The sequence below is a fragment of the Populus trichocarpa genome, chromosome 4 (genome assembly GCF_000002775.5).
Source record: "Populus trichocarpa isolate Nisqually-1 chromosome 4, P.trichocarpa_v4.1, whole genome shotgun sequence".
NCBI classification, from domain to species: domain Eukaryota; kingdom Viridiplantae; phylum Streptophyta; class Magnoliopsida; order Malpighiales; family Salicaceae; genus Populus; species Populus trichocarpa.
Window position 1 is genome coordinate 8,492,066 of NC_037288.2, and position 60,948 is coordinate 8,553,013.

The 60,948-nt window shown below is 31.6% G+C and overlaps 3 protein-coding genes across 7 annotated transcripts; 1 reads left to right on the plus strand and 2 right to left on the minus strand.

Moving 5' to 3' along the window:
- Nucleotides 1-11,081: 11,081 nt before the first annotated feature.
- Nucleotides 11,082-12,376, minus strand: LOC7477430 (uncharacterized). The gene has a single exon (XM_024599144.2). The coding sequence runs from the start codon at nt 11,879-11,881 to the stop codon at nt 11,150-11,152; it is 732 nt and encodes a 243-aa protein (XP_024454912.1). The 5' UTR covers nt 11,882-12,376; the 3' UTR covers nt 11,082-11,149.
- Nucleotides 12,377-39,257: 26,881 nt separating this feature from the next.
- On the plus strand, nt 39,258-44,004 carry LOC112325986 (uncharacterized). 4 transcript variants are annotated; one of them, XM_024593192.2, is made up of 10 exons: nt 39,264-39,607; nt 39,878-39,973; nt 41,097-41,181; nt 41,569-41,690; nt 41,838-41,862; nt 41,969-42,052; nt 42,171-42,200; nt 42,304-42,409; nt 42,529-42,593; nt 43,738-44,004. In XM_024593192.2, exons 1-9 carry the CDS (start codon nt 39,518-39,520, stop codon nt 42,590-42,592), a joined length of 702 nt encoding a protein of 233 aa, XP_024448960.1. In that variant the 5' UTR covers nt 39,264-39,517; the 3' UTR covers nt 42,593; nt 43,738-44,004. The 4 variants fall into 4 exon arrangements, with proteins under 4 accessions (XP_052307795.1, XP_024448961.1, XP_024448960.1 ...); XM_024593190.2 differs by lacking the exon at nt 43,738-44,004 and adding an exon at nt 43,267-43,505 and having other exon boundaries at nt 39,265-39,607; XM_024593193.2 differs by lacking the exons at nt 42,171-42,200; nt 43,738-44,004 and adding an exon at nt 43,267-43,505 and having other exon boundaries at nt 39,261-39,607.
- An 11,998-nt stretch (nt 44,005-56,002) lies between these two features.
- On the minus strand, nt 56,003-60,018 carry LOC18110001 (elongator complex protein 5). 2 transcript variants are annotated; one of them, XM_024593188.2, is made up of 9 exons: nt 59,748-60,017; nt 59,571-59,663; nt 59,208-59,377; nt 58,994-59,040; nt 57,893-57,962; nt 57,463-57,689; nt 57,229-57,327; nt 57,026-57,101; nt 56,003-56,904 (listed from the first exon to the last, which is right to left on the minus strand). In XM_024593188.2, the coding sequence occupies exons 1-9, from the start codon at nt 59,912-59,914 to the stop codon at nt 56,714-56,716; spliced, it is 1,140 nt and encodes a 379-aa protein (XP_024448956.2). In that variant the 5' UTR covers nt 59,915-60,017; the 3' UTR covers nt 56,003-56,713. The 2 variants fall into 2 exon arrangements, with proteins under 2 accessions (XP_024448956.2, XP_024448957.2); XM_024593189.2 differs by lacking the exon at nt 57,893-57,962 and having other exon boundaries at nt 57,463-57,684; nt 59,748-60,018.
- Nucleotides 60,019-60,948: the final 930 nt, after the last annotated feature.

A 60,948-nucleotide genomic window follows, 5' to 3' on the forward strand; every position in this document is an offset into this window, starting at 1 on the left:
CACAAAGTAATGCATTGAACTTATCATCGATGGTGGCTTGCCATTGTGGATATTTGAGGGCAATGGTGGAATATTTTGGTTTTATAAGTGATGTGATGTAGCAGGGTGTTTGGTAGCATTATAGATACATTTTTTTAAAGATGTTATTTAATGAATTTTCTTTTTTTTTTGGTAGCTAGCTATGAGTGTTTGGATTAGTTTATGTGTATTTTAATTAATTTTTCGAGAATCTAAAATTAATGATTAGCCTCTAAAGTTAATGATTAGATCACTTGGGATCTTAAAATGAGTGGGAGATGATGATTTTTGAAAAAGTTTTGTTTTAATCGGAGATACATGATTATTTGAGGAAATTAAATGAGATCTAGAAAATGATGAGGAAGTGGGCCGATTGTGTTTGGGATGACACAAAGTTACGAGAGAAAGAGATATGAGTGAAAGTGTCTTTTATTGGAGTAGATGCTAGTGGAGCAAACATGACTAACGGAGGTTACAGGAGTCATAGAAATATGATAGGTAGCTGATTCATACTCAATACCTGCAAACTCAGTGTTGTACTGGAAAATATTTTAAAAAAAATTTAATTTTTTTTAAATTAATATGTTTTTTATATTTTCAGATTATTTTAATATGCTAATATTAAAAATAATTTTAAAAAATATTATTTTAATGTATTTTAGAAAGAAAAACACTTTAAAAAGCAATCGTTACAACACTTTCAAACACCATTATATATAAGATGAGATAAAAAATTTATCTGTTACTTTATCAAAATAAATTTAAGCACTTTAAGAATTAGAGTGCCTAATAAGAACAAAAGGACAAGATAAAGCTTAAAGTTTATTTTGAGTGTAGGGTTGAAGATAGGGTAACACATGCATGCAACCTGAAGTGCAAATCTTTTTTATAGTGAGACAATTGATTATGGAGCTTTTCAAAAGGAGATTTCATTTCTAAGAGTGATGAAGGCAACCGTTTGACTAGATATGCTGTTGTTTGAAAAGCAAAAGACAGGCATGAAGACTTGGTGAAGTAAGGTGATGAGTCCAATTTCGACAATGCGATGATGTTGACTTTTGCCAGCTCCATTGTGTTGAGGTGCATGAGGTTGGGTAAGAAGATGAGTAATACCAAACGTGGCAATTATAAAGTTTTTTGTTTTTGATCCTCACAACCATTAGAGTAAACTGTAGAAATTTCTTGTGAGAAGTAATTTTCAACAGTTGCCTTGAGTTTTAAAAAAATAGTGTAGAAATTGATCTGACTTGTTTTTCATCAGATAAAGCCTTATGTATTTAGTAAAATGATTGATAAAAATAATATAGTAGAAAAAACCATGGCTGATCTCTGTCAAAGAACCATCTCAACCCCTTTAAGTAAAAGTCTTTTGCGTTTGAAACTTGCACAGACTCACATTACCTTGTACTTAATTTTTATCAAATAAATAGGGATGGTGAGAATTGAATTCGTGACCGCTTGGTCGTCAAAGGCTCTGATACCACATCAAAAACCCATCCCAATTCAATAGTTTAAGCTGTTAAGTAAGATCACAAGATATGATTTATATTATTTTACAACACAAACATCATCACTATATAATAGATCAAGTGGACGATGACTTGTAAGTGTTGAAGTACAAGAAAACGGAAGGGAAAAGATTCAATGGATGTATGATTAGTCTTGCAAAATTTTGCCACAAATATGGGGTTTTGTTGCACAAAAGGCACACGAAGAACATTGGGAAGAGAGAAAGATAGAGATGAAGAACTGAGTTTTGTTGAACATGTATGAGCGATATGTATACAAATTTGCACCATCACCAACAATTATTTCATTGGGGCCAGTATAATCTGAGTGAAGAGAGAGATTGCCAATATTACATGTAATGTGATGATATGCAACAAAGCTAACGAGCTATCCATGAGAAGAAAAGGAAGGACTAGAACAAGTGTGGTTGCAACAACATTTTGAAGTATAGAGACTTGCATCTGGGGATTCTTTTTAGCAAATGACCCAGCTGATCACAATATTGACACTTGGGAAACCTGCGTCTGTTGTTGGAGAATGATTGTGAAGAATTCGGTCCTCTAGTGTTAGATTGATTGCCTACTATAGGAAGGATTGTTGCAAGCGAAGTTATTAAGGTTAAAAGTGCTGCGAAAATTGCTTTGTTGGTTATTGGATCGCTTACTGTAGTATTTAATAGTGACGGCAGATAAATTATTCTGATTTTCCTCTTTTTTCTTATAAAAAAATTCATTATAATCGATAAATTTGTCAGAAAAATCCTAGAAAATGATAGGAGTGTCCTGAGCTCTAATAGCAGCAGCTAACTCCTTGAATTCACTTCTAATGCCGTTAATGATGTGAATAATTCATCCATGATGGACTTCATAGATTGAAGATAGTATGCAACAAAACAAGTACCACGAGAGAGTCAATTTATCCTTCAAGAACATAATACAAGATTGTGATCGGTTAGCAAAAAGATTATTTAGTTTTTGCCAACCTTCTTGAGATGTTTTGGATAAGGCTATGAGGGTGACAATGCATTAAGAATCAGATGTGAGAAGTAAGAAAGAGGTGATCAAGATTATTATCTTTCGGTTTTCTGAAGCAGTAGGAAAGTAAGAAAGTGGTGATCGAGATTACTCCGAGAAAGCCACAAATAATTCCAGCTATCAAGAACGTGGTGGAAGATTTCGACTTTGTTGTCATATTCCACTACAAAGCTTCTTGTTTCCGAGAACAGAAACTGCACTTGTATTCTGAAACACTCCTTGAATAGGCCTTCAAAGTCTTTAAAAGACAGATCGAAACTCTCCAACAACTTAAAGTCTCCCAAGAACTCAGGAATCTAGCCAGTCGAGTTGTTGTGGGAGAGATTAAGATCTTGCAAAAAGTTTGCTCCAAATGCAAACTTTCCAAACTCACGCGACTACCAAGACTTCTAGGAATTTCTCTAGAAAACCTGGGTTTAGAGACGTATAGATATCCTAGATTCATCAGTTTCTCCACTTCAGTCAGAAGGGACCTGTCAGCACATTCTCTGATAGCACTAAATACGTTGATAAGGTATCAATACTAGCTAATTCTTTCGTTATGGGACCGCCCAAATTATTTTGCGAGATAGCCAAGGACAATAACTTCTGCCAATTTCCCAAACTTGGTGGAAAGCTTCCCGCTAATTATCGAGCCCCATGTTAATTAATTCTACCTAAAGAAGTCGTATATCCCCAGTGAAGATTCCATCCTGCCTGAGATTTTGCTTCCATTAAGAAATAGATCACTCAACTTTTGTAGTTTCACCATAGATCTTGGTATAGTTCCAGTCAAGTTGACGAGGTTTCCGATTTCGGTTGGAATGCTACCACGCAAGTGATTTCTCGCAAATGTCATCTTCATGAGCTCTGTGGAAAAGTTGCTTACAATTTCAGGAAGCACCCCTAAGAAATTGTTGTCATCCAAAGCCTCCAAACTGGTGTTATTTGCTACAGAAAAGACAAAATTCAAGTCATCATCTTCACATTGTCCCATATATTAATTCTCACCGATAACCAAACCTTGCAAAGCATGGGAGCTTGACAGTGGTGGAACTTTCTCAGTGAAGTTGATCTTTCCAATTGAAAAGAAAGGAGATTTGAGGCATTGGAGGAATTTTTCGGAATTAGTCCACTGAATTGATTGGTGAGAATATTAAACACTTGAAGGTTTGGAAGAGTTTGGCCTAAGTCAGGAGGAAGACTGGGTTAACTGGCACAGAGAATAGAGTAAGAGAAGAGAGATTGAATATGGATGGAGGGATCATGCCATTTAGATTTTTTGCACCTAGTGAAAATACTTCAACCTTTTCATTTGTCTAACAACATTTGTTAAGCTCAAAAATAAATACCTGCAACTTCCATATATAATAACCCAAGTTCTCCAGGAAGCTTCCCTGTCAAATTGCCTCTATTTAATCAAGGACTCGGAGATTAGCGCAACGTGAGATGTTGACAGGGATTCCACCATCGAATGTGTTGTTCCTGAGGACCAACCTCTCCAGCTTAAGCAAACGACCTAACTCTTGGGGAACGTTATGGCTTAAGCTATTATTTGCCAAGTCTAATACCATGAGGAAACTCAAGCTGCCAATGTGGGGAGATAGGCTGCCCACTAGTTGGCAGTAGTGCAGGTCAAGCTCTACAACTCTTTGATGCCAACGTCCACGAGTAAAACCTGACCACTCGCAGAAATGCAAAGATTCATTCCATGAGCTGAGCTTACCAAGGTGATCACCGGTTATTTAAGCTTTAAAAGCAAGCATGGAGTCTGCCAGTCTCGTTTCCTCCATATATTGAGAAGGAAAAAGAGAGGACTAGACTTTTTTGCAAGAAGATTGGTCACAATATGCATGAACTCAAGCCAGGCAGCACCATCTTCATGCGAATCTCAAGAGCTTTATTAATAATGACTTTTGAAGATACGGTGATGAAATCTGAAAAATCCAAGTAGCTTAGGAATAGGGTTTTCAAGTTGGATAATTAATTAATTAATTGGTTTTAGCAATCTCATTTATTTTTTATAGTCAAGGTGGTTGATAGCTTATACTTGGTATTTGGTAGGTCAAGGTGGCTTGTGGCTAATACTTATAAAAAATCCATCTTGGTGGAGGTGGGGAATCTTCAATGCTTAAATAAATATTTTTTTAGAGAGAGAAAATGTAATAATATTCTAGAAAAAAGATACTCTGAAAATATATATATATATAACATAAAATAAAGATTATGAATATTTGTTCTAAAGGTCTCATGGTGTATTTATAGCCCATGAGTTTTGTCATTTTATAGAGAAAAATGGCTAGAGTGTAACTTCATCTTTGTGATATTTTGAGTTGTATTCCACTCATTTTATCCAGGTAAAAGATGGATAAATGACTGGTCATGAAAGACTTTAATTCATCTAATGGTCTTGGTAGAGTATAAACTTGTTTAATTAAGCATATTTATTGAGAAATAATTCTTCTATGAATTTTATATAAAAATCTATAAAATTGATGATGTTAGACTCAATCATCTCTTGAGTCTGGGCAGCACCAAATCTAACGTGCATGGGCTAGGTACACTACCAAGGCCATCTATGGTTGGTCTCGCCACGCCAGACCCAACGCTTGGGGCTTAGCATGCTGCCAAGCCCAATCGTAGTTGGGTCTGGCTAGCGACAGACCCAACACGCTTTTATTAGGGCATGTTTGTGTTCTGGAAAATCTATAGAATTAATGGTGTTAGACTTAATCATCTAGTGAGTCTGTGCAGCACCAGATCCAACATGCATAGGTTAGGTACACTGTCAAGCTCATCTATGGCTGGGTTTAGCCAACGCTAGACCCAACGCTTGGGGCTTATCATACTGCTAAGCCCAATCGCGGCTGGGTCTGACTAGCGACAGACGTAACACGCTTTTATTAGAGTGTGTTTGTGTTCCGAAAAATTTATACCCATAAGTTTTTCTTGAGACAATGTTTTTTTGGTGTGTGTGTGTGTGTGTGTGTGTGTGTGTGTGTGTGTGTGTGTGTATGAAATCTTGGTTCATCATATGGTAAACAATGTTCAATGATGAACTCGAAGCAGTAAATCGCTCACTTCTGACTATTGATAATGTAAAGTCACGAGGAAATGTAATTGATGGAAAAGCTAGAGCCAACAAAGATGTTTTCTTGTCAGGTCACATTGAATTTGAATTGATGCTAGCAAATGCTGGTTTTCCATGAGCTGAAGACATTTTCGAGGTCCAATTTTGCAAGGAACCCCACTATATAAAATTTCCCCCTTTTCTGGTACAAACCAAGTGGATAAGCTCTTGTTTTCGAATCGAAAAACATGTAGATTTTTCAACTCTGGCTTTGATCACACAAAAATGGATAGGAGTAGGAGATGAGATTAGATGAGATGACATTAACTAGGAGCTTGACTGATAACTTCAAAGGATTAGTTTTGTGATTAAAGAGTTTTTTTGGAATATCATCTACGAAATTTATTAAGTTTTTCTTGATGCATCATATATGTTTTTAAAATTATTTAGAAAGGGGTTTAATCTTAAATTTTGCTCAAACAAATCCAAGGAACAACTTCATTAAAAATTAAACTAAAATGATTTAATTAAGTATGACTTGATTAAAATATATTTTAAAAATTAAAGACTAGAATATAATTAATACAGAGATTATATTTCTAAATCTAGAAAAATCAAGTAAGGACTTGATTGAGTTAATTTCTAAAATTTTCTTGAATTAATATATGGATATTATTAAAGGGGCAAATTGATATTTTATCAATTTATAGGATTTGTCAGATTTCCCTATAAATAGTAAACTATACCTTTTATTTTTTAGTGGTTGTCTGTTAGATAGAAAAATTACGTAAGTCATAGAATAGAGAGCTGACACTTCAAGCATAGCAAATCCTCTCTCCTAAATTGGAATTTAGAGGATTTCTCACTTGTGGTTCGTGTGGATTATCATTGGAGGCCAGAAAATTAGACGACTTGTGGTTTTTGACAATCCAACCTTTAAAGAATTATTCAAATCCGAAGAAGATCAGATCTTCAGGTAATAAATCCCTAAACAACTCTAGATCTGTGTAACGAGATACTAGAGGATCCTGAAAATTTTGTCTTACTGTTTCTGTTGCATGTATGATATTCAGGAACTTAACAGTCTTGGGCCATATCTAGGACGACTCCTTACATAGCACAAGTTTTTATTTAATTTTATCTTTCAATGTTAAATTGATGATAAATTGATTTTTATATTTTTTATCATATGATAAAATAAAAAATTAATTCAAACCAGTAAAGTCCATAACTTGGGTTACTGATTTGACAGGGTGACTAGAGTTAACATTGTTTTTTTTGTTGAATCTATCTAGTCGACAAAGTCATATAAAAATAATTTTCACATGATTTAATTTTAAACATAAATTAAATAAGAAGTCGGTAGAAAAATTTTAAGGTTAACTTATTAGGCTAGGTTTAATAACAATGGTAAATAATTCACCATTGATTTAAATCTTTTTTTGATTCTAACCTAGTTTCTAGCTAAATTACATGACAGCATTCCAGGGGTAATAAAAAGGAGGGGAAAAACTGTAGGCTCCCTATGACTGTGGACATTAAAGTCAACGCAAAATTAATCATGTCTACTAGATCACATTTTCTATACACAAAATCTAATTCGAACCATCCTTAACCAAAATTAAGCATTTCTACTGGTTCCAGTTTTAAATTCCTTTTCTGGACCTTTCTCTTATCTATTTGGGCTTGAAAGTCCAATTTCATAACATTTCAATCCAGGTGAGGCCCAAATTCATATCCAATTCACACCATTTTCTTTGTTGCGTTGCTACCAGCAGCTTTAGGGTGTATTCAGTAACGCAGTATAAATTATATTTTCAAATTTTTTTTTTAGAATAATTTTTTTTATATTTTCATATGTTTTAATATATTAATATTAAAATTTTTAAATAAAAAATACTTTAAATTACTACCATCGAAGCCGGACCACAGGGAATAAAATCAGTGTAAGGAACAGAAAGGCCATATGAAGTACTAATTAATTAAATGGCCTCCTCCCATTAATAATGAAAAAGAAACATTAGCTACAGTTATGAGAAGGAGAAAAATTCTCGTAATCTTGGTGGGAATAATTTGTTTTTTTTTATTGCATGGAATAAGTAGAATTAGTTTTGAAGAAATACATACTTTTGTTTAGAAAAATTATATTCGCTTCCTGCTCTTATTTTCTTACAATTTAAACAAATTTAAAACTTTTTTTCATGGTAAAAATATTTTCAAGAATATTGTTATCTCTAGCATGATAATTTATCAGAATATCAAGACTAATGTAATAGTTAGAGTTAATTTAGTATTGTGGTAATGATTATTTTTTAAAATATTTTTTATTTTAAAATTATTTTTAATATCAATGTATTAAAATAATTTTTTTAAAAATAAAAAAAAAATTAAAAAATTTAAATTATGTTTTTTTATAAAAATACTTTCCAACAAAAAAAAAAACAAATTGAAAATAATAATGGATTGGAAAACAGCAAAGAGCATCCAATTATACAAATTCAACTTATGATTGTGACAACCTTTTCGACAATGGCATTCGCTTGACATTTGGTACAGACACCTCAGAATTGCTTCGACAAAAGAATAATGGAAAAGGGCATGGGCTCCCTCCATATATGCTAGCGCACAACTCAAGCTACTGCTCATCTTGGAACGTGAAGATGATTTCAAGTTTTTTTTCTCGTGGCCATCCGGTGGTTTATTTCTTGCACTCTCGATCATCCCTTGATTTGAACCTTTGCTGATATCTTCATCAATGTCACCATCAGCATCAAGAAATGCGCCTAAAGGTGAAAATGGTGGCGGGATATTTTTCTTTTTCTTGATTTTGACAGGAATAATGATTTCTCCATCAAGGAAATGCTCGTTCAAGGATGAAAACTCTTGATAATTGCTGTTTTCTTTGCTTGTAGTAATCTCGATTACCTTTGAGCCCTGATCATACCTTGAATCATTACTAGTTATGGTAGCATCAAGAAATGGTTGTGGAGGTGGACTTAGAGGTTGTTCTTGTACATGCTTTGAGAGAGAAATAATATTCTTGATTTCAATAGGGATGATCTTTCCATTGAGGAGAAGCTCGTCTGCTGCTGGAGATTCTGGATTGATGGTGTCATTGCGAAAGCAAAAATAGGAATTCGATGAACTTGATTGGGGAGGACGTTGTTCTATCGGCACAACGTCTGTTTGGGAAAATTCATGAGAAAATGAGATTCTGGGACACGTGCAGGAATCATCGGAGCATAACTCATTAGCCATTGCTCGCAGTTTTTCAAGAAAGCACAGCAATATTTTTCACCAAAAAGCTGGCTGTTTTGTAGTTAAACATAAGGGCTTTAATGGCAAGCTAGCTGGGAGAATGGAAGTCTATCATATTTCAACCAAATACAACGGTGCAGAAAGGAGATCGGAAATGGAATCTATTTACAAAACAGTGTAAAAACTTGAAATCACTACTTTCGAAGTTGAAGAAGGTAGAAAATGGAGCTACTTAAAAAGACTGAAAACAAATGTTGTTCCTCCTTCCGTTTGCCATGAAGAGGAAATATCAAGAGATGTGAAAAGACCCAGTCCTGTTTGCGACAAGGGGTGTCAGGAGTCCGGCATCCTGAGTTGCTGGAGCGGTAATGGGTGATCAACACGTAAAAAGATGGGTGAAGCTTCATGTATGATCCAAGCCCATCTACCTTGTCAGTTTATATACCTAGTACTTGAGATCAAGATTCAATCCATACCTTGTCAGCTTTATGTGTGTCCATTGTGATTTTTATTTACTCCCGAAACCATTTTCAAACTAGAGAAAAAGTTACAACTTTAACAGTAACAAGCACTGTAATGGAACTCTGATAAGTTAGTGCGAGTTAAAAGATTGATGAACACAGGAAGATAAATGGAAGCGCGCAGTTCATTTTTGACTAACATCATAAAGGCCATATTTATTGGTTTGTCTACCTTTTGCTACCTGCGTTAAAAAGTCACCAACAGACAGGGCATCTTGTCTCTTAATTCACATATTGTACTGCAGGACATCGTGCTTCATGAGACCATGCCACACCTGCTGTGTGCTGGTAGCTACACATGGGCAGAACTGATGCCCCGGGACCAGACATCAGAATCACCATTACCCTGAATAGCATTCAAAGCTCCAACCCCCAGAGGAAAAACAGCTGTTGATGCCAGGTTTCTCTTCTCATAATATAGCTTTTCAAATTGTTGAAAGATTTGGTTAGAGGGAAAAGCGGTGCTTGATGTGGATGGGACTCTCACACATTAGCACTACTAAGAGAATGTTATGGCAGCACGTATATATGAATTAAAATCCCATGTTAGGTAGAACTAGAAGTCAATGCAGACGTAGATTGCTTGTTGAGGTCTATTTTTATAAAACTCAGGCATAAGGTAGGAATCTTCACTGCACGAATCATAATGCCTCTAATGTAGTTGGAAGGATGGTTGTGAAAATTGGGATCCACACGGTTGTTGCAGGATCACTAGTTTTTTTAAGATGGAAACACAAAAGTTGAAGATACCATGTTAAAGCTTTGCAAAACATGACAGAGACTGATGAGCACTCGGAGGAGAGGAAGCGATATTGAAGCGTAGACGCCATGAACATGAGATAAGAATACAAGATGCTTGGGACAAGCATGAAATAAGGGTACATGTCTTTATTTGTGCCCCACAACATGTGCCATTATTAAGCTCTTCCCTTGGGGCTTCCTTTCATGCATACTACCAGCTCTTTCAGGTCTGAGATGCTGTCTATGTAGTTCATACAGTAGACTTTCTTAAAAACATTGAAGATTACTAGCTAGTTGCCAAGCAGGCAAGAGGAAAAAGAAAACAACAAACAAACACATACATACGACACTTACTGTTCTTATCTTTGCTATTGAAAAAGATGAAGCCAAGTGATTGAAGCGCAACACTGGAAACATTTCCTCTGAGAAAGGAACATTTAAGGAGGCTCAAGTAAAATCAAATATCATTTTCTTTATATCATAGCTTAAAAAGGGCAAGCTGGGCAGGCATATTTATTTCATGTTGTTGAAAATTCATCTTGAAACTAGTCATAGATCTTCAACTTCCAAACAAGAACAACCAGCTCATCATCTCCCCAACCAGAAACAATGAGACACCAATTCGTGTAATAGAATCATTCCCACAAACTTGAAAATCTCTTCTTGTATAAAATGGAAGAATAAACCAAAATCAAATTATTTACACCATGTATGAGCAAATACCAAAAGCAGACACAGACAACCATGAAAGCAATGGTTACCTGTCATTTTCTGCTCCAAAACCATGTGCCTTGAATTATATGGTCATCTTTCCTGGTCCCTCAAACCCTTCCCACTTTTCAATCTCTTTGTCTTCATGGCACTGATCTTTTCAAATTTTCTATCTTTAGTACCACTCAAAGGGCAAATCAAGTAAACAAAAATTAAGTAAAAAAAAAAAAACAACACCAATCCACCAAAAAAAAGAACATTCAATTTAGGCTGAAAGTAGTTTGTAATTAGATCACATATTGTGTAAGTCACTTCTTCTTGTTCTTATCTTTGCCATTGAAGAAGATTGAACCTAAACCAAATAGATTCCCTGATGAAACATTCAAAACCGGACTAACGCGAACACCGTTGCCATAAGGTCCATAATTCTTCTTCAATGGAGGCTTTTGATAATTCGTGGAAGACGACGATTGTGATGGCTTGAGAAATGATTGTCTATGCTGCTTATGATTGGTGTCCTTGGTTAGTGGTGCTCGCTTACTACTTGGTGTAGAACCAGTAGAATAGCTTCGTGATAAGAGTGGCAACGGACACAAACTCTTTCCATAACCACTAGCACAATTCAAGCTACTACTCCTCTTAAACCTCCAAAATGACTTTGAACTTTGCTTCTGATATTCTTCTTCATAACTTGAACTCTTCATTTCATTCAAGCAATCTTTCTTGAAGCCATCATTACTCGAAACGTCATCTTGTAGGGCTTGTCCTGGGGGCATAGATGGATCAACTTGTTTTGCAGAAGCAGTCTTTTTCTTGATTTCAGTAGGAAGAATTTTTCCATCAGAGAAAAGCTCATCTGCAGACGATGAATCTCGATCGAAACTCTTTCGGACGCAGAAATCGAAATCAATGTTGCCTAATGAACTTGGTCGCAGAGGGCGTTTTTCAACAGGAACAATATCTGATATGCAAAGATCATGAGAAAACGAAATTCTTGGACTAACACCAGCAGAACTATCCGAGCAAAGTTCAATTGCCATTTCTTGATTTACCCTTCAAAGAAACCAAGAAAATCATTCAAACCCAGTAGCAACAACAGTGATCATATAAAGAAACAAGAGAACCAATGTCCTGATAGAATTGAAGACAGACAAGCCAGCCAGCCAACTTTGAGGTTTTCTTATCAAGAAAGGAGCATTCAAAACTGGACCCTAACAAAAGCTACATTTAAAAGTCATAATAACAAGCAGATAATAGAAGACTTCGGTGTCTAAAATTTAGAGAGGGAGCGCTGAAGAGTATCAGTAAAAGGCAATTCAATATTGGGGTATCAATGAAAAACGAAGACAAGGACATGGAAACAGAAGGCAATAGCTAATCCAGGATCCAATGGAGAGATTAAGGAACCTACGAACTATATATGTGATAAATGATCTTAGGTAGGGACGGAGACCAAGTCTACTCACTTCTGTTTGAAGGGAGAAGAGATAACAAGAGGCCGTGTCGAGAGACTTCAGGACTAATAATCAGACTTGAATGCTGTTAGTTATGAGAAATAAATAATAATTAGTTCATGTAGTTTTAGCAATATAATAACTTAGTCCCTGTAGTTTCAGAAACGACAACTTAATTTCTTAACCTTCTATGACTTATGACTGTCATTCTTTTAATAGTTTGTTTATTTTTTTGTGTTTTTGAATCATTTTGATATTATAATGTTAAAAATAAATTTTAAAAAATAAAAAAATATTATTTTGATGTATTTTCAAGCAAAAAATACTTTGGAAATCAGTTACTATCACATTACCGAACGGGCACTATAACTGTTATAATTTTGTAAAAAATAATTAACTATCCCTGGGTTCTTTCTAGATTAACATATAATCAAAATGGTATTCTAGAAAGAAAATAAATTGAATTAGAGTCATGAGCTTGCAGTCAATGATGACCAGTTTCACACACCACATAAAGATCTTAGACAGATTTTATCTCATTCTAGGACAATAATTTAGTTAGAGAAATAATAATCTGCTGCCAATTATGGTCACTTCTAACTTTTGTTGATGGAAGAGGGAGATTTGAAGTGAGAATTAAGCTAAGAAATAAATAAAGAGGAAAAGTGGGGGTGGTGATTTTTGTCTACAAACACAACATAAATTAGTGCTATCAAACCATCAGCTTGCAGGTGAACCACCACCACCACCTCCACCTCCACCTCCATGATAGCTGTGAACAGAATGACCATTGTTTTCTGACAGATTTGTCTGGTGGATCATACAGGCAATCAAACCCATGTCTGTGAGATCCCCCACAGTCTAAATCATCCAGTCACTGCCTGCAGACAATGGCAAAATAAGTGGACAGTATAGTCTCTGCCCCTGGAGGGATTGCAAAGGCTTGAAAAACATACAAGAACCTCAGTGACTTGTAACGTTTCTTTTAAGATTTTTTCATGCAAGACCGCCGAGCTGGCAGCCAGGATTTCTACCTGAATTTATCTTGCACAAATTATCAGAATCTCGTTGGAGAATACAGTGGTTGTTTTTTTTTTGTTTTTTTTAAATATATTAAAATTTTATTTTTAATATTAATACATTAAAACTATTTAAAAATATTAATTTTAAATAAAAAATTATATTTTATCCATCCTCTACTCCCAAACAGTTACCTAGGTTGTTCAGAAATGGTCCCCTTTCTATCAAATTATAATCATGGAATTCCTCTCTCTCTCTCTCTCTCTCTCTCTCTCTCTCTCTCTCTCTCTCTCGCTCGCTCTCAAAGATATGGATGTGCCTTTTTGATGTGTGTCTCTCTCTTTTTTTTCGTCAAGAAAGTGAGTTGCATTTTTTTTAATCCTTTTTTAAATAAAGGAAAATTAACAGAATCTCCTTTTTATATTAATTTAATATTAACAAAAATGAGTTATTTTATTTTACTTTTTAAGAATACTGACCAACTATAAGTTATTAAAAAATAATAATAATAAAAAGAGTTATAAGTTCATTATTGAAAATGAGTTGCATCTTTAAAAAATAATAACTATTTAAAAAAATGAAAATTTAATTTTTAAAAAATAAGAGACAATATTAATTTAAATTGAAATAAAAATTAATATAAAGCAAAAAAAATATATACAAAAAAGGAAGGATATTAATTAATTTGTTTTTGCAAAAATACATATTGTTTGTACATCTAATTACACAAATTGCATAGTATTATAAATAACTATTTTGGATATTACTCATCCACTAGGATAGTTGATAAATAAATACAAATATGCTATCTCTATTTTCATATTAAAATATATCATAAATTCAATAAATTGATTCAAGATCTCATAATCAATAACTTCATAATCAAGATATAAAAAAATAATCCTTCTTGGTAAATCTAATTGATGAGGATCAAATTCTATCCCTAAGGAATTATTCATGCAACTTTTGATGCATACTGCTTATCAAAAATCACAAAACAAATCAATACGTATATCTCATTTAATGAATAACAAAGGTGTTTTACCTTCATTTTTCAAGAAAGATGGTTTTCTTAGTTATTTACCTATAAATAAAAAAATTAATTAAATTTATCAAACTAACTTTTCATTGATGTATTTTTTCATCGAGATCCAATTGATGAGTTATTAAAAAAAATTACAATATTATAAAAGATCGATATACTCTTGTTTTAAACTAAAGTAAAAATATGAATGGTATTTTATAAAATAAAATATAAATATATTATTAATTAATTTAAGAAATTAATAAATTAATATACTAATAATATATTAAATTAACTAATTTTAAAACAATATATAAACTTAAATTAATAAAACAAACAAACAAAACAAAGACATGCTAGGCTATTTTTCCACTCCTATTTTTTTAAAATTAATTTGTGACTTGTCGCTTGTATTTTCTCATAATTTAGCCATAACTGTGGTGACTGAAAAATTATGTATAATTGTTTTTTCTCATAACATTCTAAAAAACCTCAAAACATCATAAAAATCAATATAAACCACTTAACAACCCCAAAATAACCCAAAGTGATTCAAAAAATAAAAATAAACCGAATCTTAAAAATAAAAATCAAACTGGATCTACCTATCTTGTCATGTTTAGAGGGAAAATCATCATTGTTGAACTTCTTTTGTTGAATGAAAACCTTTGACACAAAGAACAAATATTTTTGTTATTAGAATCTTGATAGTCAACCGTTTTTTTTTTTTTCCTGCAAGTTTCTCTCTCCTTCCTCTAATATAGGGCTGAGCTGAAAATAAACTTTTGGATTTAATGAAAATTGTTGTGAATCTAGGTTTAACTATATAATTTCTTCATATTGTACATTTCAATGATCTTTATTTTAATTTTGTATTTTCACCTCAATTTTATTTAATTCGGTTATAAAAAAAATTCAATAAAAAAAAAGTTAGAAAAAAAACTAGCTACTTTATTTTTCATAAAAAAAAAAATGAAAGAACTGTGTGTGCGCGTGTATATACACACCCCCAGTTCATTTAGTATAGTAGTTAATTGTAGGTTTTTCCATTACATGATTATAATTACAATTATTTAAACCTAATATTATTTCACTAAAAAAAACTATAAAATATACTATTATTACACTAAAACTGCTTATGCATGTACAATTATTAGGTATGCTATAGTAATTCACACCGAACATTTTGCGAATAGGTGTGAAGTGTTCAGTCATACCCACCCCCCCCCCCCCCCCCCCCCCCCTCCTCTCTCTCTGTTTTTTTTCCCCCCTTCCTTATTGGAACAGTCACGTTCTCCTTACATTTCCACCGGGTGCAATGCCGACAACACATAAATGATTAGGTATGAGTAATTTATCCATATAATAATAATAATAATAATAATAATAATAATAATAATAATTGTGTGGTCTGTGATATGTTTCACTGAAAGTGGCATAATTAACACGTGATATAAATTGATGACATAGTAATTTCTTGCATTTTACTTGTTGTACATTGAAGTATGATCATGATAGTCATTCCATTTTATATTAAGTTAATCTAGTAAAGATATTATAACAACATGATTGTTAAATGTGAGCTATAATTAAACCAGAGATAAAAATTGTTTAGTTTATATAATATATAATTTATATAATTAAAGAAATTTGCAATATAGATCCAAATAAAAACATAGCATGCATTCCAAGCATATCAAAAAGTGTATATAATTTAACTTGAATAGTAACATATTATAGTATGCATACTATCACGTATAAAGATTATTTTAGATTAATGTAAAACAATGGTGGAGGTAAGGTACTTACTTGTTGAAGAACTTAAAATCAAAAGTAAAAAATAATTTATTCTTGTTAAATTTCAATCTTATATTCTTAAGACTTTATTTTTTCTCACTCGATGCAAACATGACACTTATAGTAATATATCATAGTATGCATGCTATCACATATAAAGACTATTTTAGATTAATCTAAAATAAGAGTGGATGTAAAGTACTTATTTGTTGAAAAACTTAAAATCAAAAGTAAAAATAATTTATTATTTTCAATCATCAATCTTATGTCCTTTTGCCTTTATTACTTACCATAAAAAAGTAAAAATAATTCTAGCAATTACCAAAATTAATTCATGTTCTTTTGCCTTTATTACTTACCATAAAAAAGAATAAAAACATGAAAGTTTTTTTTAGCTTTAAAACTAGATGTTTTTCCTCTAAAAAACTGTTCAAAAAGATGAAGAATAATAATTATTCAAACTCTTTATTTATAGAATGGATATCCATAAATGGGCTAAAAAATAATTTTTTATGGGCAAAAGAATTATTCTCTAATAAACTCAAATTGAAGTACAAAATAGTTTAGCAAAAAACAAACTCAAACCCAAGTTCAAGACTTATCTTAAACTTTGGACCCGAGGCCTGAGCCCGAGTTGGAGTTGAGCCAAGTGCGTGCTTATGAGTTAAAAAAATGCTACTTTGCTAAGACTCAATTATGACTCTTCAACTTCCCATTATATATACAACAAGAAAATCACTTTTTTTTTTCTATGCGGGGTAGAGGGTTTTGGCTTTCATAAAAACATGCCAACCAAGTGTTCTTTGACATTAATTTTTTATTTACCCATAATTTGTTGTTGGAAAAACATTGAAAGAATAATGATCAAAATTATATATATAAAAAATAGGCATTTGAGTTTTTATTGTTCAATGGCGCGAAAAAGCTTTAGTTTGGTCCTTAAATTGTTTTATATATTTGGTCCCTATTAATTTAAGATCTTATGTTTAGATAGTAAGCTTTATTTTGATTGCATTTTGGTCCCTGTGTGTTGAGGGGGAGATAGAAACTTGGAAGAAAAAAAGAAATGTTTAGTCGGTCTCATTCGAGTTATGAAAAAGATCGATTTTAATATCAATGAGTTTATCTTAAAAAGTAAAGATTCATTAAGATGGTTTGGAACTTTTATCTTATAGGAAAAAAAAGATTAAAGCTCATGAATGTTTCTTTATTCAGTCTAACTTTTGGATTCTTTAATCGAATTTATGGTGTTTTAGGGTTAAAATGGATCCATTAAGTTGCTAGGATGTTTTGTAGGTATTTTAAGGTGAAAACAAGTTAAAAATATGTTTTTTAGGTATAAGAATCCAATACTTGACTTTCCAGCCATATGAGATGCCTAGAATTTGAACTAGATGACAACATGTCATCTTCTTAGGTGAAAAATGTGTCATCCATATTATTAGAAAGATAATTTAAGCCCATGATATTTCATCCGCTCATTTAAAAAAAGAAAGGGCTAAGCTTACAACATTGACATTCCAAGCCTAGGCACATTTGAGTTTTTTTTTTGGCCAAGCGCGATAGTTAATCCTCTCAAGCCTAACACCTAGCCTCTTTTTATATTTTCCTTCAATTTTTTCATTTTTTCAATTTTGAATAAAATTCACTATAAATAAAATAATTAAAATGATATTTAAAATATTATCCAATCTTGTAATAGTTTTCAAATAAGATTATATGTTTTATGATAATATTAACAATTAATTTTTGAATTATTATATATGAACCTAATATATAGAATTTATATAAAAAAATAAGAATAAAACATCTAATGTGTATTGTAAGTTTTTTAAATATTGTTTTACATTAATATTTTTTTTCTAACACGTACATATTATCATGTCATGATTTTTTATATTTCTTATTGAACTTTTTTTTTCTTAGATTCTAATAAATGTTTGTTTAAAAATAAATATTTTTCATAAACTTCTTTTTAGCAAAACAAAAAAAATTAAATGAATAAGGAAAGGGAGTTTTGATTGAAAAGATATTTTTTTTCCTTCATATTCAAATGGTTGGCATTTTTATGAATATTTATTTTAATGATCTTTAGTTTTTTATTTAAGAATCATGCTACAAATAAAAAAACATGTTTTTGTAAAAAAAACATATGAACAAGCAAATGAAAATTCACTTAATAATTTTTTTTCAAAATTTAAATCATTTATAAATTTCTATTTTAATTATAGTAAAATTAAATAAAATTTAGTTTTGAAAATTATTGTGTGACATTACATAGATAAAAAAAAAAGGATGAAATCTAAAAAGCACAAGAATGATGGGACAGGAAGGCTAGTGTTAGAATTTTTAGTAAAATTATTTTAGCATTTTCCTAAACCATCAAAGAGAAAGAGTGAATGCCTTCCATTATTTAGTGCAGAAAAGAAAAGGAAAAAACAAAGTGATGAGGGTCGAGATTTAAGTTTTCATGATGATGAAGTTAGGAAAAAACTTCACACATAGTATAAGAATTTCCATGGTTGCGAAACTAGGCCAAGATATGTGGATTTAATTATGGGCTTATATCTAGGTTTTGGTGGGCTTGACCGGTGGTTGTAAGTTTGCTTGAAAAATATATCCCTCGTAGAATAAGGAAATAATTTAAATTAGTAATTTATACAAGATAAATAATGCATGAGAGAATTGAAAAAAAATGTATTTGTAGTGAAATTTTGAGTATGAGAAGCATGTTGTTTATATAGTGAACTAAGGTATTTATAAACCTTGATTACATTGGCTCACTTGAACATGGAGATTTGTGTTACATTTGAATTGTAGAAATGTTGTTGCCCACCATTAATTATAGTATCTAGCAGCATCATTGGTTGAGCAATTGATGAATGGTAGTGATACTTTGAAGAAAATAGTTATTAGTTGAGAAAATGGTGCTCGCCTTGCATAAGGAGTGGTGTGCTGTCACAAATAGCTATAAAATGTGATGCCCTGTATAAAAATATGTACTTAAAGAGAGAATCTATTGGTTAATCATAAATAATATTATGTTAACGGGGCAGTGCATAGTGTCACATTCTCGAAACTGGAAAAAGTGTGTGTGCTAGGAGTGAGAATTTATTGGGTGTAGCCATTTGGATTGAGGCCCTAATTATTAAAAAAAGGTTATATATATGTGTGTGTGTGTGTGAAAATATTATTGTGGTTAAACCTATATGAGATAAGAATGGTTACACTTTTGTTGCTATGTCTGTACATTAATTATTTTTTTGTATAAGCATTCCCATTCTATATCTTACGTCTATAGTATTTTTGCCCTGGTGGGTCTCTTTTTTTACCACCTAGTCAATTATATCCCACTTAATCCTTATTTCATGGCCACATATCTTTCAGGCTAAGGAATAGGAAACCTTAAATCTTGTCAATGTTTATGGAGAATAATCCTTAATCATTTTGGATGGTCACGAGGGCTTTGAGACAAAACATTATGAGGACTTGGATACAAACGATCACATAAACTAAGAGACAAGCGATCATGAAGATCGGAAAACAAGTGGTCCCTTGGACCGAGAGAAGGATCCCTGGTTATTTTGAAGATTTGGAGACACATATGAATACTCAATAAAGATATGGATATTTGTTTTAGAAAGAAGTTTGGAGACATGGAAATGTGGAGAAAAACTACTAAAAATTCAAAAAACAGATATACACTATATAGAATAACCCGAGAATTATATGATCTCGGGTAGCTCATCAAGTGTACAGATTATTTTTGTTTCTTACTCTAACTTTGTCTCTTTTCTCATGAATTTTTGAAGGTAAACTCTTGCAATCAATTTTCCTATCTCATTTTCAAGGCGTGACATTCCTTAGTGTCATACCCATGGTCACGATGAAAAAGGAAGAATTTGTTAAGGTTCCTCATGTTCGTGCCACTTTTCATGGAAGGTGGATATTGCACAAATTTATTTTCTCTGATAACAGCTAACACCTTTATCCATATGGTGATCATAAGTGTAGCCATAAGCTATAAGAATGGTAGGCGATCGTGGATATGGCCCTTGGTGCTTTTTATAGATGCTCTTGTGGGAAGCTGATGGCATTGTGAAGACTCTGCTTGTGAGTAGAAATGAGGGTGTTCTTTGTCTGGTCATACTAGCTTCTTCCACCCTGATATAATTTTTCATGGTGTGTTTGATGTCGAGGAGGTTTCAATTAGAGAGAGCATACAACCTTTTCCATAAGAAATAATTGTAGACTCCATTAATCAAGACTTTTTATGGCAATAGGCTCAATGAGTCTTTCCATATTGAGGTTCTCTTCCATTAATTATAGGCTTTTATCTAGGTTTTGCTGGGTTTGATTAGTGGTCGAAAGTTTGCCTGAAAAATAAGTCTCTCGTGGAACGAGAAACTCTTCAATACTTAAGTTAGTAATTCATACGAGATAAATAATGTACAAGAGAATCAATAAAAATATGTGTACTGAAATGTTGAGTATGAGAAGCTTGTTCGTTCACTTGGTGATCTAGGATATTTATAGACCTTGGTCATGTCGACTCACCTTGAGTGTGGAGAGTGATGTTTTGTTTGATTGGTGGAAATGTTGGTTTCCATCATTGATTATAGCGCCGACACTAAATGTTGCCTAACATAAAATGTAGAGAGTATGCTTGTTAATAATAAAAATATTATATGAATGGGGTGATGCGCGATGATGTGTTCTGACTCCTCAAAAATAAAAATAAAATATGTATACTGAGAGTGAGAATTTATTAGACATAGCCATTTAAACAAGTCCCAAACAACATGGATGTTTTTGTTTGGGCCAAGGCCCAGACTATTAATCAAAGGTTGTTGGCTTGTTGCCATTTAAGCCACATGAGCCCAAATTGCAACAAATTAACTATTATTATTATTTAAAAAAACTTAAATATATATTTTTAACCATGAGATGATAAGCAAAAACATGGGAATGGTGTTAAATTCTTAGCATTTAGAAAAAAAAACACATAGAAATCAATTTAAGTATAGGAATAGCATCTGTTGGCAAGGAAGACTCCATGGGTTAATGTTCTCGTTAAAGTATTTAGTAGAATAGAGTTGTGGCATTCTTGAGGCATGCTATCAAACCATGTTATTAAACTATGCTAATTAGTCTGGAAACCCAATGATATATTCATGTACGAGTTGATAATTCAAATTAAATTCATAAAAATTAAATTAAATTCGATCAAAACTATTTAAACCTGATGAAATCTGATTGATTGGATCAATTAATTCAAGTTTTTCTATCTATTTATATTGAGCCTATGATCTTTCTCATGTCCTCTCAACCCAGCTAATGATAGTGATCTAGTTGGTTGAATGGTCACTATTCGGATTAATTTTAACAAAACTAAAATTAAGGTGATTTCCCTTAATATTTTTCATGAACATTTTTTTTTTTACCACAATGAAATTTAAGTAGTTAGGTACGAATTTAGAAAAAAAAAAAGGAGTAAATTATTTATAAAAATAAGTTTTATAGGTGTAGTAACAGTTAGACATTAAAGATTTTAATAAATTAAATTGTTAGCAGAAAAGAGATAGAGTGAGAGTAATAATTGGAGAAATGGGAATAAAAAAATAAATTATTTGGTGTATATTTTGAGTAAAAAATGGTAAATTTACCCTCCGACATTACAAGGCTAAATTTTAACCTCTAATATGCCCCTACCAAAACCTTAATTAAATGTTTTCATTTAATTTCTTTGGCTGGAAAGAGACTATAGAGATTATAACTAGCTGCAAAACAAAGTCCATTAATTAATAAGAGCTCGAATAGAAAACTGTTTCTCTACTACAAAACCAGCACAACAAATTGGTACGCTAATTTTCTTCAGGCAATTTCACCTACTGATTAAAGTTATTAAACCTAATTTTCTTCATATATCAATTTAAGACTCGGGTTATGAATTAAAATAATTGATTTAATTTTACATAGGCCAAAATGAGTTATTTCGTTTAAAAAAAAATCAAAACAATGTCACTATGATTTTTCTTTCTTAAGAGTCAAACAAGTTTTTGACCGAGCCAACCCACCGAGTCAATTAGGTTAACTCTAGATTTAACTTTTTTTGACATCTAATTTGGGCCAAGAGACGGGTCAACTAGAACCCGGGTTATAAATTAAACTAGTTAACCTGGATTGACAAAGATCAATCAAAATGAGTCATGCTAATTTTTTTAAAAAACCAAACCAAGTTTTGATCAAATCAACTCGTTAGGTTGATTGAGTAAATTTTTAATTGAATTTTTTTATTAAAAAAAAACTCAACTTAGACCAAAACTTAGATTCAGCTCCTGAGTGGGTTTAATAGCCATCATAAAGATATATCAACAAGAGATTCAAGTATCAAACAATCAAATAAAATTTGCCCATCCACACTATGTAATATCAACTAGATATGGGGCCTACCTACTCCGCGAGTGGTCCAATTTTTTTCCAATATAAACAAAATGCTACGGTGACAAAAACGCTCCTTAAAAACAAAAACAAAAAATCCAAGACTTAGTTGATCATCTTGAATGGGTTTAGCAAGTTCAAATAATTTAAATAATACAAATATAAAATTTAACAACAATAAATAAAAATTAATATAAAAAAAAATTATGAAGATTATTAAAAACAAATTAAATAATATCATGAAACTCAATTATTAAAAAATTTAATGTTGAAAAACGAAACTAAAAAAATAATTTAAATAAAAAAAACAAAGAAAAAAAATATCTGAGTCAACCCGGGTTAATTTGCTAACCCCCCGACTCTGGACATAAGATTGAGATAATCTCATAGGAAAAAAATATAAAAAATAAAGACCAATTCCGTGTTATCCTAAAAAATTTAAAATAAAAAACATCAATTTTAAAAAAATTCTAAAAAAAACACAAAATCAACTTATATTATCCTTCAAAAATCGTACGTGGGGGTATACATGGACCTAGTCTTCGAGCTACCTCACCACCAACTCTACTATTTTGTGTGTAATATGATTGTGCAAGTGAGAAAAGGAATTTAATTAATTTTTTTAAAATAATATATATATATATATATATATATATATATATCAAAATCATTTAAATATATATAAAAAATTAATTTCATACTTTATTAGCTAAAAATCAATTTGAAAAACATTTGAAAAAACAAATTGTAACATCAAAACAAACACTCGCATGCCTAAGCCTTGAAAAACTCATATTTGTTTTTTTAGAAATATAAGTAAGTATTATAGATAAAAAGTAACAAAATTAAAAAACCAATAAGTTAAAATTATAAGCATATATATATCCTAATGAGAATGAACAAAAAGAAACAAACTTCCAAGATGAACATAAATATGAACATAGATGAATTAAAATAAAATAATTTACAACCAAAGAAGAGATAAAGAGTAAACTCATATTTCAATATACAAGTGACGTTTTTGTTCTTAAGAAAATATTGTATAATTCCTCGCTATTTTTTGATGTTAAAATATAATATATTTTTGGAAAAATAGAATAAAAACCCGACTCGTTTTTTTAACTGTGTTCCAATATTCTTGCATCTTACAAGGGAAAAACACCAAAGTATATGTACATATATTAAAAAAAAAAAGCAGTATACATATAATAATTTAGGCATAAAATAACTCAGATCAAATATTTTTTTTTCTATAATTTGTTTTGCGACAAGACATTGATGGCCGAGAAAATAAAGGTCTCGGAACAATAATTAAAGTTACAATTAAAACACCATCAATTTCAATTATTGAGTTGCTTAAAATTATGAATATTATTATGATTATGATAAGAAAAGTGATAGATTGGGAGACAAATCTTTAATTGAACCCACCCTTGTATCCTAATTAGCCTTACTTGCTGGACTCATATTTTGTTGATCTATGCTGTGCCTGGAAATTACAATTCACCCTCACTTTGGCCCATTTGAAACTGGGTCAAGAAATATCCATCAAACCCAGGGCAAATATGCCCATTTGCACCGGTGAATCTTTCGAGCAAAAATTAGATGGGAATCATGAAAATCTCATTCGTAAAATTAGATGGTTTAGTTCACTTCTTTTTTTTTTTTTTTTTTTTTTTTTTTTTTGGGATTCTTTACAAGACAATTGATAGATGATGTTCCAACAAAAAATGGTCCCAAGGAATTCTTTTCAACCTTTTTCCATCATCTCTCTTGAATTTTTTTCCTTTCTTTTCCATCCATGGCCACTTGGCACGTGACATAAACTAACTATGGCTACAAATTCCGATCTTTTACTCCGACAAAGGTGGTCTCTTGTTACCAAAGATGAAAGAACCCCACCATGAAACCTTGTAAGTTTTGTCACCATCCTCGCTGGTCTTTGTGATTGAACCTCTGGACTGACAACCATAAAGCTGAAAAAACGGTAGCTAAACTGGATTGATTGGTATCTGAAAACCTATGTATGAGTTGAGTTGTAAATCTTGGGATCTATATGAAGTCTGTCTGGCTGTGGTGTACCAATTAACTGCTTTTGAGGATGAATCATGGGCTCCACTTTCTTGGGTTTTAACTTTTTATAATTATAATCTTCTTGTTTCATGAAGATCCCTAATCTGTCTTGATTAAATGTGGATTAAAGAGAAAAGACGGTGTTATAGCATGTGATGAATTCATGAAAAGACTTCATATAAAAATTAGGTCTTCCATGGCTATGTCCTAAGCTAAAGGAGTGATGAGCTTGAACCTTGTGGCTACACTTAGTGAATAATATTATAAAATACTATAAATTATATTTTAAAATCTCACTTAAAAACTTAAGTTATTGGGTTGAATTGGTTCTTTGACATAGTATCAGAGTCTTTATAACCAAACGATCACGAGTAACTTAAGTTATTGGGTTGAATTTGTTTTTTGACATAGTATCAGAGTCTTTATGACCAAACGATCACGAGTTCGAATCTCACAATCTCTATTTATTTGATAAAAAATAAACACAATATAGTATAAGGGTTTGTCAAGTTTCAAGTCCAAAAAACTTTTACTTGATGGGGTGTGTTAGAGAATAATATAAATTATATCTTGAAACTTTGGTCGAATTAGTTTTTTGACAAATAAATATACAAGAAAATAATGTATATAAAAAGTAAAATGAAGTTTAAAGGATTGCTCTAGTTTTGAATGGTTGTATGTTTGGACTGAGAACTGCTTTGTCTTTTGGCCTGGTGACTCCCGGAACCTTTCCTCGTAGTGAAGGAAAATATACGTATTAAAAATTGGATCTTGCGTCATGCTCATCTGGGTTGTTGTGCCATGCATCATTGATCGAAGATGGTGGCTCGCCGTTGTGGATTTGGAGAGTAGGGCGTAGCAATTGCCGTAAGAAATTAAAAGATGAATGAAGTTTGGGCACGACTATATATTATCACCATGAATGAAGTTTATGAATGAGTGTTTATGAATGAGCATTGCTATTCATTCATAAAGAAACATCGACGAAACTTCATTCAATATGAAGAACATATTACAAAGTTCTCTAATTTTCATATTTAAAATATCTTTATATTTTAAAATTACTTTTATTAACAATAATTCAAAAAATAAAAATAATACAAAATGAGATTTTTTTAAAAAGGTTAGATGCACTATGTTGTTGGCCTGCTCACCTAGCTCTTTTGTAGGGCTTTTATTTTGCAATGATTTTTATTATTTATTTAGGTTTGACATAAATTTAAGAAAAAAATTATTAGACTCGGTTGAGTCCATGACATGGATCGCTAATTCAATGGGTTATGACACAATTTCTAGGGCTTTTTTTTATACATTTTTCCACTAAATTAAAAAAATACAATTTAACCATTTATTATCATTGATTTTTTATTTAACTTAAAATTAAAAATATATAATTTTATTATTTTTTATTACTTATCTTAAAAAAATTATGCATAGTTGAGAATGTTTTGACCTAGGTTCTAAATTTTTTTTGTTGATTAAAGTTGACTGAGATCAATATAGTATGACATATTTACAAAGTTTTAGCTTAAATTATTTTATTTACCTTTAGATTTAATCCCATTTGTGGTCAATTAGGACCCAATAAAGATCCAACCGAGAAGAGAATAAGGAAAGATAAATTATCTACTCGGGTTAACTCATTATAATTGTGTCTATTACCCGAGTTTAAATTTCACGTGTTAACCCAGGTCAATATAGTTTATTATTATCTTTTCATTTCACTTCCTTGTTTTTTTTTTCGATTTAATCATTTGACAGTTCTTTGTTTTCACATTTAAGCTAAGATTGAACAAAAATGACAAGGCATTTTGTTTTTACCATATCATCATTTAAATGAGGTAGCCAGTTTGTTGTTTACTTGCTTGGTTGAATAAGTCACACCAATCTTTTTTTTATATTTATTATTAACACTTATGGCAGTTGATTAGTTTATTAGGATACATTGTATTTTAATCATCATTTCAAGTATGCAAGAAAAAAATAACAGTGTTTATAATTTTTAATGCAATTATATGTTTTTTATCTAACCCACAGTGAAATACAAATCCAAAACCTAGTGTACTTTTACATTATAGATTATGGCTTGGAGACAAAGTGAAAGCATTTTTTACATTAAATTTACTGAAGTCTTGTTGAATAAACTATAAAACTTAAAATAAATAATTTATAAATTGTGCGCATTAGAAAACATTTTTTTTCCCTAAATTGGTTTTAAAGGTGTTTTGGAATGTGATTAAATCAAATGATCTAAAAAGGTTTAATAGTGCTAAAAAATAAAATAAAAAACAGAAAACAAGTATTCAAATGGAAGTGGACCGAACTTTTTATTTCGCAGGATCAGCACAAATTCAAAACTCATCATCTAGGAATCTGGGAAGTTTTTATATAACTTCATCGGTAAAATTGTTTAGGATTCAAGTGTCAAAAGAGCCTTGGAAAAAACTCTCCCTACTATTCCGAGAGGCCAACTTCCTCCAAATTAATGTCGAGCATGCCAGCATTCACGAAGTACATGAAGCATGTTTTCCTCTACATGAGACAATCACAGCAACATGGGGAATCAACAATATGGCCATGATAACCATCTAGATAGTGGCCCAGTGGTAAGAGCTGGGGACCAAGAGGTTTGCTCCCTTTGTGGTCTCAGGTTCAAGCCATGTGGTTGCTCATATGATGGCTACTGGAGGCTTGCATGGTCGTTAACTTCAGGGCCCGTGGGATTAGTCGAGGTGCGCGCAAGCTGGCCCGGACACCCACGTTAAACTAAAAAAAAAAAAAAAAAACAATATGGCCATGATAACGCAACCCATTAGTCATAAGCTTTTGATCTAATTCTTTGGGGACCTGGCCATTTGCAAACTAAAGACCGAATGCACTTGCTTCCACCCCACTTGTGCTTTTCCAGTAATTCATAGGTTGATTTAGAATAAAAATCACCATCAGAGGAAAGACTCCAAGTGATTGCATCATCATCGACTGAAAAAAGATGGAGGCAAAGCTGGAATTTTCAGAATGGCAGGCGAGGATCAAACATGGACGAATTCCAACTGCCTGAACCGATGAAAAAATAGTTGACAGTAACAGTAGCAATCTCCTCAGGGACCTGATTAAGAGGGGAAAAAAATAATCAGAGGAGAGTATAAACCATCCATCCACTTATCCAGCCAAAACCGAACCTCATTAGCCTTCCCAACAATCCATTGCATAGAACTGCTTGCACTACAAAACTGGAACACGATAAAAACCAGCCCTATAGCTTGACCCATAAACTATCTTCCTGAGTAAGCAAACCCCTACCCAGTTTCACAAGCATAGCCTCCTTCATCGACCCCAGGTGTTACACCATCAGGACTCTTCAGGTGCAGAAGAGTATCTCAGCTAAGCAAATGTATTTTAAGCTGACCCTTATATATGCTCAACCCAAACAGAAAACCGACAGAGCCACTCAATGTTATCAATAGTGGCATTAGGCAACTTAGTTGCATTGTATACAAAGGTAGAGAAGCTAAAACCGACTGGCATAGAGTTATACGGCCAGCTAGCCCGAAAGACGTCGACGATGTTGAACTTTCTCAACTAAATGATGATATGTGCTTCTAGTAATCCGAAAATGCAACGAAGGCGCGCCTAAATATATATCTACCCAGATAATCACATTTACTAAAAGCACTAGCTTGAACAATAGAATTTTCCAAGGCCAAACTGACATTTTTGGAAAAAAATAAAATACGAGTTTTGGCAATACTCACTTTCTGACCAGAATAGGCACAAAATAAATCCAGGCACCTTCGAACCTCCTGAATTTGATGCATACTGTTCCCAGTAAAAAGATTTTCATCGTCAGCAAAACAAAGATGAGAGATACCGGGACCTTGCTCGCGAGCTTTCCTAGACATCAAATCTCACCCCAGCAAACTTAGAAATTAAGACAAAATCTCTATACAGAACAAAAATATAAAGTGAGAAAGGATCACCTTGCCTGATGCATCTGGTAAGACGAAACTTGCTCGAAAGAGATCCAATGTAATATTATCATCTCAACTTAAAGCTTAAATTATCAAGTGAATGTTAAAAATATAATTTATATTACATTTAAATATATTATTTAATCATTCAGATACCATATAAAAAAAAAACTATATTAATTCAAAAACTTAAACTATTAAATTAAAGTAAAAGATATGATTTATAATTACTTACATATAAAAAAAGAAGAAGTATGAATACTTGACTTAACCAGAACTGTAAAATTAAGCAGAAAGCATGTATCTTGAAGTTTATCATAAACAAAAACCTAACTTAGACGATCAGAAGCCTTTTCAAAATCAATTTTAATTGACATGAAACCCCTCCTAACCTTGTATGAACAAGCTCCTGAGCTATATAAAAGAACAATCTCAATTTAATAGCTTAAATTGTTAATGAAGTTTTAAGATATAATTTATATTATTTTCTAACACACCCATTATGTGAAAACCCTTTGGGTTTGAAACTTGTTCATGCTCACATTACATTGTGCTTGATTTTTATCAAATAAATGAGGATAGTGAGATTCGAACACGTGACTACTTTATCATTATAGTATGTATACTAAACATATATTCAAACTTGCATATTAACAATAAAAATATATGTGTTTAAATTGAAACAAAGTTTGTTCTTAAAGTTTAAAGTAATGAATTTTTTGTTATTGTCAATGAAATTTTTGTATTATGTCAATGAAAGTTTAAAATATATGGGTTCTTACTTGTTGAAGCACTTTAAAGTAATGAAATTTTTGTTATTGTCAATGATGAATCATTTGTTCTTAAAGTTTTATTGCTCCTCACTTGTGCAATTAAAATGTTTGTATTATGTCTCACAAAATTCCAACACAACCTTGGTTTAGATGCACTTTTAAACAAGATCTTTGAACTAAAGTAAAAGAACTCAATTATCTCTCATCAAAATGTACCTAAGCTCTAAATTTGGAGGAAAACACAAAGCATAAAAAAGGAAAAAAAAACACCAAAAAAGAGGTGAGGAAGAGCATGTAAAATTCTGGAAAAAGAAAATCTTGTAGGAAACACTTTTTTTACCCCTTCCTCTTTTTATAGTGAATTTTGGAAACTAAAAGGTTGAAGAATTAATTTTAATAATAATCAAAATTAATTTTCACCATTACTAACTTTTAATTAGCCACCATAAATCAGGAATTAGATTTGAATATAGTGTCCATAAATCTAATTTTTTTTAGGTGAAAATGCTTTTGGAAAAGACTGTTAACATTCATAGGTTGGACTAAACAAAACAATGGGTTAAAAGAAATAATTATTCATGGACCAGCCCAAGTTCAACTTCTAGTTGGCAAAAAATAATAATCTTTTATGGTCTAAAATATTATTTTACAATAAACTCAAACTCAAGCTCAACCGAAAGCCCGAGCATAAGTTGTACCAGACCAGGTTGGTGCACATGTGGGTTTAAATCTATAGTCCATTTTGCTTAGAACTTATCCTCTCTAAAAACTTCGGGTACTCTTTACACCTAATTTTAACTTCCTAACTTTCTACTTTATAAGTACCAAGAAAGTTTTGTTTTTTTTTCCTATATGTGATATAGTTCTTTTAGAGGGTTTTTAGTTTCACCGAAACATGTCAACTAAAAGTTTTTTTAGAACAATTTTTTATTTACCAGTAATTTGTTTAAATCATGTTAATATTTTATGTTAAATAGCTTATATTGGAGTTAAATTCCAACAAAGTTTTAACTCAAAAAGTGAGTGCATCTCACTTTTTATTTACCCTCAAATATGTTCATTAACCATGTTTTCAAACAATTTTTTCCAATAATCCCCCACATAAATGAAAACTATCTAACCAATTCAAAAACAACTAAAAGATTTGTTGAGAGATACTGATTTGGTAGATCAATATATCATGATAGATAGCTTTTACTGAAATACTATTAGATTTACTCATTAAATAATGAACATAATGTCTTGAATTATTCATCTTTTGTATAAACTAAAAAAATAGTTTTCATATAGTTCTTTACTTAGAAATTTCATTTGGTTCTTAATATTGTGTTTATTTTGGTTCTGAATAACTCTCAGGTTCATAAGTGTTTTAGAAAATTCAACTTTTATCAAAATTATCAAAGAAACAGCTATATATCTCACTCATATAAGTGATATTTCATTAAGAGTATTCTGCTATACTCTAATTGGCGTGCCAAAATATAAGAATCATTAAGAGCACAATTCATCATTTATCACATTGCATCTACCACTTAGTTTTTCATTTAACCTTAGATTTTTAGATCTCTAATCAGCTAGAAATGGTTACTATCATTACAGTCTTCCATCTTTAAACGCTTTAATCATGTTATACACAAGCTCTTTTGAAAAAAACTTTAGTTAACGGATCCCTAATATTTTTCTTTAACTTTACATTGTCAATGAAAATAATTTTATTTAAGAGCAAGTGTTTAATAATATTATGTCTATGAAATATATGTCTAGACTTACCATTATACACACTACAATTGTTTTCAACATAATGATATTAGGATAATATCAGCCCTTCAAATGTCCTAGAAATCTTTATTCCTAGTATGACATTTGCAACACCCAAGTTTTTCATGTCAAATTTGTTAGTTCATATTTTCTTAGTATCCTTAATCATGTGATCATTTCTATCTAAAGTTAACATATCATCCATATAGAAATATACAATAACATAACCTTTATTTGTGTTATTCATATAAATATATTTATCAACTTCGTTGATTTTTAAGCTCATTTGACAACATAATTTTGTCAAATTTTTCATGTCATTATTTAGAAGACTGTTTCAAACCATATAATGATTTGGCAAGCTTACAAATATTTTTTTCTTTTTTATTAACAATAAACCGCTCAAACTATTCCATGTAAACCTCCTCATTAGAGTCACAATTTAAAAAAGTTATTTTTATATTCATTTGATTTATCTCAAGCTTATTAATAGGTATTTGGGAGTTGGATACATAATTTCTCAATGTCTAAATAAGAGAGATATGATTTTAAAGGATCACGACAAGATTGAGATCAAGAGTGACAACACTAATAGAGATGTCACCACTTGAGGATGCTACCGATGAGAATGTCGAGTATTCAGTTGAGGGAGAATTATTGGTTATTCAGCATGCACTAAATGTTTAGATTAAGGAAAATGATTTGGAGTAACAAAGAGAGAATATATTCCGTACAGGAAGCCCTATCGATAACAATATATATAGTAAGATTATTTATGGTGAGAGTTGTGCTAATGTTGCTAGTACTATACTTATTAAGAAATTAAATTTGAGTGCTACTAAATATCATAGACCATATAGGCTTGAATGGTTGAATGAATATGAAGAAGTTAAGATTAAGAAATAGGTCTTGGTATCTTTCTTTTATTGGGAAATATCATGATGAGGTTTTGTATGATGTGATTCCTACGCACGCGGGCCACTTGTTATTGGGGCGTCTGTGGCAATTTTATATGAGTGTAGTGCATGGTAGGTTTAGAAATAGAAACTCTTTTGTAAAAGATGAAAAATTCATCACACTTGTACCATTGTCACCGAAACAGGTCTATAAAGATCAATTAAAACTGAAAAGATAAAGTGAGGCCAAAAAGAGGGAAAATCATGGAAAGGTCTTGAGCTTAAAGAGGAGAGAAAATATTGTGAGCCATTAGGGAGAAATAAAGAAACATCTATGTTTTTATGCAAAAAAAAAAAAAAAGTGAGATCAAGAGTGTTGTTTTTATTATAACCAAGTGATGAGTGTACTTGTGTACAAAGAGACTTATCTTAACACTAATGAACTTGACTCTTGTCTTCCTAGTGTGGCAATTTCTTTATTATAAGAATTCAAATATATATTTATCAAAGAGATTCCTAGTGGTTAACCACCGATAAAGAGAAATCAAACATCAAATCAATCTTGTACTCAGTGCTACAATTACTAATTGACCAGCTTATCAAAGTAATCTTGAGGAGACAAAGGAACTTTAAAAGCAAGTTGATGAGTTAATGTCTAAAGAGTGCATAATAGAAAACTTGAGTCAATGTGTTGTTCCGATGTTTCTCTTGTGCCTAAAAATGATGGAACTTGGAGGATGTGTGTTTATTGTCATGTTATTAACAACATTATGATAAATTATAGACATTCAATTTCTAGGTTTCATGATATGTTAGATGAATTGCATGGTTTTTATGATATGTTGTTAGTGTAAAAAATATAGAGATTGATGAGGAAAAAGTGAAGGTTATCCAAGAATGACTCACACCTAAGTCAATAACCAAGGTAAGAAGTTTTCATGGTTTGGCTAATTTTTGTAAGAGGTTTGTTAAAGATTTTAGTATACTAGCTGTATCATTCACTAAAATCATCAAAAAGTTAGTTAGTTTTAAATGAAGTGTTGAACAAGATAATACATTTAATCTTCTTAAAAAGAAGAAGATAAGTTCAACATTTGCACCTTTATTAGCATAACCTGACTTTACTAAAAAACTTTAGATTAAGTGTGATTTCTTAGGAATAGGTATTAGAGTTTTTTAATACAGGAGAAGCAAATTATTGCTTATTTTAGTGAAAAGCTTAATAATACAGCATTGAACTACTTGACTTATGGCAATGAGCTTTATATTTTGGTGAGAACTTTGTAGACTTGGTAACACTACTTATGGCCAAAAGAATTTGTGATTCATTCAGATCATTAGTCATTAAAACACTCTAAAGAACAAAGTAAGTTGAATCAACATCCCAAGTGGGTGGAATTTATTGAAACTTGCCTACTTGTGACTAAATACAAGTAAGATGAGGAAAATGTAGTGGTTAATGCACTATCTAAGAGGTATATTCTTCTTTATACTATAAATACAAAATTGTTGGGATTTGAATATGTAAAAGAATGTATGCTAATGATAGTGATTTTGCTAATATGTACATTGCTCATGATAAGTCAGTGTTTGGAAAGTCTTATAGACCAAATGATTACTTCTTTGAAGAGATAAAATTATGTGTGTCTAATAGTTCTATGCTTGAATTGTTTATTTGTGAAGCTGATGGGGTGGATTAATAGGATATTTGGTGTTAAAATACTTTAGATGTTTTATATAAACATTTTTTATTGGCTTTTACAAGAACTGTTTATAAGCTCTAGATTATGAAGAAAATTGATAGAGAAAATAAAGCTTTAAAACCAGAGGAGCTAAGTTAAAAAAATAAAAAAAAGTACAGATGGAGCATAAAATTACTGTAAAATATGTGCAGAAAAAATAAACCTAAAACACTTTTCTTCAACTCCTTTTATAGATGATTTTGGAACCAAAGCTGATACAAAATTAATTTTAGTAATTGCCAGAATGAATTCTCTCCATTATTAATTTTGATTACCCATCATACAACCAAAATTAAACCTGAATGTTTTGGCTTTAAATAAGATGTTTTCTAATTAAAAAAATTGTCATTTGAGTCCAATTTTAACTTTTCACATTCTCAAATATAAACAACTGGCAAAAAAATTTTTTTTTTAATGTAGTATAGATATTTAAAAACGGTTTAAGTATCTCCAAAACATATCAACTAAGCGTTTTTTGAGATCAATTTTTTATTTAATCATAATTTGTTTAAGTCATTTTAATATTTCATGTTAAAAATCTAATGCCAGAGACTAAATTTTATCAAAGTCTTAATACTAAAAATCAAAAGATCTCACTTTTAACCATGTTTTAAACAAATTTTCGGATGCATTTCCACACATAATCTTGCAATTTGTCAAGCACTGTTCCAGTACATATAAAACAGAAAAGGGCCAGCTCTCACTTTGTTACTTCTGTCTTTTTTTTTACTCATTGACAAAGTTGTCTCCAAAAGTTGAAGAAGTGTTTAGGTTAAAGAAAATGAATAACCAAAAACTAGGTTTCTGTAATTTGATGGCTTCCTCAATTTTTATAATCTTATTCAGAGACTTGAACGGGTCAGAAAGTTTGTTGCAACATCATGGTCATTTATTAGACCTGGCTGGGTTTTCTTGCTTTGCCTAGGAACCAAAATCACAACGTTATAACGCAAACAACGTTACAATGATAGAAAATAACGAAGACACATAAGAGTAGCATCTCGAGATTTTTTTTTGTTTGGAAAACCCTAGTTTTAAGATCATATCTTAATCGAAGATGAAATAAATAAATTAGAATACAACTAGTTAATGGCTCACGCTATGCTACGATCCAACTTTTTTTTTTATGAAAAATATATAAAAAAAACTAAGATGCAAGAGCTTTTGTATGCAAAATGTCAGACCTAAGAGTCTTGGATTTGGGTCTAGCTGTACCGCCAGATCTAAGAGCATTAGGTGTGGGTCTAACTGCAACTTCGAGCCCAAGAGCGTTGGGTGTAGATCTGACTGCAACGTCAGACCCAAGAGTAATATTTTTAATATTAATTATAATACCAATAGTACTATTTATAATACAAATAATAATATTTTTAATATTAAAGATAATATTAAACTTGTGTTACTCAAGTTCTTGTAGTTTTTTATCCCTTGAAATCAAATTTATGGTTTTTCTTTAATAGTAATAATATTTTTCTTAAAGAAATTATTAATGATAATAATACTAATACTACTACTAATAATAATAATAAATAAATAAACTTGGATCTGGCGCCCCTGCCAGACCCACGTTACCTTGATTTGGCGCCCAAGCCAGATCTATTAATAATAATAATAATAATAATAATTAAATAAAATCTATGTTTTTTTCGATAGTAATAATATTTTTTTTCAAACTTAATAATATTAATGCATATAATAATAATAATAATAATAAACTTGTCTGACCCACGTTTTTATAGTTTTTAATCACTTCAAATAAAATTTATGATTTTTCTTTAATTGATAATAATAATAATAATAGTAATATTAAACTTGTCTTACCTAAGTTCTTATAGTTTTTAATTCCTTCAAATCAAATTTATGGTTTATCTTCAATAGTAATAATTTTTTTTTTCAAATTTATTATTGATAATAATAATAATAATTTTTTATTTTACACTTCAAATCAAATCTATGTTTTTTTTTTCAATATTAATAATATTTTTTCAAATTTATTAATTATTATATTAATTATAATAAAAATAATAATATTTATAATACAAATAATAATATTTTTAATATTAATACTCAAGTTTAAGTGGGTTTGACTACAACGCTAGGCCTAAAAACTTTGGGCCCCTCTTAAACGCCAAACCCAAGAGCCTTGGGTCTGGTTGCAATGCCGACCCTAGAACCTTGGATCCGGACGCTGAACCCAATAGCCTTTGGGTCAATGGGGCTGCAAGTCCCAAGTGACTTCGGTCTGGTGTCCCTGTCCAACCTCAAGTTACTTGGGTCTGGAAGGGGATACCCGACCCAAGTTATTAACATAATAATAATAATAATAATAATAACAACAACAACAACAACAACAACAACAACAACAATAATTGATTTTACTTTTCAAATCAAATATATATATTTTTTTCTCGATAATAATAATATTTATTTTAAATTTAATAATATTAATAAATATAATAATATTAATAATAATATTAAACTTGTCTGGCCCAAGTTTTTATAGTTTTTAATCTCTTCAAATAAAATTTATGGTTTTTTTTATAATAATAATATTATTTTCAAATTTATTGATGATAATTATGATGATGATGATGATAAGTTTACCCTTCAAATCAAATCTATAGGTGTTTTTTAATATTAATAATATTTTTAAAAATTTATTAATAATATTAATTATTAAAAAATATTTATAATACAAATAATAATATTAAACTTACCTGACCTCAAGTTTAAGTGAGACTGGCTGCAACGCCAGACCCAAGAGTCTAGGGTTTGGCTGGCATACCTGACCTGAGCGCCTGAGGTCTGGCTGCTCTGTCTGACCTGGGCGTCTAGAGTATGACAGTCATGCCTGACCTCGGTGTCTGGTAGTAATGCCATGGCCCAATGCTTGGGGCCTGATAGCCTTACCATTTCCTAGCAAAATCTGAACTGATCATTTTATTTTCAATTATTCTTTCAATATCGAATGCATCTCATGAAAAAGACAATCCTACTCTCCACTGCATGCTTAGCAAGTTTTTTTTTTGTAAGAACAACTTTATCATTATATTGCTTCAATCTATAATAATTTATGTCTAGATAAACTCTTTTAATATATGTTGTATAATAGTTCATTCGTGACTTTTGTTTATTGAAGGAGCACCAACATAGTTTAGTGAGTTGGACGGTCTTATGTTTACCTGACATAGCTAAGTTCTGTGCAAATCATAGTTATTAAACCCGGCCCGGGAGTTGACCCGGCCAAGGGGCCGGGTCCCGGGTTTCATGGGTCAACCCGGGTCAACTCGGGTCAACCCGGATTAACCCGGAAAAATAAAAAAAAATTAAAGTTTTAATATTTCATATGAAAAAATCCATATAAATATAGATTATACATATTATGAAGTTTAAAAGAATATTTTAAAAAGTTTTTTATCCCACATTAAAAAGATATTATGTTAAGCTTTTAAGTTAAAGTATTTAAACTAAAAAAGTTTTTTATCCCACATTGAAAAAACATAACTTTTTCCTTGGAAACATAGAGCATATATACTAATGGGTTTCAAATCCCATATTGAAAAAACATATCTTTTTTCATGGGAACATAGAGTATATATATGAAAGGGTTTCAAATCCCACATTGAAAAGATAATATGTTATTCTTTTAAGTTGAAGTATTTAAACCAAAAGGTTTTTTATTCCACATTGAAAAAACATGATTTTTTCTTGGGAACATAAAGTAAATATACTAATGGGTTTCAAATCTCACATTGAAAAAACATGGTTTTTTTCATGGGAACATAGAGTATATATATGAAAGGACTTCAAATCCCATATTGAAAAGATACTATGTTATCCTTTTAAGTTGAAGTATTTAAACCAAAAGATTTTTTATCCCACATTGAAAAAACATGACTTTTTTCTTGGGAATATAGAGTATATATACTAATGGGCTTCAAATCCCACATTTGAAAAAAAAAAAAAACCGGGTCTCGTCCGGGTTCGCCTGGGTCACCCGAGTTTGGCCGGGTTGTTGCCACAACCGGTCTTTTATTAAACTCGGACCGGTCCAGCCACCGGGTTAACCTATCGGGCCGGGTTTAATAAAAGTGGTGCAAATAGCAAATTTTTGTATGGATCCGTATACTGAAGCACCTAAGTTTTAGCCACTTTTGAATATTGAAATACAGGATGGTTACCTATTCCATTATATCTAATTTTATATACAAATGTTGTGATATTAGGCTACCAATAACATTCTTTTTTTTAAAAAAAAAAATACCTATCTTTTTTATTATTTTATAGCTCTTACCTGGCAAAAAAAAAAGTTTAAATTACTTTGAGCATTCGGGATAAAAGAAATAAAAATAGTGGAATATAAGGATATATTTGCTTATAATTTCTGTTTTGAAAATATAAAATTTATTTTAAATTTAATTTAAAAGTATATTTTTATCCTCGCTATTTTTATATCTTCTAGCCTAAGATAGAATCAAACATTACTTAAGTTATTAGGTTATCTTGCAAGTCATTGATCCAACCTAAATTAACTATTTTATTAAAATAACATTGTTATTTTTTTTTTATTGTTGGTAACAGTATAAACCAAGTCAATTACATAACTAAAAGTTCAATTAAATCAATCGAGTTTCGTTATATTAATATCTTAATCCTGTTTTGAATATAAAAGTTTTTTAAGAGTTTATTTGGTAATACGGTAGATATTACTTTTCAAAGTGTTTTTTGTTTGGAAATATATCAAAATAATATATTTTTTTTTATTTTTTAAAATTTATTTTTAATATTAGCACATCAAAAAAATTCAAAAACAAAATAAAAAATTAAAACTAAAAAAGAAAATCAAACCATAATGTCAACGGACAACCCATTCATAAATCAACCCTCCAAGCTTTAGAGAGTTCAACCACTATCCTTCCAATCGCATCCTTTTTTTCATTATATTTTGTTTTCCCTTCTTCTCACTACCTTCCTGCCCTTATTTTAATGAATAGTGGAGCTTTTCACACGTGACAACCTACCGTTATGACATGCATTGATTGACTTAAAAAAGGGAAGCACCTTTGCCACGTCCAATAATTTATCCTCGCCCCCATGATTTGAATTTCCACGTGAAAATACAAGATTACCCTCAGCATATTTCGACTTGTTTAATATTTCAAGATTGACTTTAAAAAAAAATAAAAAATAAAAATCAGAAAAAAATTCCTTTTCACATGTCATCAGTAAAATCAGAAAAAAAAAATTAAAAAAAATCCTAAAAGAAGAATTCATAAATATTTAAGAGTTTAGTGGTTATTTTTTAATTTTTTTTATTGAAATACATTAAAATAATTTATTTTTTTATTTTTTAAAAGTTATGTTTTTACACGTAAAAACAATTTAAAATTTTAATTTAAATAAAAAAATTCAATTTTTTTTTAAAAAAACACGGTTTCCCAAACATTATTTTATATTTGTTGCCTAATTCCTTCACCAAGAACAACTAAGCTCCAAAATAATCTTTTAAAAAAATCTATCCAACACGCAATCAGCTCTTTCTCTTCTCCTTGACATTTCAACAATACAACGTTCAGGTCCAACAAGAAAGCAAAACTTGACATGACCCTTGTTTTTTTGGAGAAAAATTGAGAGCTTTTTGTTATAAAGAAAACGAACCCATCAAAGTTTCTTACTTTGTGTAGTTTTTTTCTGGATTTTTTCTCATTTTCTCACCTTCCAAGCCCGAAAATGCCCAATTGGGAACTCAAGAACTGCTGCGAAGGTGACCAGGTCTCCTACCTGGTCACTATTGCAATCTTCTCTGTTGTTATCCTCGCGGTACGTGCAGTTTTCTGTTTCTTGTTTTTGGTTTTGGCTTCTTGGGCTCTTTTATGTTTTTGTTGCCTCTGTGTTTTGAAAGATTAGAAGATCAAATCAACTTGTTCAAAGATTTGCTTTGATGGGTTATGAGTTGTTCTAATTGGCTCAATTATGTTTAGTTTTTTACACTAATTGATGAAAATTGAGATGCCCTTATCACTTTTTATGCGGTTCGGTTGTGTTGGACTTGTTCTTTGACACTGAATTGTTGAATTTTTATTGTTGCAGTTATGGAGGACGTTCATAATGACACCCTTTAAGCTCATCACTGTGTTTTTGCATGAAGCAAGTCATGCGATTGCTTGTAAACTGACATGTGGTCAGGTATGAAGCTCGTTCTTTGCCCTGTGTGTTCTTGGCAGGCCAGGGAAGTTAGATGCTTTTGGTTTCAGTACTGAGTTTTATTAACAGTATGGCCTAATATGTAATTTAAGATGCAATTAGGGAGTTTGAAAGAAAGCACATTACTTTTTCTGTTAGGTAATATTGCTCCCCTCAAAATTTGACTCATCGTTTAAGTGGAATTCTGTGCAGTACTATTAACATGCTCCATGCTTGTTTGATCCAATATTAACTAGCTTGCTGTTTGCTGCTTGCTGCTTGCTGCTTTTAATGTGAATTCGCGTGCATATTGAGGTATACTTCATGCTTTCTTGCTTATTGGAAGATGAGGTTTTCAGGCGCTTAAAGGGTGTAGTTTATCATTTTTCCTTATTAACTAATAAAAGTGATCTTCACAATTAATTCTCTAATGTACTTCATGATTCCCCGTCATATTAAGGAATAATATAATGAGAACTTGGGTTCTTTGTTTACAACTTTAAGCTATGTAACAGAATGCATATAGTTTACTTTGTAGTTGAGTCAAATGTATGATGTTTGTATTCATAGATTTCGACAATGTTATCATTCAACATGCCATTATGCATGAGGAAACAACAATTTGACATGCTCTTGTTAGATAGATTCTGTGGTATTTTGACTTCTGTTTTTATTAAGTGAAGTAATTGGTTTTCTCGAAAAGCAGTTCATGAAGTTGCCTTTAGTGCCATTGCTTTGATTGAAATGATGATCTAAGTGAGTTCTTTGGTCAATGAAAAGATGACTTCAATGTTATTCATCTTGTCCATCATACCTTAATTTGACTTTCTGAATGGTTCTTCAGAGTTATAGCTAGTTGCAAATGAAATTTTCAATAAGGACATCCTGCCTTGTTCTATAAGTATGGCACTGACTTCTGATTGTGTGGTTGTTATGTTCACCCTTCACCGTGATTTTTTCCTTGAATGATTATTTTTTCTTTCCTGTGATATGGATAGACTTTGTATTTTTTTTTATAGCATAATTAATTACAGATAGTTACCATGTTTGTTATTTCACACTATCTTCTTGATCTCCGTTGAGGAATGCTCATCTTTAGTTTATTAGTATCCACTGTGCTATGCAGGTGGAAGGGATGCAAGTTCATGCGAATGAAGGTGGAGTGACACAGACACGTGGTGGTGTATACTGGTTGATATTGCCTGCAGGATGTACATTCCTTTTGCCCTTGAAAGTTTTTCTTTTAATCACAGTGGGCCTAATTTTTATTGCTTGTTTCTAGTACTCCAATTCCAAGTCTTATTTGCCTCCGTAACCAATACATGTTTATGGATTAGTACAATGCGAGTCAAACTTGTTGTGGAGCCCATTTTGCCAAGTCCAGTGTGAAACATCAATTTGAAAGTGCTATCTTTCTCAGTGTTTATGCTTTAGAAGCTTATACAGGAGCCATGAAGAGTTTGCTTTGGACTACTTTTTTTTCATAAACTCTCAATGTTTGTTATGTTAGCTTTTATGATACTAGATTTTAGACATGTTCTCTATTGTGCTGCTTCCTTGTGGCACTCACATTTTGTGCCATTGCCTTGTGCTTCCAGATCTTGGTTCGTCATTTTGGGGGATGGCTTTGGTACTTGCATCCACAAATCTCATTACTGCAAGAATAGCAGCTGGTGGCTTGGCTGTTGCCCTGTTAATTGTTCTCTTTATTGCTCAGAATGTAAGATATTGACATGAGAAGATTATATTTTCTGCAATATATTATAATCCCTAAATATGATGATCTGTATCAGATTATTGACATTCATTTGAAAGGTTTTCTCAAGCTTTAAATTAGTATGTTTTCACTTGATTTTTTTTCTTGCAGTGGACTCTTCGAGGACTTTGTATTGGTGAGTGTTTTCATGAATGTCCACAACAATTCATTCATACATTGTTGTTGTCGATATCCACTGTCTTCAATACTCACATCTTGTATTTAACAAACCCAATTCTCAGGATTCATTATTTTCCTCGCTGTTGTTTGGGTACTGCAAGAAAAAACAACTGTACGAATTCTCCGATATGTCATTCTCTTTATTGGTATATGCTTGTCCCATTATATCTTCCCTTTTTTATTTGAACTTCCTTCTCTACCATGGTGTCACTGTTAAGGTGAATGAAATAGAGATTTAGCTTATATTCTGTCTTGCAATTGCAGGTGTGATGAACAGTTTGTTTTCGGTTTATGGTGAATATTCTCTTGTTCTTCTATTGTCCTTTTAATTAACCATGTGCCATTAATATAATTATTGCTAATTTGATTCTATCTGACCAATATAAATGGTCTGCAGATATTTATGACGATCTAATATCTCGAAGAGTCCACACCAGTGATGCTGAGAAGTTTGCAGAAATATGCCCTTGCCCTTGTACCGGTGTTGGTTGGGGAGTCATTTGGTGAGTTTTTAACGTTTGACAGGACCATAAAAGGTTGATAGAGTCAATGTCTGATAAGGGAGTTTGTGCACTTTTAACAATTCTGCATTTCCTTTTTCTGTGTGTGACTTCAATTGCAGGGGAATAATCTCATTTTTATTTCTGAGTGCATCCATATATCTTGGACTGGTCATCTTATCCTGAGGTATAGCCTACTTTTGCAATGATTTGGTTTTTTGAACTTTTTTTTTTTTTCCATTCTTTATGCACTATTGGAGTTGTGATTTGGAATTTTGGCATTGCAAGTCATCTATAGTAAGGTCATGAGAAACAGAAATGAAGCTCATACAAATGTTGAAAAATTCCATTGAGTGTGACATGCGTGATTTATATGAAGTTTATAGAAATAAGAACCCCATTTAAGAATGCTTCGCCTAAATGAAGAACGGGAAGAGATCTAAATGCCTTGGAGAAAGTCTCAATAAGTTCTCCATGGAAATCATGAATTATAGGCTTTTTTCCAGTTTTTGGATGCAACAAGTTTAATTCACTTCATGGCTGGAGTCACTGTTAGATCTTTGAAGTGTTTAGCATTATTGAATTATATTTGGTACTCTCATTTGAACCGAGTATTGTGAGTTTTGCTTCCTTCATTGAGCTTTCTTTGTACTATCTGAGTGTCTGTTGAAGTACAATGTCAGCAGAATATAGGAGAGTTATTAGTAATTTGAGGATTATTCATGGGGAAATTTCCACTTTGAGCTTAATTATCTAATGTTCTTTACTTAAAGTTCAATCATAGACCCTAGCCTGTAACATCTGTAGAATCACCATGATTGATATCTTCAAGTTCTCCTAATTCCCCTTTACATTTCCAGGTCCAGACTCCAGACTCATGATCCAAGACATTATGTATTGGAATGGCTCCTGTGCATGATATTTCTTCAATTTTGAAACATTATATATTGGTGGTCCTGCCAATCTTGTTTATCCCTTAATTCTTTTGCCCTTGTATCTAGGGTAATTAGTAGGCTATGATGATTGGTTTGCATTATTGTTTTGTAGAAAACTGATATCATTGTACTCACTTTCAATTGAATTGAAAATTTTGACGCAATCAACTGTTTTAAATTTAGAATTCCATTATGCAATGCCCTCTTGTTTATTCTTTCATGGAAGCACTCTGGTTCTGTTCTTTCATGGTTGATGACATTGAGGGGATGCCATTGTTTTATTTTAACTATGGTTGTGAGAAATTTCTTCTTAGCAATGAGGATATTACTTCTTCACCAATCATGCAATCATATCCACAAGAAGCTAATTTGATGATTGGTTAAAATAATTATCAGGAGAAGATCATAGAATTCAGCATTCAACAAAGAGTTTCTCTTCTTCAGTAATCATGGTGTGGATTTGAAGTATGGCGTCAGATATACATATTACAATGATGTAACTGACATCAACTTCCGTATTCATTCATTTTATTTTATTTTATTTTTGTTGATGTAACACGTGTAAAAAGTATATCATTTATAAAACTAGCATTAGTGGTTAAATCATTTTTAGCTACATCCATGAAATATTATTTATTGACAAAAAAATTCTTATGTTGTTTAGTTTTTTTTTTTTTTGATCTTTTAGGTTATTTTGGGAATTGTGTTTTGTAAAAAAAAAATTAATTCTTTTTTGTTGGGTTATATATTGGTCTTATAGATTTGATTTTTTTTCTTTAATTTCAACCTTTAACATTATATTAGTTGGAAGTGGGGTTTCATGAATTTTTTTCTCAATTTGCTTTATATAAATTTATTCTGATTTCATGACTCATGTCCTGTGTTTCTCAGGTTAAACTAGGTTAATTCGGGTTGTGTTTTTTAGATTGTTTTTTCTCATTGATTTTTTTTTTATTTCATCCTTCAACATTGGGTTGGTGGGAAATTAAGCTTTATAGTTTTTTTATTTCTTTTATATAGGATTATTTCGATCTTATGACCTAGATCGTGGGGTTGACAGATTGGTCCGGGTTGACTCTGGTTTTTTCCCTCTTTTAATTGATTTTTTTTTAATTTGGCTTCGTATTTTTTTTCATTTGTTTTCCATGGGGTTATTCTGATCTCATGATCCAAGTTATGGGTTTCCTAGTTGACTTAAGATGTCTCAAATTATTTTTTTGTTTTTTTTAATTGATTATTTTTTTTTCGTTTTCACCCCCCATCCACCAACTCAATCTTCTTTTTTTTTAAATTTCATCTTTTAATATTTAGCTGTTTAGGAATTCTCGGTTTCATTGATTTTTTTTTCTTGATTTCAACCTTTAACATTGGATTTATTGGAAGTGGAGTTTCGTAATTTTTTTTATTTTTTTATGAAGATATCTGGGTCTCATTACTTGGGTCCCTAGTTTAACATGTTAGCTCAAGTTAACTTTGGTTGTTTTTTTTTAATTGATTTTTTTTCAATTTTATTATTTGATATTGGGTTAGTTGGAAATTAGATTTTGTAATTTTTTATATTTTATTTTTATAGAGTTATCTCGATCTCATTACATAGATTCTGAATTTTACAAGTTAACCCGAGTTGACTCAGGTAGTCTGATTTTTTTCTTTTTTTTCAATTTTTTCTTTCAACTTTGGAATTGAAAGGCCTCATTGATTTATTGTGCACTAAGACATTTTACTATGGATTGGAACAATAAAATTATCATTTTACCATTGCAAACAAAAATTCATATAACTTGGTCTTAGGGACAAAAAGGTCTTTCTCTTAGGATTCCTTCATCATTTTTATATTGATTAGGAACAAATTAATATTTTTTATATTTTAAATGAATTGTGTAATGACTTACATACCCATAAAAGAGCTTAAAGGCTTATACCATGGCTACAATTGTTGCTTAAAAGGCCTCTTACCATGGTGTGGATTTGAAGTATGGCATCAGATATACATGTTACAATGATGTAAATGACATAAACTTCCGTATTCATTCATTTTTTTTTTTTTGTTGATGTAACACATGTGAAAAGTATATCATTTATAAAACTAACATTAGTGGTTAAATCATTTTTAGCTACATCCGTGAAATATTATTTATTGGAAAAAAAATTCTTTTGTTCATTAGTTTTTTTTTTAATTTTATCTTTTAGGTTATTTTGGAAATTGTGTTTTGTAAAAAAAATTTAATTTTTTTTATTTGGTTATATATTGGTCTCATATATTTGATTTTTTTTCTCTCTTTAATTTCAACCTTTAACATTATATTAGTTGGAAGTAGGGTTTCATGATTTTTTTTTTCTCGATTTGCTTTATATAAATTTATTCTGATTTCATGACCCATGTTCTATGTTTATCAGGTTAAACTAGGTTAATTCGGGTTGTGTTTTTTAGATTGTTTTTTCTCATTGATTTTTTTTTTTTCATCCTTCAACATTGAGTTGGTGGGAAATTAAGCTTTATAGTTTTTTAATTTTTTTTTTCGTTTTCACCCCCCCCACCAACTCAATCTTCTTCTTTTTTAAATTTTATCTTTTAATATTTAGTTGTTTAGGAATTCTCGGTTTCATTGATTTTTTTTTCTTGATTTCAACCTTTAACATTGGATTTATTGGAAGTAGAGTTTCGTAATTTTTTTTTTTTTTATGAAGATATTTGGGTCTCATTACGTAGGTCCCTAGTTTAACATGTTAACTCAAGTTAACTTTGGTTGTTTTTTTTTAATTTTATTATTTGATATTGGGTTAGTTGGAAATTAGATTTTGTAATTTTTTATATTTTATTTTTATAGAGTTATCTCGATCTCATTACATAGATTCTGAATTTTACAAGTTAACCCGAGTTGACTCAGGTAGTCTTATTTTTTTCTTTTTTTTATTTATATTTTTTTTAATTTTATCTTTCAACTTTGGAATTGAAATTCCTCATTTATTTATTGTGCACCAAGACATTTTACTATGGATTGGAACAATAAAATTATCATTTTACCATTGCAAACAAAAATTCATATAACTTGGTCTTAGGGGTAAAAAGGTCTTTTTCTTAGGATTCCTTCATCATTTTTATATTGATTAGGGACAAATTAATATTTTTTATATTTTAAATGAATTGTGTAATGACTTACATACCCATAAAAGTAAAAATAGTTAAAACTAGGCAGAATAGCTTTTTGGTCTTTTGCACTTTGAATGAACAGTAAAATCACTACATTGTTCTTAATTTTTTTTTAAAAAAATAAGACTTACGGTTAGGGGCACTTAAGTTTTTTCCATATGTTTTTTTTTTGTAATTATCTATTGAATGAGGGGCAATTAGGTCTTTTAATAAACCTCAAAATAAAATAAAAAAAGAGAGGGTGGCACGTGTGTAGTCATCACCAGCGAGTAGGAGATACTCGCACTTTTCGGACAACGAGTGACTCCTCCAGGTGTTCAAACATCATCATCTGCAACAACGTTGAAAGCGTTGTGTCATCCTTGTCATGGTAGTAGAGCACGCGTTCACGAAGGTGGTGCAATTTGGCTTCGGTAAGCTTTTTTGCTTTTCCTCTCTTTTCTCTCACTTGGCCTAGAAATACGCATCAGCCCTTTCAAAAATCTATTGTGTCCTCTAATTTGTATTTCTATTAGTTTTAGCCCTCATTATTTTAATTACTATTTGTTTTTCTTTTAATGTTTTTTAAAGGTTTTTTTTTCAATTTTGTCCTTAGGCATTTTACTTTATTTAATTATTTTTATTCAATTTGATCCTCATTTTTTTTATTGCTATTTTTTTGTGTTTTATCATTTTCTTGATTTATTTTCTTTTTTCAATTTCATCACTCATCATTTAATTTTTTTTAATCCAGTTTTGGTTCTTATTCTTTTGATTGCTATTATTTTATCTTTTTTAAAAAAGTTTGTTTTAGTTTTCAATTTAGTCCCTCGTTGTTATCTTTCATTGAGTTTTTATACCAGATTTGGTCCTCGTTATTTTGATTGCTATTTGTTTTGTTTTATTTATAACTTTGAATGAATAGGGATTTTTCTTAGTAATTTTTAGTGTTTGCCTTCTATGAAGTGATCCGAATCTCATAATCCAGGTCACTAGTTTCAGAGATTAGCCCGATTTAACTTCAGTTTTTTTTATGTCTTTTTTAAAAAATTGATTATTTTTCAATTTCATCCTTCGACTTTAGGTTATTGAGCCTTGAGCTTTGTGATTTTTTTTGTTATCCTTTATAGGGGTTTTCCCTATCTTATCTCCCGAGTCATGGATTTGTTATGCTAACTCAAATTGCAACCATGAAATAAGAGTGAATAAATGCCTAAAATTAAACCACATCAATACCATGGAATCTCATTTGTAAATCCTAAAAGGATTCAGATTTATTTAAAAGGAAAGGCAAACCATTACCCATGAAATAACATTGAATAAATTCCAACAAATAGTGAATGCTCTCATCCAAGTAACATGAGAAATATCAAAGGAAAAGAGATCATAAAAATTGCCTATAACTAGAGAAATCTGAAAAGAGCTTAAAGGCTTATACCATGGCTACAATTGTTACTTAAAATGCCTCTTACTGCTGATGTAAATGTATGTCTTATCATTTCATCCATCCAATTTAAGTTGTGAAGAACCTATCGAAATGAAACCATAGAAGAAAAGGAGAAAGCATATGAACTGTAAGATGTTAAAGATTACTAAACATTAAAACTGAGCATTCTGACATGTTATACTGTTAATTAGAATTTTATATAAAAAAAAACAAACTCCCCACAAGATTAATATAACATAAGTTACAAAGTTATTATACTATGAAGAAATATTACATAACTTTTATATCGATTTAACAACACATAAATATACTTTGTATTGATTGGGTTTCTGAAGAACTGTAACCATGAAGCCTTGTGCCACTACCAAAGGATAGCCAACATCATCTTTATATCCCTAGGATCTATTCTACTGCATTAGCACATGCCTTAAGAAAGAAGGACAACACTTTGGATATATAATGCAGGCAAAAGCTAATAAGATAGCAATAGCACAGAAAATGCAAAAACTTTAACGAGAAAAAGGGTTGTAGATATGAATTCTAAATTAACAATTTTATTCTCTGAAATATAAGCATATGATGGTTGCCTCTTCAAGATGTTTACATGACCTTTAAATAGGTCAAGAAAACCTACCTCTTTTAGGAAATCACCTAAAATCTGAAAACAATTAAGGAAACTAAAACAAAATCATCTAAAATAAAAATAATAAATCTAAAAAATTCTAGAAAAATAACAAAATTGGCCCAAACAGCAATTTCCGAGCCTAATTTCGGGAGTTCCAACGATTCGATAAGGGATAAAGTGGTGTCATATTGGAAAACTGTTTGTAGAATCACTTGGAAAGATTTGAGCTCGATCCAATGGTCGAATTTTTTGTTATCTTGGTTTTAAGGGATTAATCTAGCCTAATACAACCAAGCCTTTTTTTTGGTCTAGACATGTCTCAATGGTCCATAGAAGCATATGTTAGGCTATCCATATAGTCTGCTTATATCATATCCTCATCTAGTAGGGTTAGATCTTCACTTGAATGCTCAAAACCTTTAGTTTCTATAACCTCGGCTACATCATTCTCTCTAGGTTGGAGAGAACTTGTCCTTGAGTTCTATTCTTCCTCCAGATAGGGTGTCAGGTGTTACACATTAAAGACATCAAAAGTCTTTAGATGACTAAGAAGGCAAAGTCTATAAGCAATGTTATTTATTTTTTACAACACCTTATAAGGACTTATCTTTTTTTCTTTCAATTTGTTGTACTCGCCCACTGGAAACATGTCATGAGTAAGCATTGTCCATACTAGATCCCAACTTAAAACACCACTCTTATATGATAAGTATCAACTAGGGCTTTATACTTGGTGTTGTTGTTAGTGATTTTCTTCTTGACTTGCTGATGAATATCGTGCAAGTAATATGTCATATCATTAGCTTGGACACTTAATCATCCAATATGAGGGATAGACATCAACTCCAGCACTCTAGAAGGGTTTTGTCCATAAACGATCTCGAATAGACTCAATTAGGTAGTTCAATTATGAGACTTGTTATAAGTAAAGTATGTTTGCAGCAAGGTCAAATCTCATTGTTTCTAATTGTCTCCCAGTAAACTTCGTAACAAGTTGTCGGGGCTTCAATTAACCATCTTTATCTGCCTATTTGTTTGAGGATGATATATAAACTATTAAAGTTTAGTTAAGCTCTCATCTTAACCCCACGAGCTTTTCTAGAAGTTACTCATAAACTTCATATCTCTATCCGAATTCATAGACTTAGAAATGTCATGTAAATGAACCATCTCATTAAAGTAAAGGTGGTTATCCAGGATGTGTCAATGGTTTTTTTAATATGTTATAAAATGAGACATCTTTGAGAACCTGTATACAATAATAAAAATAGAATCCATGGCTCGTTGTGTACAGGTTAAACCCAATATAAAATTTATACTAACATTCAACCATAGAGTACCAGGAACCGGTAATGGCGTATAGAGCCTAGCATTCATTAAGGCTTTTTCGGACCTCTAACAAACAACATATATCCTCATAAGACTACATATTTAATCTGACAGCTTAGCCCAATAATAATATACAGACACTAGGGTTAATATCTTGTCCTGCCCAAAGTGTCCCTCAAAATGCAATCTGCATATGATATGTTCTAGTAATGAGTAATATAGAATACAAAGCTACAAACCATGAAATAGATAATCATTCATAAGTACAAAGTTATCTTACTTGCCTTCATCCATCAACTTAGCATAAATCTTTCTAGATCATAATCATGTGAATACACCTTCTTAAAAGAATCAAACATTGTCACTTGGGTATATATAGTATTGAGTATAGCAACCCATCTACTGAGGGTATCAGCCACTTTGTTTAAACTGTCTAACTGGTGACTTAGAGAAAAAATGAACTTTTGTAGAAACAACACCCATTTTGCATGTCAATTACTTAACTTATGTTATCCATTTATATAATTTATAGCTTTATGATCTATGATTAGGATAAACTCATTCAGCACAAGGTAATATCGCCAATGCTTAAAACTCTGAACAATAGTATAAAACTTTATATCATTCGTGGAGTAGTTCCTCTTTGAGCTAGATAACTTCTCGCTAAATAAAGCAACTGGCCTTTCATCTTAGCTAATAACTCTCTCAATTCCTAACCTATATGCATCATAGTTTATCTCAAATAGTTTCATAAAATCTAGAGGTGCCAAAATAGGAACTTCAGTCATCCTTTGATTTACTAACTGAAAGCTAGATTCAACATTATCTGCCATTATAAGGTGTGCTCCTTTATACTCTCTGTAATTGGAGCAATAAGAGAACTAAAGTTTTAGATGAACCTCTTATAGAAAAATATAAGTCCGTGAAAACTTTGGACATCATGAACACATTTTGAAGTCGGCCACACCATAATTACAGATATCTTTGATGGATTAATCTGAATCCTATCAACAAACATGGTAAAATTTAGAGAAGTAACAATACTAGTGAAGAAATTGCATTTCTTGCAATTCACATACAACTGCTTCTTTCTCAAAATGTAAAAAATAACACGTATATGTTTTAAATGAAACTCTAGAGTAAAGCTATAAATCAGAATATCATCGAGATAAACCATTATAAATCTGTATATGAATGGCCTTAATATCTTATGCATGAAGCTTATAAAAATGTTGGGAGTATTAGACAGACCAAATAAAATAATCATCCATTCATATAATTGTTATTGTGTTTTAAAATGTGTTTTTACTTATCTCTCAGTTTGATTCTTATATGACGGTACCAACTCTTAAGATTAATCTTTAAAAACAACTTAGAACTTGACAACTCAAACCACCTTTTTTTTTTTTTTGGGCTGGGAGAGCTAGGACTACACATAGACTCATACTTCTCCAAATGTATCCCTTATCTAACAATCCCATAACCTACCTCTGTAAATTATTGGCTTCCTTGTGTTTAAGTCTATAAGCTAGTCTATTTGGGAGACTAGAATTTGGAATCAAGTCAATCTGGTGCTAGATATCTTACATGGAAGTTAATCCTTAGAGTAACTTGTCTAACATAAAATTTGTAAATTCTACCAGCACATCTTGTAATTTCTCAAGGCTGATAACAACATCATCATCATCCTTAACTATTATACTACTGGTAACTAGGGCATACACTACTTGTTCGCCCTATATCTCATTTAGAAATTATGATAAAAAAAAACAGCAAATCCTTTTTTTTTTAGTTTTTGTATCCACTTCTCTTTTATAGATGCCAACATTATATGTTTCTCTTTGATGCTTTGGGTGTAAGTATTTTTTCTACCATTATGTACAACACTCCTATCAATTTATCATAGCCTTCTCAATAGAATATAGCACGAGTCTATAGACACTACATCACACCAAACACTATCAAAATATTTTTGTTCTATATAAAAGGAAAAAATATAGCATTTATCAATAATTACCTCAATGTCTTTATTCATCCATGTTGACTTATGGGGCTTAAGATGATTTTTAATAGTAAGTTGAAGCTTCTTCACTGTCTTCACAAACATTATATGCTCGTAGCTACCACTTTATAATCAAATTGCAAACCTTGTTTCTAATAATGTATGTAGAGTATAAGATATTAGTATGCCACCAATTCTATTCTAAATCACTTTTGAGCATTAATAAATTATTTTTAATAATAAAGATAGTACCACCATCTTTATACAAAATCTCTACATCACTTCTCGAGTCATCATTATACTTAAGATCAATCACATTAGTAGGCTTCTTTATCAGCAAGTTTTTTCTTAGATGACTCACTGTTTTGCCATACTCACTAGCTCGTTGCCCTAGTTTATCATATCTTAAGCAACGGATTCTGAATTTGGAACCCTGACCCGTTGTCTGTTGGTTCTGTTGGGCTAGCCTAGGTTATACGAGGGTACCCATCTGATTATTATTATGTCACCCTTCTCTATTATTCTAATATGCCTAAAGATTTTTAATAAGCAACATGTTTTTTCTCTATTGTCGATGCACTCTAATAAGCCTAAAAAATTGTTCATAAAGACTAGATACATAATAGATCTTGTATGAACTATCGTAGACCACTTAGATACATTGCCACTAATTGTTCTTCCATTTCTGCCAAACCATTTTAAACTGCTAACTAGTAGAAATTATCAATGAATTATTAACATACTTACCTCTTGCTTTAGCGTATAAAGCCTTTGATACAGGGTATAGAAATAGCCAAAAAACAAAGTGCTCCCTCATCTTTTTCTTTGTCTTATCTCATTAATTGATTTTTTATTTTCTTTGTCTCTCTTGTGTCTTCTTTAATTGTTCCCCCTAAACAAATGATTAGCCTTTTAGTCTGATTGTGATTAACTTAACTCACGCTTGCAGAGGAACCTTTTTATACTAAACAAATACTCTTAACTTTGTTCAACCAGTCTATGAACTCCTTTACCTATAAAGTTCTAGTAAACTCAAAGAGTTTGATATGAAGCCTGAAATCCCCAAATCTGGCCTCTTCTTTTTCATAAGGTTGTCTCCTCTAATCATGCCTTTGGTTTTCAGTATTAGCCAAGGACTCATTGTCACTTTCTTAGGTCAATTCTTGTTGCTTTTTATCTTTTAACCTATAAGTCAATTCTATGATTTGCCTCTTCATATCCTTCTTGATGAGCTCCTAGATGTATCTCTACCAAAGAGGAGCTTTTTTATCCCCCCTGGCCATGTCTTGCTTCATGACCTATTTCTACCATGGTTGTTGGCAGCACACATCAAGCAAATAATTATTCATGAAATTATAAAGTTGTAGCACACAACAAGCAATATAAAACATAGGATCGTTGAGCTCTAATTACCAACTAATATAGACGAAAGCTAATAGGATAGCAATAGCATAGAAAACATAAAAAATTTAATAAGCGAAAAGGATTACAGATATGAACTCTAAATTCACAATTTTATTCTATGAAATTTAAATATATGGTGGTTACCTCTTCAAAAGGTTTACAAGACTTTTAAATAGACAAGGAAAACATGCCTCTTCTAGAAAACAACCTATAGTCCAAAAACATTAAGGAAATTAAAACATAATCCAAAATAAAAATAATAAATCTAAAAAATCCTAGGAAAATAACAAAATTAGACCGCACAACAACTTTTGGGCTTAATTCTATGATATCCAATGGTCCAATAAGCATAGAGTGGCTTCTTATAAGAAAATTACATGTGGAATCACCTAGAAAAAATTGATCCCGATCCAATGATCGGATCTCCAGTTATCTCAATTTTAAGATGCTTACTTAGCCTATGCAACCAAGTCTTTTCTTGGGCCTAGACCTGTCATACTGGTCCATAAAAGCATATATTAAGCCATTTATATAGTCTGCTTGTTAAATCTCCATCTAGTAATGTCATATCCTTACCCAAATTTTTGGAACCTTCAGTTTCTATTGTTGTTTTAGGATTAAGGCAACAATAACACCTAAAGAGTGGTGAATTAGGTGTTCCACTAATATTAACAAAAAAATATGATTTAAAACAATTAAGCACACTAAGCACAATAAACACAATAACCAACAATATAATTAAAGTGATTAAAATAAATAGGTAAGGGAAAAGAGATTGTAAACCCAAGTTTTTAACGTGGTTCAACAAGCCTACATCCACACCTCAAGTACCAACTAGACTTGAGTATTGTATTCTTTTACTAATTCAAGTTAAAGATACAATGTCCTTGATGAATTCATACCAAGCTTATATGCCACTTGAAGATATCCCCTCCTCGAGATTTTTTTTCTTGGTGACAATACTTCACCAATGCCAAGAGTTTATGCACAAATATGGGTATGATTAAGGATTGATGATTTTGAAGTTGTTTTGCTCTTAAAATAGCTTGTATATGATATATGTTCAAATTCTTTATCTAATTTTGTAATTAGAGAAGTTATATATATGTTTCTAGCAAAACCTAGTAGTTTTATAGTTGTTATTGTTTCTTTGATAGATGGAACGGTCAACCAGTTCAAATTATTTAGGACAATCGATTGACCGGTTCCTATAAATTCTCAGGGATGAACAAGCAGTTAACCGGTTCACTTGATATAGCCAAGTAGTCGACCAGTTCAACTTAAAAAACTAGATTTGACAGTTTTAAACCTAATGAATCTTAAACCAACTAAATGCATATCAATCATATAATGCATGCAATGTGAAGTGTGTGAATTCATTTTAATTTGTGCTATCAAGTAAGATATAAAGATTTACACAATTTATACTAAAAAGAATTCTTAAGAATTAAGTCTTCACTTACTTTGTATCTTGAACTTGTTGATTAATTTCATCATTTAATTCTTCATGCTTGTTGATGTGATTTTAATTTAAAACCTTTAAATTTATTTATTCCACAAGAATTAGGAGAACACACAAAAAAAAAAAAAAAAAACCAACCAAATCCATCCATTATAGCATATAAACCTCCTAATATTCTAAAGTAGGACACTACACAAACAATCCCTAATAATGCCTTGCCATCGGCTAAGCCTATCCTCATCAGCTTTGTTGGGAAACCAGTGGGACTTCACAGGAAGTTCCACAGGTCACATCCAAAACAGCATCCGATATTGTGACCCAAAACACTTCTTCCTGGTTCATATCAGTAGCTGACAAGTTTTCACGCAGAAAAGCAACCTGCAATCTACTTGTTCAAATTACCACACATAACTAAGTAGAACTTTGCTACAGATCTAAACCAAATCTTTTTTTACGAACATCATAAAGACCATAGTAATTGATTTGTCTGCCTCTTGCTAGCTTTAAAAAACACCAACAGAGAGGGCATTCTAGCTTGTCCTCTTCATTCATATGTTGTAGCTGCAGGACATCCTGCTTCATTAGAACATGTCTCATATATGTGGTAGCTACACATCAGCATCAACTACTACACGAAGTAGAAGAATCATCACAAAACATTAACACATCTCTAATTAACTTCACATTCACAGTGAAGTCGAAAGCCTGACAAACATAAATTAATCTTATAGGCTAATACTATTAATTAACAAGTTCTAAAAAGAATTATTTCAATTATTTAAAATGAAAATCAAATTCCTCATAGGCAGCGGAGATGGAGGATGGGTCGGTGAGGTTTGGTTTTGATGGAAGGAGTCGACGGTGCTTCGTTTAGTGTACTCTCTGATGTTGTAATCGGGGAACTGGCGGGCTGTGCGTAGAAAAGGGTGGTACAGATAATGGATTTCGCCTATTGAGATACCGACTGACATATGGAGATCGGCTTTTAAAGTAGCTCAATCATCTTATATGAATTCCAGTCTCAGGTGATCCAAAACTATAAACAGCACATGAATTACTCAAAATGTCTGTATCTCACAACACTCTTCGTCGCGCTTAAGAAAGACATATAGGTCAGTGGAAAAACCGAAAGGCACACTCAGAAAAGCGAAAAAAACTGCCAGATCGAATATGTAGAAGCCTCACAGTAACTTACCAAACAACACCAGACTCCTAGAAAGAAGTCACTTGACGAGCAACAAGTGTCAGCCTATATAGCAATCTTATGTTAAATCAAAACACAGCTCTTTTTATATTTATGGAGTAAGCTCGCCAGTAAGCACAAGTGAAAATATACTGGGTATTACATGAATTGTACTTGTATCCCTCACTATTCCCCAACGTGAAGAGAATGCAATGGGCTCGTGCTAGTTTTACCAGTCCAGTGATCCTTGTGGTGGTTACTCCTTTCCATTAAAATCAGGGCAAGGCCATACACCCACTTTGAAGCTCTCTCTTTATGGCAAGAAAATGTATGCTGGACAGGGCCATGACGCATTCCTCTTAAGCTAGCAAAAGGAATTACTTCATAGAGTTGACAACACTAAATTGTTCTTGAACTGGCAAGGATACAACTCAAACTTGAGAATCATCTTTTCCCGGACTGGATGCACTCCCATTAGCCTAGATGTCCATTGTTGTTGTAGAACACTTAATGTCTTTCCTCCATCTGCTATCTTCTGCATGCTTAAAAGTCTGCTGGATCCATTTATAGAGCATAGCGCTGCCTCTTATCAAAAAATTAGCATCACACTGATCCGAGGAATAACCCTTTTTTCTAGGTATCCTATGTTGTACTAAAATAGTCAAATAGTAAAAAATAAAAATTGATTTCCGTTTTAAGGGACGTGCAAACAACCAGAAAATGAGATACTATATTTTACAATCTATGCAATCTGGCATCAGTTCATAATCATGAACAGTGCATGTATTTATTATATATCCAAATCATCATCTGGGTCCTCGTCAGAATCTGGCATCTCATCATCTGAATCACGAAAATATATTATCTCACCTTCACCAGAGTCAGTTTTTTGTGAATTCCCACTTGAAGAAAGAGTTGCCTCAGTTTTGCTCTCTGTAAGAGATCTTCGACCATCATAGATATGAATAGGTCCACCGTCTCCTAAAGCAAACAAAAGTGAAGGTTAAGAATTGATGTAGAAGCAAACATCTTCTACTTTCTAAGATTAAATAAAATCTCAAGTTAAGGAATCAAATCTATTAATCAATCCACGTTTCCACACCTTGGTGCTCAAAAGGCAGTACAACCTTAGCCCTGTCAACCCGTTCTTTCTCTGTTAACTCTAGATTAAACTGCACCTGTTGAAAGAAGCACCAGTTACAGAAAAATGAGTGAAGTTACACAAAGTACATCTGCTATCTTGGGGGTGCACATGTGCATGGGTGCATGTACTGGTGTGTGTGAGAGAGAGCACTCCACACTGACCTTTGGCACAAGGCCTTGATTAATTTGATTAACTAGCCCATCTTCAGATGAAACAGATGTAAAATTGTTGCTTGACTGATCAATATGAAATCCTTCATTCTAAAAACAGAATAAAAATCCGTTACAGCAATTTGATGCTTCATAATCAGGGGCAACAGATCCCACCAGACCCTTCCAAAAAAACAGAAGAAAGAAAGCAAGCAAGCAAAGAGAGAAAAGGAGAGAGACACTCACCACCACACGAACACGCCCATTCCGGCGCTTGAATCGGACTTGAAGCTTTCCTTTCCCAAAGTTCTGTTCCAACAAAGAGAGGTTTTCTAAATCCCCTCTCTTTCCACCAGCAGTTTGATGCAGTGGTTCTACACTGGCCACCACAGAGGACAGATATTCAAGAGCAGATGTAACTTTGATTTCATGAAGGTCTGAATGTAACAACCAAAAGATGCTAGAAATCTGTTCTGCAATCATGAAACACAGTGAATATACACTCAATATTAAACCACATCAATGTCATCAAAACCCTTCTGCCAATCCTAAAGGATTCAGATTTATTTAAAAGGAAAGGCAAACCATTAATTTTTATGTATTTAAACACCAAAGATCAAAGGAAAACAGTGCATTAAATTACAGAAAGTCTGGGGGGGAACATAAATGCTAATACCATGGCTACGAAGGTTGCTTAAAAGGCCTGCAACTGTTGGTGTAGATGTATGTCTTAGCATTTCATTTATCTGGTTAAAATTGTGAAGAATCCATCAGAATGAAATCATAGAAGAAAAGGGGCAAACATATGAGCTGTAAGACGTGAAAGACTACTCAACATTAAAACTGAGCATTCTGACATATTGTGCTGTCACTAGAATTTTATATAAAAGGACAAACTACCACAAGTTCAATATCTCACAAGTTAAACAAAACTATTAAATTATGATAACAGATTGAAATTGTTCTTTTGGTGATTTAACAGCAAATAAATATACTCTGTATTGATCAGGTTTTTGAAGAACTGTAATGATGAAGGAAGTGTTGTGTCATTCCCAAGGATAGCCAACATCATCTCTATGTCCTAGGATCCATTCTACTGCATTAGAACATGCCTCGAGAAATAAGGAGAATGATTTCGATACCAATCAACAAATTCTCTGGGTTTTCCATGAGCACTGTTCATGTGAGCATGCCTGCTGAACTAAACTGAGACAAAAAAGCACTATGCAAGTACCTTTTGGCATCTTTTGCTCTAAGAACCATATTTCAAATTTATTCCACGTGAGTTAGGAGAAAACAAAAAATACAATCAAATCCATCCATTTCAGCATATGAACCTCCTAATATTCTGAAGTAAGACACTAGACATACAATCCCTAATAATGCCTTCCCTCTGGCTAAGCCTGTCCTCATCAGGTTTGTTGGGAAAACATTGGCACTTCACAGGAAGTTTCCACAGGTCACATCCAAAACAGAACGATACTTTCTAACAGAGGCATCCAATATAGTAACCCAAAATACTTCTTGGCTCATATCAGTACTTGACAAGACGTTTCCACACAGAAAAGCAACCTACAATCCATTTGTTCATATTACCACACATAACTAAGTGGAACTTAGTTATAGACCTAAAGCAACAATTTACTAGAAAATCATTAGACCACACCAGCAGGATCACCTGAACTTCATTTAAACTTAACAGCGATGGCCATAGCCCTAATTTTTCATATTCTAAACACAGTTATCAGAGATTCAAACTTGCAGGTTCCAGAATTACCGAATCTATGGCAACAGAAAAACGATCCTTTCCTTGTCCCACCAACCCTGCAAGTAAAAACACAAAAAACTACTCGCAAATTAACCAACTGATGGACCAAACAGTTTTTTAAGCACAATACTTCTCAGAAGAATCCACTTTTCTTCTATTTCCATTATTGCCATATCTTTCACATACAAAACCAAGCAGCAACAAAAATTCACACAGAACTTGCCTTTCCCCAGTTCAAGAATCATAGAGTACAGCTTGTCCAAATCCTTCACATCCTTACAGACACGGCTCAAACTTGAAGAAGTTTCATGGGAAGCATCCATGAAATTTCCCGACCCCATAAGCTGATCCTTCCAACAAAGCGGATCCGTATAACAATCCAAAATCTGAACCCTACAACAACAATAATTCAGCCCACATGTCCCCGCCCATAAATCACTTCACAAATTCTACAATCACAAAAATAACACGATTTTACCAAAAACATAAAAATTATATATAAAAAAAAAAAACACTTAATATTTTTTTCCATTTCCTTCACTTTCACAATAACCAAACAGTGTGTATAGAGTAAATAACTTTTTACCATTTATGAGATGAATTTACATCAATCCCTCTACTTTTCAGTAAATCCACGTAAAACGAAGGGCTCCGTGAAAACGCAACAATCACAATACCACTGCAACATCAATTAATTAATCTCGATTAAATTAATAAAACAACAAAAGGGACCAGAAACGGCGTGGTTTTGAATTGGACAAACCGGGACTGGGATTTGGAGGCTAAAATGAAGGAGGAGAGCTGGGACAGCACGTGAGAGAAGACGTGAAAACCGAAAGGAGAAGCTGCAGTATCTTTGATAGTAAGAGCTGGTGCTTGCTCTCCTTCTAACGATCCGTCTCGTAGGGTTCTGCACATTGATTCTGCCATTGTTGACTCTCAGAGATTTTGAGAACTGCAAATAAAACCCTAATTTTGAGGGTTTTTGAAAAGATTTTGGGGGGTTTTGTAGTTTGGTTCCTGGATTTTTCTATTATTACTAAATGGCCCTAAAGTTTGGATTTGTTTAGTATTTTTTTTATTTGTGTACTTTGTTAAATTTATTAATTCTCTTAAAATTGCTGCATATTTTTTTTAACCAAAATTAGTTAGGAGCTTTCATATAAGTTTTTTTTTTCCTAAGAGATTTAGTAAATAAATAGGATTTTTTTAGGGAAATAAATAAGAATTTTTTGCTTTAAAAGGTTTGTAAAAACAATTTTAAGAAAAAAATCAAAGAAAACTTATTATTTTGCAATATTTTATTTTTTTTTATAAATTATAAGCTAAATTATTTTTTATATTAGATAGTGGCTCACCTGTTAAATAGATTTACAGACATTAAAGAGATAGAGACTAGAGAGAGAGAAACAGGAGAAAGGAAATTAAAAAATAAAATATAATAGATAAAAATATTTTTATCATTTTTTTGTACTATATATAATTTTTTTATGTCATTCTCGTATCTATTTATGTCCGTATACAAGCATGGTATAATTTTTCTTGATATAAAGTTAAAATTAGCGTTCTTGTTTTGGTGTTCAGAACAAAATAAAAGCTATTGAGTCTAGTTTCAAAATATTTTTTATTTTAAAAATAAATTAAAATAATTTTTAATTTTTAAAAATTTATTTTTAACATTAATATATCAAAACAATAAAAAAAAACTAATTTAAAACAAAAAACAAATAAATATTTTAAAAACAATGGTGTAGGTGAAATACCAAACACATTCTTATATTTGAATTCCGAACTTCTTTCTTTTTCTTCTTTTTTTTCACTAATTTTCAAAAGTCACAAAAACACCTACCACAAGTAGTATTTGAAATCATAGTTTTGAAATCCGGTCCAGTCTGGTAGATCAATCCAAGGCTGGAACCAGGTCGGGTTTAAGAAAAAATAGGAAAAGTCAAAACCCGAGGTGA

Coding starts and splice junctions, on each gene's coding strand:
- LOC7477430 (XM_024599144.2), bottom strand. CDS start 11,881: ATGGCAATTGAACTTTGCTCGGATAGTTCTGCTGGTGTTAGTCCAAGA.
- LOC112325986 (XM_024593192.2), top strand. CDS start 39,518: ATGCCCAATTGGGAACTCAAGAACTGCTGCGAAGGTGACCAGGTCTCC. Junction 42,053..42,170: donor ATATGTCATTCTCTTTATTG/GTATATGCTTGT, acceptor TTGCAATTGCAG/GTGTGATGAACAGTTTGTTT. Junction 42,410..42,528: donor GTTGGTTGGGGAGTCATTTG/GTGAGTTTTTAA, acceptor CTTCAATTGCAG/GGGAATAATCTCATTTTTAT.
- LOC18110001 (XM_024593188.2), bottom strand. CDS start 59,914: ATGGCAGAATCAATGTGCAGAACCCTACGAGACGGATCGTTAGAAGGA. Junction 59,664..59,747: donor GCCTCCAAATCCCAGTCCCG/GTTTGTCCAATT, acceptor TTGATGTTGCAG/TGGTATTGTGATTGTTGCGT. Junction 57,690..57,892: donor AAGCAACCTTCGTAGCCATG/GTATTAGCATTT, acceptor TCATGATTGCAG/AACAGATTTCTAGCATCTTT.